Below are 71665 nucleotides of genomic sequence, written 5' to 3'. Positions count from 1 at the left end.
AAATCTGATATCTGTATATATAAGTTTCAGAAAATGATGAGACAGTTATGGGCCCTTGACTTATCCCAAGCACTGTAAAAGATCCTGAGGAAAAATCGCTGTAATTTGTACTTTGTTTTGCCCCTTGAACTCTGGAGTCAACCTATAAAGGACTGGATAGGGACTGGAGATGTGCTTTACAGGTGAAGAATGCTGAATTGGCAGGTGCCAAGGGAATTATTCTGTACTCTGACCCTGCTGACTACTGTGCACCTGGAGTAGATCCTTATCCAAATGGCTGGGACCTTCCAGGTGGAGGAGCCCAGCGTGGGAATGTATTAAACCTGAATGGAGCAGGGGATCCTCTGACTCCAGGTTATCCTGCAAAAGGTGAGTGACTCTAGAGAAGGCATTCTCTGAGGGTCTGGTACCAAGAAAGGACAGAGTATGTTTTCTCCCTTATAACAAACAGCACACTTCCTTTCTTAGTCTTTGTTGCTAAAAGGCAGCTTTGGGTTTCACTGCAGTAGGCCACTTATGTAAATGGCACATGAGGGAAAGTGAGAGGATATTAGGGGAGCCCTAGAGTACTGATCTGTATTAATCACCTTCACCTTAGGCTTCTTCAGCTGCTTGAGTTGTGCCCAAGCTGTTTCATTTAGCAGCTAAACCAGATCATTTTCATGGAAACTCATTAAGAACTATTCATGCCCGGACTTGGGCCAGCACATCTGAGAGAGGCAATCATCTCAAGAAAGGTAGTCCCTAAATGATGGGCTGTGTTGCCTCTAGGCAGCAGAACTTGAGCTGGAAGGGGATACATGTTCAAAACAGCAGCACGGCAGAGCGGACCATGAAGAAAATTTCTGGTTCCTCATTCTAGAGTCAGTGATCACACAGATGAATCCCTGTCTCCCTCAATCACAAAGGGTTCCCACGAATATTGCATTAAGGAGGAAACTATTCTGTATATGCTTTTGTTCATGAAGATTAAGATTTGCAAACAAAAATTATTTGTATTTGAGCTTTGTCAGAACAAAACCTAGATTTTGTTCTGTACACAAAAACCGCAATCAGAATATTCAGTAGTCCAGTGTGTAAGATTTTATCTGCATCTCTTTATCAGCTGGCAATTTTTTTAGTTCCCAGCTGAATGTTCCGAGCATCACACTGTGGGCTTCTTCTTTGCTGTGTTCTTTATCTGTAGCTTAATCTGGACTTCTTTCCCATGAAGAGAAATATTTCTATGTAAAAGTATTTCAACTCAAAAAAAAAAAGTTCAAAAAAAATGAACAAATAATTTAAAAATTTCCAGCCATCTTCATATGAATGCCTGCAGACACTATGGGGGAACCTTGATTAGTGTCTCTGAAAGTATGTTGGTAAAGCGCAAATGAAATTACTGGGAAGATGTCAGCTCAGCTTCTGGGAAAGTGAAATTATTATTCCTGACTCCAGTGTTAAGGCTGTGCTAAGATTTGTACAGCTTCCTTCTGAGACTTGTAAATATGAAAGTACCTGCCTTTTGCTTTCAGAATACACGTACCGATTAGACAAAAGCAGTGGTGTCGGTCTCCCAAAAATTCCAGTTCATCCTATTGGCTATCATGATGCAGAGGCATTACTGCGGTAAGTGCATGGGAGACATGAGCTATTTTTAGCAGATTGTTTTTTGGAAGTCATGGGAGTATTTGAAAAGAGAGTAAAAAGGCTTTTGCACTCTGCTTCTCCTGTAGCTGTTGAAATAATATGTTTGTTTCTTATTAGGACCTCTATAGGAGGTAAGTGTGGGTTCTGTTATTACATATGAGGTATTTGCAGAGTTATCTGGAAATGGTCATTTAATATGGAATAATATGTCTCCAAGTCTTCTTTTATTTTAAACTTTTATAGTTATCACTGTTATCAGGATAACTGCTCATAACAATATAGGTATAGATTAAAAAACCTATTTTATCCACTGCCAACTAGTAGTGATAGAGCAGACTACTATGTATAAATTTGATGTAGCCAGACATTTCTGTTCAATAAGTATTAAATAGTACTAGAACTTGGTTTTAATAATTATGAATGAAACCTAAATCCTTTAAAAATACTGGGTCCTTGTTTTCACTTTTGTCTCGAGAAGTCATAGCATCTTGTTATTCCTGCTATCATATTTTTATATAAACAATTTACTCAGGGCCCGAACACATGTTGAAGTTGTTCAGTGGACTGAAGTATATATTTACAGTTAAAAACATGCTTTCATTTACAATAAATATATTCTGCTTCCCAAGAACCAGAACATACAGCATACTTTCTTTGTGTCTCAGAGGTTCATGTCAAATATAAAAGTCCTTCAAGGGAATAAGTCTGGTTGATCGCGATCCACTGAATTACTGCATTTCCAGTTGTGTTAACAGGAAAAGCATGGCACTTCTGACAATGGAACAAGAAAGGGTGGCTTGGACTGATCGTATTTCTCTACTTTAGCCATCTTTGACACACATCAACTGCCTATGCTACAAGATTAAACAGTGTGCAGGGACAGGCACCATTAAACTCCTGCCTTTGCTGTTAAGTTAAGAAATGGCCCAAGATGCTCTCTGCTAATTCAAATGCAAATGCAGTTCAAGGCAGTAGAATGTTCCAGGGACCATTTACAAGAGGCAGTTTATATGCAAAGCCTTTCGGCCAACATTTTCTTCCAGGGTAGCTGTAGGCCATTCCAAGCTGATCTCTGTGTTGAGGATTATTGTTCTATGTTAATTTACTAGTATTAGTGTAGCTGTAGCTAAAACTCCAGATTATTCTCCTGCCAAAGCTTGTAGTATAAATTGTCTAAAACAATGACCAACACTGGCTTACATGCATATGGGACCTAGCATAGTGTAGTTTCTGGGTCCTCATTTGTTTGGTGCTGCTGTAAGAGCTCTGTAACTGATAATGATTTTTTTTTCCATAACAGTAATATGGGAGGACATGCACCACCTCATAGTAGCTGGAAAGGAAATTTGAATGTATCTTACAACGTTGGTCCTGGATTTACAGAAGATTATTCTTCAAGGTCAGTTTTGCTTCCTAAGGAGAATGTTCTTGGGATCAGGGAAAAAAACAGGTAGAGCAAGAGTTTGACCAAAGATAGAGTAGCTAGGTTTATTTACATCATTCCTTTGATTCTGGCTATTTCCTTGGCTGAAATGTGCTCAGTGCAAAGCATTAGTACATTATGTCTCCATTGGATGGATATGACCACCTTGCTTTAGTTTTTAGCTAGTCTTGAACCACTTTCATTTGAAAAGCATCTAGCCTTTGATAAACAATTTGTTGAGAGGGTTTTTTGAGTTTTTTGGTTTTGTTTCTTTTTTTTTTTTTTTAGTACTTTTGTTTCCTTTAAAGTTCATGTGAGTCCAGCTTTTGGTCTTACCTTTTAACTTATATAAAGCAGTATTAAACTGTTTCTTATAAGCACTTTTTCCACTCAGCTTTTCCAGAAAAAGAGGAGCTTAAACTCTGATGTCAGTTTTATTGCTTCAGATTGTTTTTAGCTGAATTAGTAATTACAGTTTAGGACTTAAGTCTATGTGTTTTAATGTTGTCTTGAGTACAATGTACTGACTTCATATTTACTGTTTAACTTCATATAAAGATCATACTGTACTTTATATGAACCCTTGGGGCTGAGTTGTTACACCTTCAGCTGTGGTACAGAAAAACAACTCTTGATGTCGTAGAAAAAAAATCTCTTGATGCAACTCAGGTTGTATTAATTTCTACTGCCTGAGATGCTGCAGTAGTATGGAGCGTGCTGGAATGTTCTTGTTTTGGCTAAGTTAGAGTTAATTTTCTTCACAGTGGCTGGTGTGAGGCTGTTTTTCATTTCTCATGAACACATCGTTGATAATACAGAAACGTTTTTGTTATTGCTGAGCAGGGCTCACACAGAGCCAAGGTCTTTTCTGCTTTTTGTGCTGCCACACTGGTGAGAGAGTGGGGGGTACATGGGAGGCTGGGAGGAGGAACAGCCAGGACAGGTGACCCCAGCTGACCAAAGGGATATTCCAGACCATATGGCATCATGCTCAGTACATAAAGAGGGGGATGAAGGAGGAAAGGGGAGACATCTGGAGTGATGGTGTTTGTTTTCCTAAGTCACCATTACTTGTGATGGGGCTCTGCTCTTTTGGAGATGGTTGAACAGTTTTTCTCTGCTTGTTTCCATGGATTTTGCTTTGTGTACAAAATTTTCTTTATCTCACCCCATGAGTTTTCTACCTTTTACCCTATAGATTCTCTTTCTGCTAGTGGGGGAGTGGCTGTGTGGGGCATGGTTGCTGGCTGGGATTAAACTGTGACATGGAATCAGTTCTGATTTGTACCAAACTGCAGAACATTAGAACTATTTACCTTCTTACCATAAGATGCTTTCCATTTTTCTTTCAATATTTCAAATTAAAAAACGAGCTGCTAGCAATAGGTCTTTGGAGTTATACTGTATATAACTCCACTATAACTTTGGAGTTATACTGGAGTTATACTTTGGAGTCTTATCTGTATAAATCTTATTGACATCAGAAATATTACATAGTTGTCAAGGGCTGAATGCTGTTCTTATTTGTGCAAGTATGAATCCAGAAAAAAATACACTGTAATATTTTCAGATTTACCTTGGTGTAATAGGAGAGAAATTTGATCAAAATGCTTTCTTTTTTATTTATATTGTACACTTTTGAAAGGTGTCAGGATGTTTGATTATCTAATCTGGTGGATTTTCTCTTTTGTGTTTTCTTCCTAATACACAAGAAAGGTGAAAATGCATATTCATAGCAACAATGAAGTAAGAAGGATTTACAATGTGATTGGTACCATCAGAGGCACAGTGGAACCAGGTAAAATCATTTGCCTTCAGCATAATCTGAGAGAGCAGTGACCTCTACATGTACTTCATGGTTACAAGGGGCAGATGAGGAATATAGTTTTCTCTGAAATATTGTATTGCATGATCTTTGAAATGGTGTTTGCACTGGCTTTCATATGGTTCAGGGTATGTCAGCACTTTCACTGTAAATGCTGATTTTCAAGGGAGAGTCATAACCGAGATGGAAATATTTGTCTTCAGGCAAGTAACTTTGCAATTGAAAGAATATTTTGAAGTGGATATTCTCCCCTAAGAAACATGGGAATGGATTTTGTGTTCCATTGGAAGACAGTATATCCACCATTATTGACTTTTTGTCTATCTTACAGTCTCTTGTAACCAGTGTGGTTTTATAATCTAAAAAAACTAGATATATAGACATACCTAGAATGATGATAACATCATTTATCTTCTGACTGCAGCACTTTCCTTTTGCCTAAAACACAACTGTTAACCATATTATGGTAGCACAGAGACCTAGTCTGAATTTTATCTCAGTAATCATATCTCTGTCATGATTTGGACAACCCTTTTTGTGATTGATTATATATATCCAGAGAAATACTACGTTCAGCACATGAATTCACAATGTTGTGAATTTCTGTGCTGTACAGATAAAACTAGTGGATGAGCTTCACCATGAAGCACACTATGAAGTACGGAAAAATGCTTCAGTCTTTAGGGGAAACCTGTAATATATTCAACAATAGAAATAACAACATGGAGTTTGAAGTTTTAAGTCTTGTGGGATCCAGTTACTATGTTTGACAAATTATTCAACACTGACTGAAAATACAGAAAAATGTCTTCAGAAATTTAAAACACTTTTTTCCTTTCTATCATGTGTAATATAAACTGTTAATCTCTATTACTTGATACATACTTGGAAAATTAGAAATTACTTCAAGTTAATGTCTCTATGTCAGGAAAAGAAATATTCCTAAGTAAACCACCAAAATTAATTTCTCTAGACAGATATGTCATCCTGGGAGGCCACCGTGACTCATGGGTATTTGGTGGCATTGATCCTCAGAGTGGGGCAGCTGTGGTTCATGAGATTGTGAGGAGCTTTGGAAAACTGAAAAATGAAGGTAATGTAATAAAGGAATAAAACAAATCGAAATAGCTACTCTCAGCAATGCCCATTGATTTCTGTGAGATTTAAATGTATGCTTGAAATTAAAAACGTGTATCTCTGATGCAAGAGATGTTGATTCAAGATGTTTATTCAAGACTGATATCTTGAATAAACACGCTGTTGTGCACCTTGGTGTATGTGAAGTACTTCTGCTCAGGAGAAAGTACACCTAGAGGGAAACAACAAAATGGGGGATGGTGAAATAAACACAACATTTAGGTACAATTGACTACTCTGTATTTGAGGTAGGTCAGACTGGATATGTCAGTGGTGTTATAATACTGACACAGTGGTGAACTCATAAAGACTTCTTCAGGGCCACACTGAGAGCCTTCTCAGCACTTGACTGTGGCCTGGAGGCATATTCAAGAATAAGTGAAGGATGTCAGTGTAATGCTGAGAATGAGCTGGGCAAGTGTAGTAGGAGGTAATGGTTAAAAATACCTTATGCCTACTTGCATTAGAATAGGAACAAATGTCAGCTGCACCAGGTTTCTGTTGCTGTCAGAGCAAATGCTGTCTCCCTGTCTGACATCCCATAGAGAGAAGCTGTGACATAAATACCGTGCTAGAGAAGTGTTCTTTGCCTGCTATTACACATAAAACCTATTGACATTTAGTTTTATTTCCATTTTTTCCCAGTAACTGAATATCAGGGGAAGCTGTCTCTGGAATGCAAATGGGGAAAAAATTAAGTTAAAAAAAAAAAGGGCGTAAAAGATGAAAAGGTTCCAGTAGCTTCACAGAAAACTTTGGGCTGAGGTACAACATCAGGGCAATAAATCCTGTTTCTGTTTGGCATGCTTTTAAATTGAATGGAGGACTTCAAGTGAAAGATTTTTCTTTTGAGGGTGATCTGTCAAAGTTATGGGGAATTGCTTAAGTTTTGAAATCTGGCATTTGAAAGACAGGTCAAAGACATTCTGTAATAGATATGAAAATATGTCACTTTTCTGTCAGAGTAGACACTGATATACAATGTATACTAGACTGAACAGAGCAAGAAGATTAGAAAAGCTTTCTTTCAAGAATTTGCACACAGCACATTTTTTTCCTTAATCAGAGTTGTAGAGTCTAGAAAATTTTCTTAAAAGGTGACAGACAAAATACATTATTTGGCCCAATATTGAATAGAGTGGAGATTGCTACAACAGCAAATCATTATTAGATGAGGTTACTGAAGTTTGTGTTAAAATTCCTTATGGATATCTCTTTCCCCACAGATCATGGTAAAAGATCAGCCCCCCAGAAATGCCATATGTTTTCACATTAGTCATGTAACAAGCAGCCTTTATATTTGTAATAAATTTTCATTGTCTTTCATTTCAGGATGGAGACCAAGGAGAACAGTGATATTTGCGAGCTGGGATGCAGAGGAATTTGGCTTGTTAGGATCAACAGAGTGGGCTGAGGTAAACCAAGAGTGATCAAAAAGAGATTTGCATGGTGGCTGCTCTTTGAGAAATCTGCACTAGAAAGAAACACTTCTTTCCTCCCCCCCGCTCTTTTCCTTACACACACAATCTCTCTCTCCCTGGAGTTTACTTTTGAACTACCAAGAATCTCTAGCTCCTTGCACTTTATGATATCCTTCTATGAAACAGCTGTTTCTTTTGTGAATGGGAAGATAGTTCTGAGGGACAAAAAGTTTATCAGCATTTTGTTCCTTTTTTTTTCTTTCTCAAAGGAAAATGCCAAAATATTGCAAGCACGGGGAGTGGCTTATATCAATGCAGATTCTTCTGTTGAAGGTACATGGATATAACTTGTGTTTTGCAGGAATAGTGGTGGTGGTATGACTGGGAGGGATTTTGTCTTGATGATCCATGAGACCTTCAGTGTGATAATTTTTGTTGCATTAATTCAGAAATAATATGGGGAGAAACTGTGGCTTAGAATCATGAAGTATCCTTCAGATATTCGTGTTTTTTCAGGGAAAAAGTCCTTTACAATAGTGACCCACTGTTTAGGAGGTCATAAGAGAGACAAGAAGTGTTGTGCCCTGCGTTCTGTGGCAACTCTTTAGAGTCAGCTTCTTCTCTTATAAATGTGCACATGAATCATGGGGACATAAGAGAAGCTTTTAAGACTTACTTCAAGAGCTGGGCTCTAATTCAACCTAACCGATAAAGTGCACCGGGAAGATCATAGGAAAACTTCTCAGCTTGCTCCTCATAAAGAGTGTAGCTGCCTTGTCTCTTTCCTAATAAATAACAGCATGAAGTTTCAGCCGAGGGAACTTCCTTCTTCAAATAGTTTTTCATGTTTTTTCAGGAAACTACACACTGCGAGTGGATTGCACACCACTGATGTACAGCCTGGTTTACAGTCTGACTAAAAAGGTAATACCACTTGAAATTTTTAGCTGGTATGTTCAGTGCTCACTTACTTGATAGGGCTCTGTCTGTAAAAATATGGTGTCAGATCTTTATTTTCTGATTGCAGTACCCCTTCTAGGTCAGTAGCTAAGGAACTGGAGTTTTTTCCCAGGATAGATAAGGGGATTCCAAGCATATACCATTAAATTAGTAACTATTAGGGATTAGGGGATTTTTCCACTCCTCCTGTGAAAGCATGCCTTCTAAGAACAAAAGCATAAAAGCATGCTGTGAACCAGAGGACAGACACAAGCATATACTTGGCTTCACAGATCAACTGCTAGAATGCCCATGGTAGCAGGAGAGTGATCCCTTTAGGCAGGGGAAGAAATTAGGGTGGCTACCATGTTGTTTTTTTATGATGTGACAGGTTTGGTCAATGTGCTCAGCTTCTGTGTACCCTGTTAGTTATTCTTTGTCTCTGACCATGATGCTGTCACACATTTGTGTGGCACACAGAACTGAGAGATAGGGACCTTTCTCAGGAAATAGCCACACCATCTTAAATGTAAGATGTTCCTTGCTTTGGGAGGTGGTCTTAGAGCCTGGCATTTTATTTCTGCTTTTTTTCTGTTAACTGTATTAATCAGTGAACGTCTAATTAGTTTTTGTATATATTTTAGATGCTGATGTGAGGTACATTCAACTACTGTATATATTCTGTGAATTTACTTTATCTGCCTTTATCTGCTTTACATATTCAGTCATTTGATAATTTATTATCTCTTGGAAGCTGGCATTAGACTGGTGCAAAAGTAAAGGAAAAGTAGTAAATCAGTATAATAATTTTCTGGCAATTAAAAGACAGCAAATAAAATGTAGCTCTGTTAAAAGTGGGTACTCAGATAAAGACACTTCTGTCCCAAACTTCAGAAGGGTTGATCACCTGCAGTTCCCATGGTAACTTGTGGTAAGTGAAGGTGTTCAGAACTGTCAGGAAATCAGGTCAGCAAAGTCTCAGTTTGGACAACAGGAGCCATCATTAAAATCTTGACCTAAATACCAGTAAAAATGCTTGTGTAACTATTTCTCAAGTTAAGAAGCAAAGGCAGATGAATGCATGTAACCACGGCTTGTTGGTAGCTGATGTCTGAGGAGAATGCTGATGAAGAAGCATGTCCCGTGTGATCCCATCCACAGTTAATCTGTGGTAAAAAGTTTTCATGCTCATAGTTCTGTTCTATGGGCAATTTTCTTCACAAACAAAACTTCAAATAAATTAGTTTTAATTTGATTCCTATTGTGGAGTAATTCTTAGATAGAAGATAGATAGATTAATAATAGAATATATATTAATAATCTTTAACAGATTTAAAATAATAAAACCTCATCTTTCCACCAATATAAAGGAAAGATGAAGAAACATCCACAGTGTTTAAGCTGCTCAGTTACCTGCAAATTAGTCAGTAGTAGGAATGAACTTTAGAATGATTGTAATTTGTATACCTCTCTAGCAGCTATGATGACATAAACACCAGGTACTGTTCACTTTTCCCTTCTAAGGTTTCTTCTGCATCCATAAGCATATTTTTGTGAACTGAAAGAAGGCAGAAACAGTTTTAAATTAAACTAAGAAGAAATTGAAATTTTCTGCCAAAGTAAAGCAAAATATTTTGGTTTTATGAAGGATTTATCTTTTGAATATTTAAATTAAATGGCTGAAAATCTTGTAAAGAAATGTCATAATTTAAATATTGGCTTGAAATGTTTTGCTTTCTTTGTTTTTTCTTCCATCTAAATTTACCTATTTTTTAGCAAATAAACTAATATTCTGGAAAATGCTATGCATTTGAAGTGTTAAAATGGAAATGCAAAAAGGTTGAGGGACTTAAGATGACTCACTCATAACCCTAAGCCATAGGCTTGGTGTGATGACAGGTTGTTGACTTGTTGTTTGGTAACATTTAAACATTTAACCTTTAAAATTGTACCCTTTGTCTTTTTTCTAGATACCAAGTCCTGATGAGGGCTTTGAAGGAAAATCTCTTTATGAGAGCTGGTATAAAAAAAATCCATCAAGTGAATATAAAGAGGTCCCCAGGTCAGTGACGAAAGAGAATGAGTTACATAGCAAACATTACATCCCAAACCCAAACTTCTAGAGTGTGGGTTTTAAAGAAATACTCCTGAAAAGCTGAGTCCTGAAGAGAAATGGTGTGATTCTTAGCTGGTATAAATTCCAGAGTTGTAATGATTGCAGCTGATACACTACTGTACAACAGGTTTGTGAACCTGTCTTTGTTGATAAGCAATATATTAAACGTGTTCTTTTAGCTTATAGAGGTTTAGACAAATAAGGGTAGTATGCACAAGCCAGTGGCAGTTACACAAGATGTTAACTCAACAGCTTTCCCTTGGATTTTTTTCCAGTCTTCTGGAAGCCTCTGAATTTGGGTGACTAGGGAGCAGCACACCAGGCAGGATTTTACAACATTGTCCTACCAGGGGGTTTCTACAGGATCTCAAAAACTGATTTTATTCCATGAGGCCATGCTTCCTGTACTACTGTGATTTCTTCTCTGAGTTGACAGCTTGGGGTAGTTGAAGTTCATTGGAAGGAGGAAGGTCCCTGGTTCTTGTCAGTGATAAAAAGACAGTGAGGTACATTCTCCTCTTGAGAACTGGATATCTCTCACCCTAAAAAGGGTGACTTTGATCCTCAGAGAATGCAATTGATGAGGTGCAGGTAATTCAGGGGTCAGAGGCAGTTCATGGTGTGTTGACAAAGAGCACACTGGGGAAAGACTATGTGGTGTGTAGTGACTGCTGAATAAATAAATAACTGCCATAGTATACTTGGAAGCAAACTAAAATTATGCCTTAAGTATTGTCACTAAAGACACTTTCCTCTTTCTTGTTTATAGAATAAATAAACTGGGTTCTGGCAATGACTTTGAAGCATTTTTTCAACGTCTTGGCATTGCTTCAGGCAGAGCACGTTACAGTAAAAATTGGGTAAGGCTGTGTCTTTGTAGTTTGGTTTTCCTTGTAACTGCCTGAATAACGTCATGTATAAAGGAGCCATTTAGACTTCCAGCTTTTTAGAATAGGACAGTTCAATCTGTCAGAGTGGTGTCTAATTCCTATAGCTCTGTCTGCTCCCTCAAAACAAATATGTAATAAGTAAGAATGATCAACTTGTTATTTAGACAAAAGGACTTTTACTCAGAGTCCATTTGGATGTGCTCAAAATTACCTGTGGCTGATAAGGACTTCTGAGTAGCTTATGGTGACTTTCAAATTATTTTTAACACTTTACGAAGCTTTGAATTGAAAATGGTTTGTGTTATATTGAAAATATGGGTTGGGCTCTGGAGTATACTGTGAGAGAACATTAATTGAGAAATGTTCAAGGAGAAAACTATTCAATGTGGTCATTTCCTCTGAAAAGGAAGGAATATCCAAGGACACAAACAAATTATTATTGAATCCAAGCAAGAGAAGAAGTCCAAACTCACCTGGATTTAGCCAACTGAAAGTTATGTGTCTGTGCATAGGTACCTTCTTTGGGCTGTGTACATGGTCAGTGGAGAGACATTTCTCCAAATGACCATTCATCTCAGCATAGGTTGATGTCTAAGAGAGCCGCTACTGACCAGTTCTTCTCCTTAGACTGTCTATAGTGGCTGCATAGGATTAGTATGACCAGAACACTTCAACTTTACTAAGCCACACTGAAATAGACATAGCTGAATAATGCTTTTGTTTTGGCTTGGTTTCCTTCATTTCAGAATGTGGAAAAATACAGCAGCTATCCAGTTTACCACAGTGTCTATGAAACCTATGAAATTGTGGAACAGTTTTATGATCCCACTTTCAAGAATCATCTGACAGTAGCTCAGGTACGGGGAGGGCTGGTGTTCGAATTGGCCAACTCTGTTGTGCTTCCCTTTGACTGTAGAGATTATGCATCAGCTGTGAGCAACTATGCTCACATCATCTATAATTTGTCAAGGAATCATGAAGAGGAGCTGGCAACATACAGTGTATCTTTTGGTACGTACAGTCTTTCTTCACATTGCTCCTCTGTTAATGCTAACTGTGCCTTATATTAATGGATGTCTTAGTCATGATCTGGTATCTACCTTGTGCTGTATGAACAGTAAATAAAACAAGAGCAATACCCTCCATGAATTTTAAATGGGAATATTTTGTCACTAACGTGCTTGTGTGGGGACTATGCCACTGCCAAATAGAGCTAACACAGTTGCATTGCTTTGACCTATGTATGATTCGCCAGTATTGATAACAATGTAGCATTGTCATGTTTCCTTAAAAAAAAAATCACGCTGTTTTGCAGCTTATTGTGTTGGATAATGCTGTACCTGAGAAACTTTTTTTAATTAGCAACATTATAGAATATTCAGTTTAGGATTTGGCTTTTAATGGCCAATATCAGATACATGTGTATGTGTGTACACACACACATGCACCCCCACACACACAAACATTCTCACTCTTTCTCAAAACTCTGTGTGGAGGGATATAACAGTAAAATGCATGTTGCCGGGATTTATAAAATCTCAGACCTACCTGAACAGTCTGATTCTGGTTCCATGATCCAGTTTTTGATATTTCTGTACATTCTTCAAGCAGCAAATACTAAACAATATTCACAACAATACTTACTGCTATTGTGTCTAAGAGAGGTTTGCACACAGAATTACATACTTTTTAATGTAGGAATATGGGGTCATCTTCCTTCAGTGAGACTTTTAATAATGCAGGATCATGATCACAGTGGAAGATAAAGCTTTAATTGAAGAATTTGATTTGGTAAATGACATCTGCAGAATTTGAAGTTAAATAATTTGCTCCTGCTCCCTCCAGATGCTCTGTTTTCAGCAGTGAAGAATTTTACAGAAGTTGCTGCTAGCTTTCATGAGAGACTGCAACAAATAAATCTCAATAAGTAAGTTCAACACTTTTTTTCTTCCTGTCAAGTACTCCATGTAGTCCTCTGAGCTCAGGAGGACTTAATCTTCATTTGCTGCCACTTAATGGAAAAAAAGAAATAAACAAGATGTATTTGTGGCGTGCTTTATGATGAACTTCCAAGAAATTCTTTGCACCACCTATGCCAAAAGGCCTAGGTTGCACTTGACTTAATTCTTAATTTATTCTTTGTAGGCCATGCCCAGAATGACAAGCCAAACTTCCTTTTGTATATACATATATGTATGTTCCATTTCTTGGGAAGAATCTAATTTAGCCATATGCTCACCCTTATGGAACACTAACTGAGAATAAAAGCCATCTTTTTAATGGCAGCAACTTTCAGATAAAGAAGCTAACAGTAATCTCTTATGCAGAAGATGACATTTGTGACATATGACATGTATGTGACATTTTCAAAATGGCTTTATTGATGGATGGCCTAAATCTATGCTTTATCTCAACCAACCAGTTTCAGTTTCTGTTTACACCACTGTAAACTTGAAAAAAAATTCCTTAATGGTAGTAGAATTACTCCAGTTTTACCGTGATAGAAAATTTATCATTTTTTATTGGTGAATGCCTTTGAAGGTCTACAAGTTACTTTGGATGTAAACCACCAAGCCCACATATATTCTGTATAACCTCATCACAGTTCTTTTATTTATTAAGCATCAATAGTATGTGCAGGGCTATTAAAAGCACCCAGACACAGATGGTCTCTGCTCCAGGGAATTTAAAATCTACCATCGGAAATACACAATTCTCAGAAGGCTTAAAAGAGGATTTTAACATCAGAGGGTTCCTTTTTCTGATATGTTGTGATTTTATATAAAAACAAATGCAATTTTATTGAAGTAATTTGTGGCTAGCTGGCTTTCTGGAAAAGAAGGTCCTTAGAAAACGGTTGTACAAAAGCAGAAAATGGTCTAAGCATCCTCATGAAAAGGAAATAAAGGAATGAGAGGAAACATGGGAGAAAACACCTGAAACACTGTATTTTGATGCTGTCAGTTGGACTTTAAAAACAGCTTTAAGAGACTTTCCAGTTATGAACCAGACTCTGTCATGGCACAGATCAGCATAATTCTGTTATGCAGGTTAGCTGATAGCATGGGCTATCTTTTGCGGCCTACACTTAAACTTCAACATCCCAGCTACTGTCCCTTATAAATCCAGATGTGTATGCTGGGATAAGAGTAGGTCAAATACACTGCTAACATATTCAACATATTCCCTTTTGGTTTTTTTCCTTTAGTTTGCTTGCTGTCAGATCACTAAATGATCAGCTCATGTTTCTAGAAAGGGCTTTCATCGACCCTCTTGGATTACCTGGCAGGCCGTTCTATAGGTGAGAAAGGCTTACTTTTCACTTTCCTCATGAAGTACGGTATGAAAATTCCTTTAAGATTTACAAGTCTCTAAATGGAGTTATAATGATTTTATTCAACACAACAAAAGTACATGAGACAGAAGGAATAAGATAAAAAGAGGAAACAACATTGGGGAAAACTTCAGTGTGATACACTATACAGAATGAGGAAGATTCTTGTTGGAAGCCTATTCAGATAATTTCTCTTGGTTTGATTTGGCTTCTAAACAGATGTAAAAGTTTAGCCCTGGAGTAATTTTAAATAATTTTAATTGTAGGAAATTCAGGAAGCTGTTCTTATTATTTGAAAGTGAAATAGTTGAAGAACCTGCAATTTGATCAATTTTAAGATCACAGCCATGCAAGCAAATGTAGTGTGGAGGGCAGTACTGAAACAGCAGGGAGGGAATTCAGTGGTCCTCTCATCCAGGTAAAGAAGTAAGTCTTATTTAAGAGGCAGTGAATCAAGTCTAGTTTTATGATGTTGCTTATGTTATTTTCTTACTTCATGGACTTTAGATACTATTGCTGCAATTATCTTATTTTTTTACATCTTCAGTGTCAAGTGTTTACAGCTGGTTTCTAAAACATAAAATGTATGTTTTATTTTCCTAATGCATAATATTGTTATTTTTCCCCTCAACTTCCCTACAGACATGTTATCTTTGCTCCAAGCAGCCACAACAAATATGCAGGAGAATCCTTCCCAGGAATCTATGATGCCATGTTTGATATTGAAAGCAAAACTGATCAACGTGAAGCCTGGGAAGAAGTGAAGAGGCAAATTTCCATTGCAGCTTTCACTGTGCAGGCAGCAGCAGACACACTGAAGGAAGTAGCATAAATATGAACAATATAGTCGTCAGTGAAGACTAAATGTGACAGTTTGCAGAATCCTTAAAAATGGAGCATTTGAAAACACTAGGACAATCACGACAAAAAACAAAAAATCAAAAAAATCTGGGTCTTTGCAAATAATATAACCAAGTTGAATGCATTTAGTAATGTTAACAAGGTAATGTACTCCATTCTGAGAGGTCAGGATTTAGATGTCTTCTGAACTGAGACTGACAATGTTTCAGGTTTTCTCCCAGCTTTGTATTGTAAGAATTGCTAATCACTGGATTTATTTTCTGAGTTTTGAATTTTTCTAGCTTGATTATTATAGTGATCTCCATAGTTCTTCAGGAAAACAGAATTCATTTCATGTTTCTATCAGTTACTCATTTTGTTGTTGCCTTTTTGTTACTTACCCTGGATTGTATAATTATATCTCAAGACAGACCTCTCAGCCCTCCTTTTCCACAAAGATTGAGATGGACATGGAGATGGGAAAACTGTCACATACCATGTGCAGGATCTATAATAATCATAAGAAGTTTTGGGCAGCCAGCCCAGAATACTCATCCATGACATTCTTTTCCTCACATGCTGAACCTTGCAGCTGTTTGCAAATAAATTTAAACAAGAAGATTTTAGTTACTTGAATAAAAACAAGGCAATACATCTTGTCAGACATATAGTCGTCTCACAAAATGTCTTTCAAGATGAAGACCCTATTATTATTCTTTTAACCAAAATCTACCCTTGCTATGCCTTGTCTCTATAGAGGTGTTTTTAATATGAAGACAGACTCAAAGAAAACTCATCATGTCCTTAGTTTGAAAGGATACCAAATTATTACCATTTTTGTAGAGTCTGTATATCTGATGATCATGTGCTGCTTACTCTTATGAGGGACCACGGGATGACCAAGATCAGACAGAGAAGACTCAGAAAATCAGATCCCTTCATCTGAAATTTTGCCACTCAACTTTCAGTAACCTCTTAAACAGCTAATATTTTGTGTGATTTCATGTGTCATGTTAGCTGAGACCTCTACCATGTCTTAAACTACTGTCCTGTGATCTGATGGTTTTCAGTACTATGGCATATTGATTTCTTTTCCATGAGGCTTCATTTAATTGTAAATATTTCTGCACTTCACATTAAAACCTTTTAGACAAATTACTGTAATTAAGTCATTATTTTGCTTAACTGTTGGTCTTTCTGATAAAATAATCTAGTTTATCAAATAATGGGAAATGCTTTTATACCCATAGTTATTGCCCAGTTATTTTCACATTTTTTACGAAACTGATTGGAATAAAATGATGGAGATGTCTTCCCACAAATCAGTGCTGATGGGAGACATTGTTGACTCTGTTTTTTCACTTCTGGCTGCTCCACTGCTCCACTTTTACCAGTGGAGAATTCATTATGACTGTCTATAATCCACCTCTGAAAAAAAATAGCCAGGTTAGTTTAGTTATCTTACCCTAGACGATTTTGTCTGCAGCAGTCAGGACAATGGTAAACCAAATCCACCATGCAGAGAGGAGCAGGAATAAACAGCTCCTGTTGACCAGGTGGATCCAGTAACAGTATTTTTCTATTGCTGAGGAGGATGAACTGAACTCCAAAATTGTGGAGACTTTCCCTATGTGACCTGTATGCTGCTTCAGCAATTTTTTCTTTCAGTCCAGAAGACATAATTTTTTAATCTCTGGCCATAGCATTATTTCATTTAAGTTTAATTAGGGCCCTTTTTAGAAGTAGTTAGCAAATAATATACAACGTCCTGGCCCTGGATCACACAAAATACAGAAGTAGTTACACTCTTTAACTACAGCAACATCCATTAAAAAAAAATCTGTTGCCTGTTCCCTAATCACTGCAGGGAACAGGATACAGGAAAAGAAATTTTCTCTCTCCTAATGTCTAGAATCTGGAGACATAGGCTGCTGTGAACCTCATGAAGTTCAACAGGGCTGAGTGCCAGGTGCTGCCCCTAGGTCAGGGAAATTCCAAGCACAAGTCCAGGCTGGGCAGAGAATAGATGGAGACTAGCTCTAAGGAGATAGACTTGGAGGTGTTGATGGATGAGAAGCTCATCGTGACCTGGCAAAATGCACTTGTGGTCCAGAAAGCCAGTTGCATCCTGGGCTTCACCAAGAGAAGTGTGGCCATCAGGTTGAGGGAGGGGATTCTACCCCTCTGGTCTGCCCCACCTGCAGTGCTGTGTCCAGCTCTGAGGCCCCAGTGTAAGGAAGGCCTGTGTAAGGAATCTAGAGAAGGACCATTAAATCACAGGCCTGCTGCACCTCTGCTGTGGAGACAGACTGAGAGAGCTGGGGCTGTTCAGCCTAAAGAAAAGAAAGCTCCATGGAGACTTCACAGCACCTTCCAGTACCTAAAGCACTTAAAGAAGGCTGGAGCGGGAGTATTTTTAAGGACATGTGTGACAAGACACGGCGGAATGGTCTTAAGGTGAAGTGTACAGTCCCTGTGTTCAGTGCACAGTCCTTTACTCTCTCGGCCTCTCTGGGTACATTCTTTTGTGGAAGAAAGGGTCAAAGTTTGCAAGCTGCACTTGTCAGCTGCCAGCAATGTAAGCTTTTATTTGGAATCTGATAATGGTCCCCTGAAGCTCCAGATAAGAAAGACTCAGACCCAAAGAATCAACATCTACTACCGTTGTAATCTGATAGAAAGACTGCAGAGGCCGTGAGAGAGTTCAGGGGACTGTGCAACTGGCAGAGTCAGAAGGAAACTACTGATGTGAAGTTTCAGTTGAGCATTCCCCTGTTGCCATTCTTCCTGCCAGAGCTGTCTTTCCCACAGATCAGGGTCCCTTGATCTCTCAAGTCACAAGTTCAACCTTTAGCCAGGCAGTAGGTCAAACAAAACAACAGCAGTGTATCTTTGTTGCTGCAGATATTAACCTTTAGGGCCCAGTTACTGAGCAGCTACAACCTACAGTTTACAAGCCCTGGCATTCATTCTGTGTTTCATGTACCATAACTGGCTTTACTAATTGGCTGAATATGCATTCAATACACAAATGCATGCTAGTTTTGCATTTGGCATGTGTATCCTTGCCAAATATTTTTTGAGCTTTTTTGTTTACCAGGGATTTATGTGTTTTAAGTGAGTAGTGTCTATGTAGCTACCTGCAAGTGGTCCTAGCTTCAGTTGAACCTCACTCTTGTTTTCACTATCAGAATGAGCAATTCTCACTACTCCTGAACTCAGCATGAGGCAAATGCAGTAACGAATAATTTTCATGATAATTCTAAAAGTGACAGTAATTAAAAGAGGTACTCTGTGTTCAGGAGTTTATGGTTTGGACCCTTTTCCTCACCTGCACTAAGAAAAGGAGTCCTTTTACCTTGTAATCTTTTCACAATTTGTTTTGCATAATTTATCTGACTACTTTGGGTTGGTCTTATCTCCTTTTAGCCTCAAACTTTTGATTAAACTTAGACTGAAGTGGGTGTTTTCAAAATTGAATAAAATGCTAAGCTATTATCAGCAATGCACTTGTAGAGGTATCTCACACTGGTAATATCTTAGTTCTAGCTGGAAAAGCCCCATGCAAAATAACAGGGTGATGAATGTGGCCTTGATATTGCAAGGAAAGGACTCAAAGGAAGATGAGTGTTTCGGGCTGCTGATCATCTCAAGAGCTCTAAGGTCTCTCCTTGGGTACGAAATGAGATGGTCAGTAACAGGTAAGAGTCAGATGAGGTTTGGGTTGTAGCAGCTTCTTCCACTTTCTCACATATGTGACTTTGCGCTCTTGACAATGCTTTATTTTGGATCTCACATGTCAGGATCATTTTTCTCTGACTCCAGTTATTCTGAGGAGCATTTGTAAGACTTTGTACTACACCTTTGGCAAAACCTCATTCTCGCTTCTGTTTCACCTGGGTGAACGGTAGTTACTCAGCCTTCACAAGCTGATTTTCTTCCAAGGAGTTTGTAAGTAATAACTCAGGGATCCTTTTGCAACCTGTCAGCAAGCCAATGCAAAATGTTTGTATATAAAACAGGTATGATCCCAGGGGGACAACAAAAATTTTTGTGTAGTAATGTCACTCTTTTCACCAGCCTCCACAGCACACCCAGCTGATTTATGGAATACCATACAACAGTTTGGGTTGGAAGGGTCCTCCAAATACCATCTAGTCCTCTTCCCCCTGCAGTTAGCAGGGATATTTTCAACTGGACAGGTGTCCCAGAGCCCTGTCCAACATGGCCATGAATGTTTCCAGGGATGGGACATCCACCACCTCCCTGGGAAACTTGTGCTAGTTACTCACCACCCTCATTGCAAAAAAAATTCTTCATTATATCTAGCCTGAATCTACCCTCCTTAGTTTGAAACCATGACTTGACGTATCGCAAGGCCCTACTAAAAAGTCTGTCCCCGTCTGTATTGTGTTTTCATTGTGGGGGGCTACAGTGGTGGCTTCTGTGAGGAGCCCTGGGAGCTCCCCCTGTGTCTGACAGAGCCAATGTAAACCAGCTCTGAGATGGCTGTGGGCAAGGCTGAGCCCATCAGTGGCAGCATCTCAGGGATAACAGATTTTAGAGGGGGAGAAAAGTTACTGTGCAGAAGCAATTAGAGCCAGACTAGAGAGGAGTGAAAGATGTGTGAGAGGAGCAGCCCTGCAGAAACCAAGGTTAGTGCAGAAGGAGGGGAAGGAGGTGCTCCAAGCATCAGAGCAGAGATTCCCCTGGAGCCCATGGTGCAGGCCATGGTGAGCACCCTGGCTGCACAGAGCAGTATTCAGAAGTCTCACCTGGCCTGTAGCTGTTACCCCAGAGCAGGACACAAATGCTGCCCTGTGTAGGTTTGCTTTGTCTAGAAGTTTAGGACACTGTGAGCTCCCAGATGACACTGGCTGTTTTTCTGTTAGGAAGTGAACAATCTCAGTGCAGAATAATTCAAGTGCCTAAAGTTAGGTGCTTATCACATTTTAGATACCCTAGAATGTCTGGCCTGATCCCGGGATAGCCCTTGTGTTACATGGGGAAACCCTATGGCACAAAGGAGTTGGGAGTAAAGAAGGTTAAGCTGGAAAAAATGGTTGCAGTGTGGGAGAAGATGTCTTAGTTTTTGGCTGTGTTTCTCACTATCAAAGTCTGTTTTAATTTGTAATAAATGACTTTTCCCTGAGTGGATCTGTTTTGCTAATGATGGTAATGAGCAAGTGATTTGTGTTCATTTCAACCTCGGCTTTTTCATCCTATTTCCTGCCTCAGTCTTGTTGAGGAGGACCTGTGATTGAAAACAGATTTACACTGTACATTACACTTGCATTTAATTGTAAACATAATATACTCCACCTGTGGCTAATCCATGGCATGTAAGAACATGTCACAACTAATAATTAATAGCAATAGGGCTGTATTTTAAGTGGTAGAAGCCATTTGGCTGCTGCTTGTTGTTCAACCTCAGCACTGTTAATGCCCTTGTCACTTTAAAAAGACGGTCACATAGAAATAAATGCATTTCATACATTCTCACTGTTGCTATTCTTGCCTTCTTCCTCCACTGATGTTATTATCATGTGAGGTCTAATTTTGATAGCAATCTCCAAAAGCCCTTGTCACTTTACTGTCTATTATGTGCCAGTCCTACACCTGTGGTGCTATATAAATGCTAATAATACATCAATATGCTCATTCTTTGTGAGTTCTGTAGGTGGAGTTCCATCTGGTTTGTATATGTCAATTCAGATGCTGGTGTGAAATGTCATTGCTGTTCAGAATTTGTGGTGGTTTATGAGCAGTTGGGAAATGACAGGAAAAAAATCACAGGACTGGACTTGCTTATCATTTGAACAAAGACATGTGCTTAAGAGGCTGTGACTGGTGTGGAATACCCAAGTGGTGTAATTTTTCTCTGAAAAGCCCTAGTTTAAGTAATTAGGACATTAACCAGTATTTCCTGATTTTTCTGAATATTTTCAGCTCATCATAATGTATTTAAGAAAGTTTTGGTTCTCAAAGTACTGACATTTCTTTCACAAACAGTATTTACTTTGGGCTTTGGGAATGAGTGGTAGGAATTTGGAGCATGCCCAGGATCCCAAAAAAGCTTTCCTGCCTTCAGCCATATAACTGGTCTCAAATGGGCAGGTCCTCAGCTCCAGAAAGATCAGTCTTGGCTTCCATATAGCCGTGAAGGAACTCAGCAGCAGGGAGTAATGTGCGAGGTTAGAGTAAGTTTATACAAAATGTGATGATTCTGTGAACATATCTTTTGACTATTCCCTGGGCTGCAGTTGTTTCCTTCCCCATGAGCTACTGATGGATTTGACTAAATTAGATGAGGAAAACTTGATCTTAAGAACCTTGTAATCTTAAGTGCAAGTAGCTAAAGAATATAGGAAATAAATTTGCAATTTTTCCTAGTTGCAAACTGAATTATGTCTGGCCAATCTAAATTATATTCTCAGCTGCTCTAAGTATACATTCCTTGCTAAGGATTAATGTTACCATGGGTTAAAAAAGGAAGCAATTCAGCATTTTGTTGGTAAAGACGAAATAAGTTTTCCTTTCATTTCATCTCTTGGCCACTTCCACGGGAACAGGTTGTGAACAAGCCTAAATCAGGAACTTTCAAAACCAGAAAGTCCTGATAATTAGTAGAAATTAGGATCTTAAATACTACATGTACATTGCTTGGTGCACAGCCTGGATACATATTTGTTACAGTGATACACACCCAGCTCACAGGGGCTGTCTGGTGGGGTGAGACTAAGAATTGGAAGAGTTTAATTGCATTTGGAAAACCATTTCATCGCCATCACCCAGGGATTAAGGCAGTTTAGGCAGCATCAGAACAGAGAAGCAAAGAAGGCAGGGACAGCCCTGGAGCTGCGGGTGGAAGGAGGAGGAGGAGAAGGAGGAGGAGGAGGAGGAAGGCAGCTGCTTGCCAGCCCCCAGAGCCTGCCAAGCGCCGGCCAGTGCTGACAGCATGGCAGAGAGCAGGAGCAAGGCCTCCCTCCGTGTGTGGCTCGTGTGCCCCGGGCTGCTCGGCTGTTTCCTGCTGGGCTTTCTTACAGGTGAGTGCAGAGACCCAGGGGCTGAGCCCCCAGCGCCCCTCCCCTGCACACACTTGTGTGCAACCCCTGGTGGGATTAACTCACCAGCAGGGAGATTATGCTGCTCTTCAGAGGCGTGATAAAGTATTTGTCCCACTGCTTTTCTAAGCTTTTCTGTCCAGCAGCTTCAGTCTTCAGGGAGTGAGGAACAGAACAGCTCTGTGCTTCAGCTCAGAACAAGCCCTGGTGAGCTGACAGCTTCCCAAAAGAGGCAGCCAGGCATTCAAAGAGAAAAAAATTAGTACAAGAGTTTGAGACTTCAGTGATTGCAAAATCTCCCAGATTTGTTTTTTTTTTTTTTTAATTTTTATTTCCTGTTTTTTACTGAAGATATTTTTAAATGCTCAGAATGTAGAGGAGGAGTTTGACTGACAGCCGAGTTACTGAAGTTTTCATTATGCACAATGAACTTTACTAGAGATTCTTTTCTGAAGTCACTTGCAGCATTTGATTTCAAATTAAAATTGCATGTCCTTTTTAAAGACTTGTATTGTAACACAAACCTAACACTAAAGCATGAAAGAAAAATCCATGAGGGCTAATAAATATATAAAATATTATTTTAATATATAAAATATTATTTTAATTTTGGAGATCCCTGAGCTGCTAATTTCTGGCACTTGTGCAATGCTTTTACATGACCCTGAACATAATTTTTTGGCCCAGCTCCAAAACAGGATACTGGGCAAGATAGACTTTTAGTCTGATTGAGCATCGCTGTTCAGAGTGTTACTACAATTGTATTTAAGTGTAACAGGTCATATATACTGTGCATGTGACAGCACATGTATTTATCTTTCTTATGAAAATTTTCCCACTTTGGGGTTGTCTAGTTATAATAATAAAAGGATTTCTTTGTTGTTGTTGTTGTTTTTTCTTAAGACAAACTCATAGAGTTTATTTACCTCTCCTACTACTATTTATGGGTACTGAAGAAACATTTTAAAACTGGCTTGGGTGACAGTTAACTTTATTCTTTTAATTATTAAATAGAATAACCCAAGTCTGTAACTATTACAATGCTAGCAGGGTGGCTGTTGAGTCCTAGACCTTCACTTTACATATGCTTACACATCTATTTTAATATATATGCATAAACTAAATAAAGTAATTTCATCATGAGCATCAGGAGTTCGAACCTCACACTACAAACAGTTAATTGAGAATTTAAACTATAGTTTAAAGTTAATGAGAGATGAGTCTACCTTAAAAAGGGGATTTGCCAGGGATTTGGGGTTTGCTCTTTTCATTATGTCACTTTTAAGCATTTCAGTCAATGAAATATATTTGCTTGAGCCGTCAGACACTGGCAGAGGGTGCTCTAAGCCCTCTTCATCCTTGTTGTTTTAACCCATTAGTACCACAGGCTGCACCTCTGCTCAAACATGTGAGGAAATTCTTGCTGAGTAGGAAACTTTTCAAATGTGTTTCAGGATGGTTTACAAAACTGACTGAGAAAAACCCCAACTCTTCAGATGTGCATCAAAATGTGAGGCAGAAACTTGTGGCTGAAATGAAAGCAGAGAACATCAGGAAATTTCTTCGGTAAGCCTTCTGCATCATTTTTTGAACAATTTTATCAGTCAAAAAAGCCAGAAAGTGATAACATCAGCTCCAAGGAAGGGCCTCTGAAATCAGAGCTTTTAAGATGCTTTAGAATGGTTTAGTTTGTACAAAATGTCTGAGGGAAGAAGGGAAAGGCTTACAATTCTTCTGTTCCCCCCTCCCCATTTTTGAAGTTCCATTTTTGAGGTGGTTGTGCAGTCAAGTGTGCTTCCCTCAGCTGCGCTACTGCCAGTGCTTACCAGTCTTCATGATTTCCCATCTCCATGATTTAATGAAGTGTGCCTTTTTTTTTCTTCACAAGTATCTGAAGCTTTAACCTCAGATAACTGTTTTCTTTCAGACTGAGATGATTTTACTCTATTTGGGATACAATGATTGACATGAATTACATCTGATTGATCGTCTGTTTAGCGTCTCTTTAAAATTTCAGTTTGAGCAAACTAGTCTAAGTAGAAAATTAATCTGTTAAAAACTAATGCTACAAATTTGCATGGCACTGAGTTGCATGTGTACTTACAATTTATAATTCCTTTAGTGTGGCCATACTGGACAATGTGCTGTTAATTGGGAGCTCTGACATCCCATTATACTCTGTCTTCTGTTTCTGAGATAAAGGGCTCTGTCCATGGTCAGTGTGCGTGTATGGTTGGTTAAGGCTTGCATGATGTTAGTAAATACACTTTTTTGCATTGTAGTGCATCCATGCAGTTCTTTAAAAACATCTAAAATACTGGGGATATAAAAATACCTTTTTTTTTATTCATTCCATGAAAATTAAAAAACCCCACATTATTCAGTATATTTATATTTTCTATAGAGGAACAAATGTATTCACCTGAAAAGTAAATAAATACTCACTCTGGCTAGTAAAATGTTTGTATTCAGCATGTAAGTCAGCAGCTGCATCAAGAACATCAAAGAATTACTGGCAAATTTGATTTCTATACATTTATTCTAAACCCAAAAGGTTTCTTACCTAACATCAATAAGCTTTTCAAGTCTACAGGCCTAATCTTATTTTGTATTAGTTGCTTTCAGTAGATTGGAGAGTTCCTGAAAATTATTTTTGAGTGAGAATCTAGTCAACATAGCATGGCATAGCTCTGTACTTATGCCAAAGTCTCTTGGATATGGGATATTAATGGTTTCTCATTTGTCTGCTGGCTTTGATGATGGGCCAAATGTTTCATGCTCATTGGGGGTTTTTTTGCCTAAATTCAAATTAAAATCAGGAAATGCAGAGAGATTGTATTAACACACTATCCAAAAAGTTTACCAAAAGCATTAAAAAAGAGAACTTGAAAATTTTGATCCATAATCTTTGGTTTTCAGACTACTACATCTGCTTTTATCACATGGGATAAAAAATAGGAGTCTCAGTAAGTGCAGACGATTTGGTCTTAGCATTGTATCATAGCTCCGGAAAGGGTTAAACGGTTTAGAAGGGAAAATTGGAAAAAAAAATCACATGTGTTTTTCCTGATGGCATATGTAGCATTTAGAATACTTAAAGGATTAAAAGGTACTTAAAATAGTAGTGAGAATTAAAGTGCAAGAGGCAAACAAGCAACAGGGTTTGGCAAAGGTTGCTTCCAGACTTTGGTGAATACCCTCACAGTTTAAAGAGCGGGACTGACAACAGCAAAGAGCAAAAGGTTGTGGTCTACTTAGAGAATCTGGATGCATTCCAATCCTGGGGCCAGGTGGGACTCCTGTGAAAGACCTTTATGTTATGATTGCAGTGTTGCTGTAGGTGAGAAGTTCTGATGATTGCAAGAGGCCCCAAGTGGCTGAAAAAGGCTGATCGTGTGCCCATCTTAATAAGGACAACCAGGAGGGACCCTGGGCTGGTCGGCTTCAGGTCTGGAAGGGTGACAAAACATCCTTCTGAAATCTGTTTTCAAACACACGAAGGACAGAAATATAATTTGGAAGAGTCAGCATTTATTTACTATTTGTTTGTATGGTCAGCATGTTGCCTTCTGTAAGGAAATGACTGGCTACATGCATGAGGGGAGACGTTATAGTGGCTGTAACAACCTTGACTTTAACAAGACTTTGGACATCATTCTCCTTTGGAAGCTGAGGGAGTGCACACTGCAGAACAAGGGTTGAAAACAGTCTGAAGTGACAGGCTGAAGTGATATTAATCATGGTATTTGCTACTACTAATTAATGGTAATTGCTGGTATCTGACATCTGTGGGGCAGCCATTGATAAGTAGCCTGTTGGGAATTGGAAGCTGATGCAGAGTACCTGGCTGACTGATGAGCTTTCACCATTCCTCACTTGTTCACTGGGCCAATCAGATTGTACATAGATTGCTGTAGGGCAGCCCAGAGGGACTGGATTCTGTTTGTGACTGTTTATCAACATTATGTGTTATATCTGATATGGAAGTAAATGTTGTTAAGAAGGTTTTGTTGTTCGGGCTTTTGATTATGAAAAAAGAGCAAACTTGTGCAGATAATTTAATGTAATGATTTTCAAATTAAACTTATTAGGAATTAGGACACACTGTGACAGCAGTACAAATCCATGATCAGATACCAGCATTATTTGGAAGGCTCCTTTCTGTATACTTAGCTTTCCTATATTTATTCCTGCTTTTTGCATACTGCTAATATTCTTTTGCTGAATCTTTGACATTGATTTTCATTGCTTGTGTATTCCTGTTATGCAAAGAGGAACATTCAGTTGACTTATCTTAAGGCCTCGGGAAAGATCCTCTGCTCTGAGTATATGTCCTGATGCAGATTCTGATAAGCAATCATGCTTTACAGCTCACACTTTAAGACCTTACTGTCCATGCAATGTGTATGGAAGATTAGCTTTATAAACACTGATCCTATTTCACTATTATGTATCTCTGCATTTGCTGCTTACCAGTGGTTTTCTGTTTTGTTCTAGTGCATTTACCAAGTTGCCTCACCTCGCAGGAACTGAACAGAATCTTCTTCTTGCCAAAAAAATTCAAGGCCAGTGGAAGGAATTTGGATTGGATTCAGCAGAACTTGTTAATTATGATGTGCTTCTTTCATACCCAAATGAAGAGCAGCCAAACTACATTTCACTAATTGATGATCAAGGGAATGAGGTGATCTTTTCAATGACAAAACTTTGTTAATGTAAAACCTGAAAAACCTCCAGTGATTTCCTGTTAAAAAAGTGTCATCCTCTGTATTCTCACATACTCAGCTCAGCATGTGCTTTATATTGTTAAAAAATAATCCAGTGCAAAGGGAATTCATATTTAGAAATGGTTTTCCAGGCTATGCAGAAAACACAGCAAAGTGGCTGAAATCTCAGTGCCTCGTTCGGAAGAGTGAGGATGTGTGGAGAGGCTGCAGTTAACACCTGTAGACCATAAGGTGTTAGAAGGGTTCAGCTTAAGGGTACATCTAGGCTAATATCCTGTTTCCATAAACAGCTTTAAGTGGATGCACAAGGATGTTTAAGAACAAAGAAATGTATTTCAAGCCTGCAGTTCTTCCAGCGTCTAGCTGTTTTCAGCTCAGGGCTTCTCTGGTTGTGATGAAATTAGTCTCTTGAAAAATCCTTATTAGACCTTTTCCAAGTATTTATTCACTCAGTGACCCTCATGACATCTCTCTTCCAAGTACCTATCCAAACCCTGCTTGAACATCTGTACAATATTTTCTTCCACTACATGCTGAGGTAAGGAATTGTGGAGATACTATCAATTTTATGTAGTATTGCCTTGTTTCCCTTGCTCTGAACCTGATCACACTGGCTTCCTATGGTGTCTCCTAAGTTAGTGTTGGAAGTACTAATGAACTAGTCAGCCTAGAGACATCTCTCTTTTGAAAACCTGGGGAAATAAAGAAGTAGACGTAAATTCTGACAAGGATCCTGGGCAAGGAGAGGAGGTGGGACTGCTAGAGAAGCATCATACCACATGAATAAGGATGAAGAGCCAGGGTAGAAAGTAAGGAATGTGTGCTCACGGATGACACGAGCTTAGAGGTGAAAGAATGAAGAGGTTCTTCCAGAAACCCTGTAACAGTGTCTCAGCTACAGTCTCACAAGGTGACAAAAGGTGGACGTGCACCTTAAAGCAGCGTGAGTGTTACAATGCATAGTGATGAAAGGCAGCATGTTTAACTGGAGCATCAGTAGATAAGAGATAAAGAGAATAATAATGCAGATGAGAGAAACCACAAAAAGACACCTGGGATGGCATGGATAAACCAGATGTTTTCCTGTCAACACCTCTTGGCATTTTAAGGTACTTCTTTCCTTAGGTTCAGGCAGTGACTGATGAGTATCTTCTGACATGTGATCTGTCTCTTTGTATTCATATCTGCATTCTATTACAAAATTTCAGCTCTAGATCCCTACCTGTGTTTTTGTTTGAACTTATGTGTACTAGTTAGAAATGTATTTGTTGCTATTAATTCATGGAAGCTATAATTTAAACTGCTGACAAAGCTAACTAACTTGGCAAAAGCCAAGGCTTTTGATACTTTCATCCATAGGACTGTAGTATTTTGAAACAGTAATTATTTCACAAGGAGTCTGATGCTCAGAAACTGAATAACTGTCTTCTGACTTTAGTTTAAACTATAATTAATGTTTTTTTAGAGTGTGAATTTGTGCCTAGAATGTTTGACCAAAAACTACTGTTATTTTATTTTGTAGATTTTCAATACATCATTGTTTGAACCACCTCCACAGGGGTATGAAAATGTTACTGATATACTACCACCATATAATGCTTTTTCAGCACAAGGAGTGCCAGAGGTAAGAAAAGAAATTATGTAATGGTACTATTATCTATTTTTTGAAACACTTCCTGGGACAGATTGCTCCAACTTCTCAAAAATTTGTTGCAGTAGTTTTAATTACCATTTGTCTTAATTAAAGAACACTTGGGCACAGATAGACATCATATTATACAAAGGTTGAACTTTCTCAAATTGTTCAAACTCTGAATCACATAATAAGTGAAAGATTTTTATCTTGATAGAAAATTTTGGATACATCTCAGATTGTTCCATATTATTCAGTCATATGTAGAGGACTTGCTTAAGGCACAGGTAGAAGTAGCATTTAGTAGAATAACACTAGAATATTTATATCAAGTTGGAAGACATTTTAGATTATATGAATGCCTTCAAAGGCCACAAAAGGTCCTCAGTTAATCTGCTAATTCATTATGGAACAGGTCAGGGACAACATTGCATTGCATAAATGAATGAAATTTTATAATAGTGAGTGTTTGTGTATGTACGTCATGCCGCTGCTTTGTCACAGTCAGAGAAGTTTGTCAGTTTACCAAAGTACTCTGGTTTTATTTTCCAGCCTGTTTTTAGGCCTGTTAAGTGCAGGATAATAGCCAATCGGAATTTTGAGCCAAAGCTTCCTATAGAATATTGTGGATGTCTTTTGTTATTGTTTTTATGGGCACTGGATCTCAGTTGTAGAAATGAAAAAATAGTTAAAAATCCTCTGTCATACATAGTGAATGGAACTTTATTTCTGATAGTGAGTATTTTGTTTGTTGACTGACCAGTTGCCACAACACTACTTTTCTTTTCTGCCCAGGCAGATCTGGTGTATGTGAATTATGGCCGTACAGAAGATTTTTTTAAGCTGGAGCGTGAAATGGGAATTAACTGTACAGGAAAGATTGTCATTGCCAGATATGGGAAGATCTTCAGAGGAAACAAAGTAAGGGTTGAGTTTTAATTTTTCTTCTGTGTGTCAGACACTGTTGATGGTAGAGCTTGAGGGAATTAATAAGGGCTATTCATTGGAACATACAAGCAGAAGGAAGCCTGCAATGTATCCATTGTGACTGCAGTCTAAGAAAAACTTCCAAAACAATAAAACCAGATGAATGTGTTAAAGTCCTGAGACAGAGATGACTGTAAACTCCCTAGGCAGTTCATGCAAGAGAACAGTTCAGGGAACTGAGTAGTTTGTAGAGCCAAGTCTATTGATACATGCCATAGAACTGCAGTACTTTGAAATAGTAGCACTTTGACAAGGAGTCTGATGCACAGAAACTGAGTAACTATCTCTTCTGATTTTAGACAAGAATTCTGGCAAAACTGGTGATAGTGGGGCAGTGGGGATAGTAGTCAGGTTTTGTGCCTCGTTTTTATGTTCTGTTCTTCATTTCATAGCCTTGAGCTATGACTAAAGGTTTGACACAAATAATGAATATACTGCGTTTCACTATGCTTTGTTCTTCTGCTAAATCTGGGGTAATTTTCAACTCTTTCACATATTTGTCTTCTAAAAACATGCCTGCATGGAAGCAAATCTCAACATTCAGATTTATTGCTGCATTAAAAAAAAAAAGCTGCATCTTAAAACCAAATAATTTCACAGGTTAAAAATGCCGTATTAGCAGGAGCCCAAGGGATCATACTTTACTCAGACCCCGCTGACTACTGTGCACCTGGAGTAGATCCTTATCCAAATGGCTGGAACCTTCCAGGTGGAGGAGTCCAGCGTGGGAATGTATTAAACCTGAATGGAGCAGGGGATCCTCTGACGCCAGGTTATCCTGCAAAAGGTGAGTGCAAGTTCTGTAGCCATCAAGTACTTTATAAACTGCTGCTGAAAGTGTGGCACTAGCAGTTAATTAATTTTCAGTACAGATGCACAGAAAAAAGCTGCTTGGAATTCTTATTGACAATAGTTAATTTTCTATTGCACACTAAGTTCTGTCTGTGTCATTCTAACTGCTTTCAATTTGGCAGTGGAATAAAGTTTCTAGGAAACGTTTTATATGGTCCCACCCTTGTGACACTTAAAAAAGCAGGATGTAAGTTTACAGACTGTGAAGCAGCAGAAAATGACTGAGAATTTATAGCCATTTTAAAATATCTGTATTTCTCAAGAAGACTGCTTTAAACAAGGTTATACTTTGCCATCAAAGAGGACTAATAGCTTTACTTGGAGGTATATTTCCTTGCTAATCATAAGTTCCAGGAAAAAACAGTTTAAAATCCTTTTTAAGGGGAATAAAATTCCTGTAGCAAAAATAAGAGCAGTCTGGCGTCTTTCAAAAGTTGGCACCATGTGCTTCTCTTGTCCTTGTTGGCATCCTAAACTCAGTCTGAACTAAGATACCTGCCAGTGCTGGGTGCTGGTGGGATGGCTGTACAGGGATGCTTCTGGAAATCTCATGGGCTTGTGTGGCCACTGCTGGGGACATAGGACAACCTAAACCAGGAGAGGTTGTGTGTGCCAGGCCCAGCAGACTCAGAGAGACACTGGCGGTCTTCGACCCAGGTAAATGCATCTGTGGATGTTCTCTGCAGCTTGTCAACCAGCTGCACAGGTGCCATCTTCACCTCACATGCCAGCTTGGAGGAAATGTTATAACATAGTTGGACAGCAAATCTCGCCATCAAGCATGGGGACATCTTTTGCACTGCTGTGCAGATGGTTCTGTCATTACAGTTTGGTTTTCTAGAAGCAGTGTGTGAGAAATGATGTAAGAATTAAAAAGAATTATGTATGCTGGTGGCTGCTGTGCTCAAAAGTGTTTCCAGTTTATTTAAAGTTGCTAAGAATGCCATAAACTTTATATTTTGTTCCGTTTTCTCAGAGTACACTTTCAGGTACAAGGTTAATGAAGGTGTAGGGATTCCCAAAATCCCAGTTCATCCCATTGGATATCATGATGCAGAAGTATTACTGCGGTGAGTATACATCAGTCCTCCTCTCCAGAAGTCAGGGTTGACAAATGTGCAGACAAATTTTTCATATTAAGATGGCAAAGTCTATGTTGTTACTTGCATTTGCTACTCTTTTGTAGTAATGAAAGTAATTCAGAAGTAATAATGTAGTAATTTAGTAGTAATGTAGTTATTCCAGAAAATGTGGAAAATTTAAAGCATTCTGTTTTTGCAATAATGCTTTTAAGAATTTTGTAAAACCACCTAGGTTTTGCTGCAATAATTATTAAGAGAATTTAAGGTTTCAGCCTAATGGTCAACTGCATTAGTCTTGGTTTTCACTTCACAGTGCAATGGGAGGACCTGCAGCTCCAGACAGCAGCTGGAAGGGAAGTCTCAATGTGTCTTATAATATAGGGCCAGGATTCACAGGCAACTCTTTTGCAAGGTCTGTTTTAATACTTTTCTGTTCATACAATTTTGCAAAAGAAAAAAAATCCTTCTGAGGAAAAGACTCTGAATCAATACATCTAGAGATACTCTGGAGATATTTACTTCCTTCTGCTAGGGATACATTTGGAGATAATTATTAGAATTTGAAAATAAATTCCATTAGAAAAAGATAATAAATTAGCAGATCAAGCCACATGACACTGACATTTGACAATAAATTGCAATAAAGGTAAAGCTCATTTTTCTCTGACTTTTCCACATAAATATAGTTTCTGTTTACAGAAGGTATTATTCAGTGAGGACTGTTAGTGGACCCCAATGAACAGTGTGTAAAAATGGTGTATCATTATCACTACTCTATCTCATGGATAACAAGAGTATGTCTGAATATATATATAATTTAATAAAGACTTCATTTATCATTATTCTTTTCTGCTCTGCTTTAACACTAGCTAGCTGAAAATTAATAAAGTAGGAATAACCAAATAAGAAAGCATATTTGACATAATTATAGTGCTGTTTGGAGTATCTTGAAGAGCAACAGTGAGAAAACAATATGATTCAACCACAGAACTTGTATTTTTGAGTAGACTTTTTAACATCTTCTTACTTGATAGAGTAACATTTTTGTTGTAAATATGGATTATTTCTACACATACTTCTTTCTCAGAGCAGTTCCATATCAAAATGAACCTTTTGATTCTAGGCAGAAAGTCACTTGCACATGGGAAGTGTGCACATATATGCACGTTCAAGGCACTGGTGTCTGTTACTTTCTGGGCAAAGATCCAGTGGCTGTCCTGAAGTAGGTTTTGATTTTGACAGCTATGCAGATTTGCTGCTGAAAAGATAACTTCAAATGTGGATCTCCTGAGGTTTTGCCAGACACACAACCCCCACATTGTTTGGTGCTTTGTTTCTTCCACAGCTAAAGGGGGCTGAACATGTGTTAGTTTTATCTCTCCGAATACCTGGATTCCTTTGGGTGTTATAAAATTTCACAAGTGGATTTTACTGGTGGGGGACAGGGAAGAAAAAACTGTGCTTCTAGTAGAAGGTTTTCTGCCTCTAATGGAGGATTCTCTGCCCATGCCAGGGAGGTTGGAACTAGATGACCTTTAAGGTCCCTGCCAACCCAAACCATTCTGTGATTCTGTGGCTGACAAATCTTAATCACTTAGATCTGCTGTCCTAAACATGGATTTCAGTTTATTCCTGGATGAATATTCCTAATCATCTTTTCTTCAAGTTCTGTATTATTGCATGGGCCTGTGCTAGGAAACCAAAGTGTATTCTTTATAAACATCTGCATATCCACAATTATAATTTTGGTCAAAATGTAGATTTTTTTTTTTTAATTACTGTACATGTTTTCCAGTTTATTCGTCTAGTACACAATTATCTGATTGGTTGCCATTAAAATTGTTCCATAAATTCTGTAAATCTTTGCAAATGTATAGACTAGCCCAGTTCATAGGCTTTTTTTCTAAGGCATCAGCAGCAGGCTTAACTGAAATAAAAAATGAGTCTCTGAGACAGCATGACAATGCTGAGCCCACATTGGATCAGTGCTGAAAACTCAAAGCAGGACAGAAGCACAAACTCTCTGGTTTATGTTTTATTAGCATTGGCTTTTTATTGTCTTATTAATAAGAAATTGTTACTCCACACTCCCTTTCATTTCAGAAAAGTCAGAATGCACGTTCATACAAGCAATAAAATCACACGAATTTACAATGTCATTGGCATCCTCAGAGGAGCTCTGGAACCAGGTGAGCATCAGGTGCTTGATGATTTTAATTCCTTCTTTCTTTTGTATTTGTTTTGCACTTGTTTTGTATTTCTATTGCACTTATGTTGTAAGAAACTTAAAGTGTTTTAGATAACCATACAATAGAGTCTTGAGAAATTCTTAGTAGTTTTTCTGTCCTTCCCATGACACTATTTGTCATTGGCATTCCCAAGAATAGCATTCCCTATAAAATACAGTGATAGACATTGGAGAATTTTTTTTATAATGCCTGTCACTTTACAGTAGGCTTCCCCTTACATCATTCATACATTTTGCCTTTGCAAAAATTAACATAATTCAAATTACAGAAACCTAGTGATGATTTGGAACATTAACATTATACTATTGATACTATTGATACTATAATATATATTGATACATTATACTATTGTAGCAGGTCATACAGAGCAAAGTCTTTTAGATGGAAAAATATTTATTAAATATTTATTGTCTTTAGTTGCAGACCTCTAGTAGAATAAGTGAATGATTGCAGATTCTCTTAAGAAATAAACTTGTAGCACTGGTATTGGACTTCATATTTGATTTCATACAAGTAAAGATGCAGTCAAAGGAAAACACAGGTAATCCTAGTGTATTTTTAATTATTAATTGATACTGTATGTTTGTTTCCAGACAGATATATTATTTTAGGTGGTCATAGAGACTCTTGGGTGTTTGGTGGTATTGATCCAACCACCGGTGCTGCAGTTCTGCAAGAAATTGTACGGAGTTTCAGTAAAATGAAGATGGAAGGTAACTTACTTACTACAGATGTAAAATGATAGATATGGAAAACAGCAGCTTTGAGGATCAGTGCTTCCATAAGTTGTTCTATTGATTTAACTTTTCACCTCTAGAGAAAGTTTTATTTCTCATTATGAGGGTTGTAGATTTATTGAAGAGATGCATATGTGGCATTGCATGGTAGTTGGCTGAATTTATTCCCTCGTGAGTGTAATGGTACCCTCTTAGCTGTGCAGATTGAAAATATTGCATAAAGAGGAAATGCCTCTGCAGTAATATGTTCCTCTAAGGATTTTAGAGAGGATTTTTTTACTGTTATATCAGTTAAGTGCTGTTTTTAAAGCAGTTGCAATTAACTGTGGTCAATAGACTTCTAAAGTATAAGTTGAATTTTCAAGTATAATGATGTAATTGCAGGTTGGAGACCTAGGCGAACTATTGTTTTTGCTAGCTGGGATGCAGAAGAATTTGGATTATTGGGTTCCACAGAGTGGGCTGAGGTAAATAAAAAAACTGTGTAAAGCAAAGCAGAACTTGAAAGTGTTGCAGGTGACTGCAGTACCCAGCATCTATTCCTAAACTGCAATCAAAAACTCTGTGGTAAAATTGGAGTACAACAGACTTCTTCAGGTGTTGTGAGACACTCATGTATTTATATAAATTACCTACCTACCTAGCTTCTTACAACATAAGTGCACTGACTCTTCTAAGATTTAAAAATCTGCTTTGATTCAAAGCTAATATCCCACAGTGGTCTCTATGTGGAAATCTATTTTGTCACTTAACAGAATGATAGCATTTAGACCAATCTTTTAGACCCAGATTGGTCTAACTTTCTATTTGAGAAATTCCTTAGTTTCTATAAGTTCAAGTCCAGGTCCTGAATCTCTGATCTGTAAGCCTTTGTATAAAAATCAATCCTACTGAGCAAATGAAAGAATAGATAATTTATGAGTGAATAGAATCAAAATTCCTGTGAATTCCAGCATTGTAGAGTCTCTGGGGCAGGACAGTCAATTAATTCTGTAGGAGGATCCCTGACTATATACCTGCCTGAAAGAAGAATGTTGGCAAATTCCGAAGTGAGGTTCTGGGTATTTCTATTGTCCTTTTCCTATTGGGCATGCTACTTTCATCTTCCTTTTCCTGCCTGAGGGAGGAATGTTGGGAAATTCAGAAGTGAGGTTCTGAATACTTATATCTTCCTTTTCCTATTGGGCATATTCAGTTCTTAGTGGATTTGTTTAACCCCAATAAGAAATATAGGTCTTACAAGAGTTTTCATTGCTCTGTCTGCAAAATCCAAATTAGAAATAGAGCAGGAAGAAAATTGCCTGATAAAACACATTTGTGCTGAACTATGTCAATTTATTAGTACTGAATAGTTTAGCAAAAATGTGTTGTCTTATTCTTCTATTAGAATTTTATTTACAAGTTAATATTTAGCTGTGTGGATAGAGCTTTCAGAATCTATAAAATAAAAAAATTAATTTTTTATTTTAGTTTATTGGCATGCATTTCAGCAAATCACAAAATTACATAGCAAAATGGTACATGTCAGAGGAGATAACAAACCCAGAAAAATGCTTCCAAACACCAAGGGGATTCCATCACTCTTCTGTTAACAAAGCTGAGATTTCTATTCCTTCAGATTTGCACTATTTTTTTCACCCATAAACTGTTTGGCTTCCAGCTTTAACAATGTCTTCATCTTACTGCTGGTTTATGAAACATGAAGAAAAAGTAATTTAAATTATTTTAAATCATTTACTGAGAAATTATAAATAGTTGGCATTAAATTTTCATCTCACCTGAACTCCTGAACTCCACTGGTGGCAAAAATATGCTGTATGTAAAACTTTATTTGTGATTTCTTTGTCTGTGTATCTCTGCATACATATAGGTGCTGTCAAAAAAAACCCCACACAATTGTTTTCATTATGAGGAATATGAAGCAGTGATACTTAAGAAATCAATTTCTCTTGAACAAGTCATTAGTAAATTAGGGAGTTTTCTTATGTTCTATTTATTAAATAATGCTACTGCTGTTCTGTAATGGGTTTTGTGTAATCATTTGGTATCTAGTAATCTATCATTCATTGTTTCATGAAATGGCAGCTGTATAAGGTTAGAAAACTGTAAGCACAGTTCATATTTGAACATGTCTTTTAATATTATTTTTTCCTTGCTTCATTTTGGTGGTGTGCATTACTACTCTTTTAGACCTAAATTAGATTCAGTGTCTCTAGAGACATTCCTCACAGCTTACATTCCTCTTCTCTGCAGCTGCCAGATCTGTCATGTATTAAATCTTGAGGAAAATTAACCCATGATATTCACCATCTTCTGTGTAACAGAAAGAATTCAGCTATGGCAACATTCTTTTGCTACACAAACGATCTCCATAGCTCATAAACAAAGAATTTCATTTATGCTGCAAATATGATTTTGCATATATGCAAGTCCCCATCTAGGCAAATACAGTCTTGCTCCCTCCCATCATATTCTTTTCAGGATCTACTCTCCTGTTTGTTTGGTTTTTTTTTACATGATGTAGTTATTAATTGCCAATTAAATTTTTAGTTCACATGACTTACGAGTTATTAGTTGGGTTATAAATTGAATGAATCAAGTAACAATTGCTAACATAATTAAAATATCTGTCACAAAGCCAAAATCTCGTAAAATACTACTTACTAATTAGAATATCAATTTCAAACATAATTACCAGTTTGAAAAAAAAAATAAACAACATGTCTGCATATATTTAGCATGAAAGCAATGCTTAGTGAACTCAAAATAGTCAGTCAACTGCATTTAAGAAGAAAATTTCAGTGCTTTGACTTTCCCTTTTAAAAAGGAAGATTGTAGATATGTCAGGAGTTTATCAGTGTTAAAATTGAGTTCAGTGCAGGGAGCACAGATGGAAAACTAGGGATTAAAAGCATGGAGGAATTCTGGCTGACCTCACAGACACATGTTGCATGTTCAGAAGGTCCAGAAGTGCAGAGCTAAAATGCATGTAATAACCTAATTTTACTGTGCTGCAGTTTTATTCAGTAATTTTCCTGCTCCATTTTTCTCTTGTGTGATGCAGAAGGCAGCGCCTATACTTTGTGGATGTTTTCCACAACAAATTAAGTCCCAGAAAGGAGTAATGAATTTCATATGCCCAGAATATTTACCCATCCTCAAACAATATAATTAGTAAGGTACACAGTAGTAATTATCCTGACTGAGATCTTAATGGTAATGCTCTAAAAAAACAGTGCACTTGACATGCTCTTGACTGAATGCCACTAATTGGAAGTAAGAGTTATACATTTACAACCCTAGGAAAATGCCAAAGTCCTTCAGGAACGGGCAGTCGCTTACATCAATGCAGATTCTTCTATAGAAGGTGGGTCTTTTATTTTAAACTTTACATGACTTTACAGCTATAATTTTTATTAGTTCTCTGTGAATTATTTACTGCATGAGATAGTATTGTGGTGTACAGAGTAAGTGTAGCAAATATGGAATTAAGAGGAGAGAGAGAACAATTTAAGTTTTCGCGTTGCTTTCTTTTGCAAGTAGTGCCATCCATGAGCTGCAGTCCACATGTCTGAGTCCAGACATGTCTTCTCCTCTGGAGGAGTTTATTATTCTGTGCTAATGAACTGAGCATTCTGTATGTTGAACTGTCTCTTAGCTGCATTAACTTTAATTTACAATTGTAGTTTTAATATATGACAGTCTGCTCCTTGTTCTGGTCACAGCTCCAGCTCCTTTCCCTGTAGAATTATAATATTTTGAGACAATAAATTATGATGGTAAGACCTCAGGCTTACACTTTGTGGGGGTGGGAGATGCTTTGGTGCTTTGAGCCAGTCTACTCACCTTTGTTGATTGCCAGGAGCAGGGGGTTATATATTTATTAAAGCAGGACTTTTTAAAAAAATAGACACTGAAAAGTGTTTCACAAAAAAACCTTATCCGCCATTATCCAATTTACTGTGTCCTTCAGATTATGAGAAAAAAAAATGCCATTTAGGATTGCTTCTTAGAAACTGGCCTTTTTTTTTTTTTTTTGATAGGGCCCAACACTATGATCTGTATTACAAAATCCTTCTGAAATTGTGCTGCACTTTATTACAGAAAGACCTTTTTTTCTGTTTTCTGTGCTGAAATAATAGTCAGAAGAGTCCTGTGAAGCTGCTCTGCATCATAACCTCTGTTACTGAGGGCATTACTTTTCCCATGTCAAATCCAACTTATTTCGGCTTCCTGTGTGTGAATAAAATTGATATCTACAGGCATATTTAGGAACTCTTTTTATTCCTGTCAGCTAAAAATTTTGTCTATCACAAGAGGATTGGAAAGAAAGAAAAGCCAAACCCAGTTTCTAAATGCTCAGTTGGAGCTGGGAAATAAGGAGGGTTAGAGCTGTTCCTTCATTTATGCTGCCTACATGCTGTGTAAAAAGTAGAGCAGAATTTCACACCTAGAAAATCTCACAAATGAAATAATAGTTTACAACTGCTTCATATTCTCACCATGGATTGTAATGCATATTTTTCAGTTGGTTTGCAGCCAACGTGCTGCTGCCATAACAATTTTCTTCCAAATCTTGATTATTGAAACATGTCTCTTGCTTTATGCATTAAAGGAAATATGAAAGCAAAACAACTGGAAAAGAAGTGTGTAATAAGGAAAAGGACACCATATTCAGTGCACTGGCTTAAGTATTTGGACATCTCTCACCTGAGCAGTAAAATCCCCTGTGGACTCATAGCATTCATCTACTCCGAAAATTATTTTGTTTATCATCATATGTTCTCCACAATACTTCTTATACCACTTTTTGGACAGTGAATTATTTCTATTTATTGTCCAATAGCAATGAAAAGAAGCAAAGCAAGTCATTGTTTTAAGCACTTTTGTGGCTTGAATTTCCAGTTTTCACATACGGACTCTCCTTGGAAACATCATTAACATTATCTGGTATTTTTTCCATCATCACTGTCTGCCTTCTGTTCAACAAAATCTTTGGGAAGCGTATGAGTGACAAGGGCTTGTAGCTAATGAGGGATAATTAGGCATACTTTAGAACTATGGGAACGCTTAATTACATTACTGAGGATGTACTATAACCAATACTTTATTGCCTTGTAGTGGCAGTAGCTTACAAAGTGAGACAATGCAGTCTATTGCTGTATATATCTGAGGCAAGATCGAAGTATTTGCCTTAGTCAAAAAGTTTATCTAAGAAAAGACTGCAGGGTTTAATCCATTAAGAAGATAATGCCACTAGTACATGAAGGGAAAATTTCCATGTTTTTGTTTTATTTTCAGGTAACTACACATTAAGAGTTGACTGTACCCCTCTTCTCTACAAACTGGTGTATAATCTGACAAAAGAGGTACAGAATCCATCTACTTTTCTGCCTTTCTAAGAATAAGCAAGACTCCAAGTTTATTTGATAAAATTGGACTATTGAATAATACCAGACTTTTTTGTTGCTTTGCTAGAAGATTCCACCAAAATCAATAGCAAAACATCCCATCAGCAGTACACAGTCCATGCTTACAGTTCCTCAGTATTCTTAAAAGGATGGAAATGTGTCACTGACCTAAGGGGAATCTTATTTGCAATATACAGTAAAAATAATTATAATAAAAGCAAAATGCTTGAGCAAGATCAATTCTCTAAAGTTATAAACATTGAAGGGAAATATTTTTGACATTGGCTGGCTACCATTTTCTCTCTGTCTGTTCCCCTGAATCTCCTCCATATCTCACTCAGCCCCTGAAATATGTGATAAAAATCCTTCTTAATCCTTCAATATTTAACAGGTCTGATGTGTGGATTTGCTTTGTTTCAAGTGGTCTAACTGTGACTCCTTTACTTTCACCTCTCGGGATACGTTATCATAATGCTGAAAGGTTGTGATCCATTAAAGCATGGAACTTTATTTTCCATATGAGTTAACCAGACTAGGCTCCTGTCCTGAGCCATTGCCACTACCCTCAGATGAGGATTCATCTCAGCTAACAAAAGACAGAACAACAGCAACACAGGCTCCCTGTAAAGGCATTGGGTAGAAATTGGTGCCTTTAGGATGAAATTTGTTTGACCAAACGTGCTTGCCTACCTTTGTATGTACTGAATTCAACTACCCCCCCCCCCCACTAATCATAAGGGAACTCAGATCACTTGGTCCAGTGTAAAAATCTGCCCTGTAATGGCACTTGGTAGGATGACTCCAGCTACCAATCTCCCATCCTGCTAGATGCATTCATCCCAGGTTATTTTCAAACACAGCACACTCCTACCACCTGAAATGCCATGGTTTAGATCTGGGAAAGTTTATCTGTGCTATTCCCATGATTTTCTTTTCTTTTCTACATTTTATTTCCCTGTCAATTCTATCTTAATCTTTCATCCTTGCAGAGGGAAGAAGCTGTGCTGTTCGAGTATTACCTCTGACACTTGGCACACTGAAGAGCATTCTCTTTTGTCTAAAGAAATTTTTGTGTCCTTAGTGCTGCAGGGCCCTTGATAAAATAATTTACTTTCTGTCTGCAGGAAGCCACTAACTCAGGAAGACATTTCACTGTAAAAGATAAACAAAGTTACAAAAAAGTGCTCAATGTTAAAATTAGTATCTAGCTCTGATCTTAAGTCAACTATTCAGCTATTGCTGGTTTGAGTAGAAAACTTCATTAAAGTACCATGCAAAGTACTTGAGACTGACTTGTAAAAATACATGTCATGTTCACAGTTATTTTAGCTTTTAACAGTAGAAGCATGATGTAAACAATAGAAAACCTGGCAGCCTGATTATGCCTGTCCAAAGGAAAGTTATTTCTGTTCATATTAACGTGTCCAACATCCAGTTATCCAACATCCAAATATTTCTTTGCTCTTCTTGTTTTTTAGTGGGTCAGTTCTCACCAGAAGGAAGTCTAGTGTACACATGAAGTGCTTTCTTTCAGGGAATTCTGCATTTAATTGTGGTCCAGCTACAGATGGGACATTGAGCTGTTGACTGTCTTCTTGGCCCTGCTTTACTGCCAGGGTTTAGACATTTGGTCACCACCAAATTGTGTCTGCAATAGTTCAGCTCCAATCCTCCTGTGATTATCACTGCTTCTTTTGTGTTTATACTTAGAGAGCTCTTCATCTTCTCTTGAGTTAGCAGGAAGCTTATGCTCATCCTAGATTGGATCTAAGTCAGGGCAAATATATTTTACTATGCTCTCAGTGTTGTATGAAAAAGCTGACCAATGTTTTTACATGACCAGAGCTGTTAGAATAACATCTTTGCCAGAGCATAGAGTGCTTTTCCTCCCACATGTCAGAGTTCAGCTTGCTCTTATCAATGTGCAGTTTTCACTGTAGCCCTAGGACTTGACCAGAGTACCCAGAAAATGACAGCAGCCAAGCAGTTATTTCACAAAGTTGTTATTTTCATGCTAGCTGCTGACAGAATCTCAGAGGTCAGAACGCTTTGCAATTTCAATTTGGAGTCTGAATGTTTTTCAAGGTCGAATTTAAGTCTCAACAACAGAGAGGGACCATGTAAGTGTCCATTTATACTTTGTATTTTGGAAAAAAAAAATCCAATCCTCTGCACGTAATAGCCAATCTTATACTTAAAGGACCATGTCTATTAAAGGTTGTTTAAGTGTAGGTGGAGACCAGGGTTGGAGACTTATTTCTACTCTGCCATAGATTTTCTAAGAGCTTTCGTCTACTTATTTTATACTCTTTCATATTTCTGCTGGCAGCATGATGACAAAACTAATACCTTTTCCATCCTGGTTACAGAGCTTTTGGGGTTTTTTTTTTGAGGTGAGAGTGAGACCTACATTTGTACATACAGTGTCTTGCACAATGATTCTCCAGGCTTGGTTGAGTTCCCTTGGAACTGCTATAATTATTTTGTACCTTTCCTGCGGAACAAGCAGTCGAATTTTAGGTTTAGCCTTGTTGAGAGAATATTGCTGCTGTGCAGGGCAAACCTCAGGACAAACAGGCTTGTGATTGTCATCTCCCCATGCCTGCTGAAAGGAAAGCAAGTTCCAGTATACTGAGGAGTTCCACAGTATTATATATGCTGTTGTGTGTGTACATGCACATTCCCCCTGTAGTAGATGAGCTCCAGGTAGCATCCTTTTAACCTGTTCTTTCCTACTGTCTGTGGTTGGTTCCAAGTGCCTGTGAGATGCTTTCCTTGTTTGGGAATGCATAAATGCGAGTAAAAAATGTCAATATTCACTTCCCTGCATGCAGCATCACTGCTGGTTAAGAATGAAGCAGGGAGCTGCAGAGATCTCCTTTGATAATGAATTGAGTTAGAGGTATTTCCAATGAGATTATCATATTTCCCTCTCCAGATTTTAAGCCCTGATGAGGGTTATGAAAATAAATCTCTTTATGAGAGCTGGCTGGAGAAAGATCCCTCATCTGAAAATAATAACTATCCCAGGTAAGTTGTTAATATATTTTGGGGTTTATTACCCCAATATTTTAATCATATCATGGCACGGCTACTCACTCACTTTTGAGATGTGCTATTTATGGTAGCAATAAAAAAACCTTTTAGTGCAAGGTGACCCTCTAGCAATAATATTTTTAATAGTAAAATAAAATAGTATTATTTTTATTTAATGGTGGTGACATTATTCCTGTGGTGAAATGAAACCTCACTCTTTCTAAAGACCTTTATATTAGTAGAAAAGCAATTTGAACAGCATTCAAAAAAAGCTGGGTGGGGAAAGGTTCAAAACATAGTTTAGTCACCTACTAGATACGATAAAATCAAAATTGTTAGGATAAGCAAACATTTGAAAGAAGCTGCCTAGAGCAGTAATTATAAAGCAGTAATTAAAAATATTGAGATAATTATTTCTTGTTTATTCAATGAATGTGAATGTATTACATTAGAAATCTATATATGAGTGTAGTAGCACTTCATATTTCAAGGTATTGCAACTCCAAAACCCTCTTTCCACCTGTGACTCGGAAAGGCTCAATCTTATTCCCAGTGTGGCATTACTGACATAAGGTAGATAGAACTGCCCCCTTTTGTGATTTGACAAAAATCTTCTGCATGTTTCTTGCTCTGCTAAGATGAGTTTCTGGATTCATTAGACCCACTGAGATTTCTTCCTTTTGAAAAAGCAGCCACATTTGATCTTTCTATCTTTCTTAGTTGATGCACATCATTCCTTATGTACACTAACTTCAGCTGGAAACAGAAGAAACTTTTTTTTTTAGCTGATAAACACTAATTATTCATCCGGCCAGACATATAAACCTGAAGCTTAACTTCAAATGTAAATATTTGAAAATACTTCGGATACTGCGTCTGCCTTCTGCCGCCTCCTTGCCCCTGCCACGCCGCAGCTCCCCATCAGATGGCAGCGGTGGCCCGCGGGTGCCGAATGCCGCCCGTGCCTTCCGCAGCGGGAATTATTTATCGGTCTTGGATTCTGCTGCGGAATGTGCCAACTACACAAACACATCTGTCTTTACACATACTGCTGCCCAATTCGTATTAGTTTGGAAATAGATGATTGATGTTTTAAGACGGCAGAGACATGGCTGATACAATTTTATGGCTCCTGTGCATAAATTGTTTGTATTTTTAATGTCAGCTCTGCCATAATTAGGATTGCTACAGTTAAAAGATCTTCCTAGCAATATTGGATACTGAATCAGAGTGTTGGAATAAAATCAGTTAAGTAATTAAGCTTGCCATTCATCTAGCCTTTGATTTTGCTGCTGTCCCTGATGTGCCCTTCAGAAGAACTGACCTCAATTTCTCTGAAAAATCTGCATTTTGCATAAATTACTACCATACTGTTCAGTAAGTGCCCTTACTAATATGTTGTCTTTTCTGCATGCAGAATAAATAAACTGGGGTCAGGCAGTGATTTTGAAGCTTACTTCCAGCGGCTGGGAATTGCATCAGGCAGAGCTCGTTACACCAAGAACAGGGTAAGTCTGACAGACTGTGTGAAGAAGTTTGATAGTGCTGTGCAGTCATCCTGTTAAAAGCATTTATTCATAATTAATAAAAAAGCTTCAAAGCATCTTTGACTGGTTTGTATACAGTGGTGTTTCTTAATTTAGCAAGAAGCCTAAATGTTTGGAGAATAAAACATGTTACAGTGATGTGTATATTCTATAGGATGTCAAGTTCACAGAGAGGTATTTATAGAGTCTGATTGAAGGTGGACAGTTTGTTCCACCATGCTATTAATAGTCCCCTTAATATACAAATCTTCCATAGCTGTGTTCAGAAACAGCTACACAAGGTAAAAAGGGGCTATGACTGACGACTTTTGCTATCCAAACTCCAAACTGTTTTCACTGTTGGAGACGGCAACCTCTGTGCAATGGAACTGAAGGCAGGCCTGTGTGGGTAGAGAGAAGGAAGCCTGCTCACTTAATCCTGTGCAACAGTCCATGGATTCAGACTGGTTTAATTTTTTAATACAAACACACACAAATGAAGGACATTAAATTGTGTTTTGTAGCAGATAGTTTTTTTGATTTGGAAACCAAACAAAGCATCAGAGTCATAAAGGGATCAATATATCTTTTAACTCCAGTCAGAATACAGGGCATTGACAAATTTGCTTGCTCTTTTCCAGAAAGCAGACAAATTCAGCAATTATCCTGTTTATCACACTGTGTACGAGACATTTGAGCTAGTGGAAAAATTTTATGACCCCACCTTCAACAAACAGCTAACAATTGCCCAGTTACGAGGAAAACTGGTTTATGAACTGGCAGATTCCCAGGTCATTCCATTCGACTCTAGAGACTATGGAGAAGCCTTAAAAGGATACAGCAACAGAATTTATAAATTAGCCAAGAAGCATGAGGAACAGCTGAAACTTTACAAAGTATCATTTGGTGAGTAACAGCCGCTGGACTGTGCATTATGTGCATTAATTAGAATCGTGCAGGGACATGTTACATCTGTAATAGCTCTGCAAATTAATTCCTTTCTTTCCTGTTTGAAATTTGCCCTCATGGTAAAGAGCCTCATTTTTTTTTTTTTTTCTAAACACAACACAGGTTTAGCTCATTATTGTCCTGATAAGAGGGTGTGGTGGGTTCAGTGCTGGGTTATAAGGGTTATAAGAATTTTCATGAATATTATTAATTACAGGCCTTATTACAGTGCTGACAAGCAGTCAAGGACCTCAAATGTAGGACGAAGAGGTATCTCAGCCTGGTCCTCATTTCTTTGCTTAGAAAAAGAAGACAAGTCAAGCGCTTATGGCAACTGTTTGAAATTGAGGGACATGGATGTCCATTCCTCTTCATCCAAAACTTCAGCTGACCCCTGGGAGCTCCACCATCTCCCTCAGTGCCTGGCTGCCATTTTTAAGCCACAGGAGCACCTTTCCAGCTCTCCTGCATGAATACATCTATTTGCTGAGCACCTGAGCACATTGTTCTGGAGCCCATAAAACAAGTCTAAAGCAGCCCAGTGCTCAGGATCCCAGGCTGGGATAGCTTCCACAGTCATTTTCAGTCTCCTCTTTTTTTCTTCTATTTTCCTTCTTGCCTTGATCACTTCTTGTGTTTCTGCACCAAGGAGATTTTTCAGTCAGTCCTAATTCACTTGCTATCTGATGAACCCATGATTTAGAGGTACAAATCACCTTTTGGAGATGCAGTCCTCGTTTGGGGCATGGGAAACATTGTAAGAAACTCAAATTGAACCCACATTTGGGGGAAATTAAAAATTATGCTTGAAATGTCATTTAATGGTTTAGGTGAAAAATTGTTGACTATTTTGAAAAGACACCCTTTTTTGTAAAAAGGCCTCTTGAGACAGAGGAAGCATCTTGTTTGATGGATCATCTGGTCTGAGATTCTGTAAAACAACAAGAGTTACTTCATTGTGTTCTAATGTTCACTGCAGCATGTCTTGTAAGATCAAATTGGGTTTTTTTGCAGTAGTAGAACTTCTATCAAAATATCTGCAAAATCATTTATTTTCATTGTTTGAATTTTATCTATTTTCAGATTAAAAATTGCACAAACTACCTCCTGACCAATGCATCTATTCTCATTCCTAGAATTTAGAAGCAATCTTCTACTTTTAGCTTTTTTTTCACCCAAATAACACTGAGACCTCCTTAATAACTTTATAAATTTGTTATTTTGACTGTTTTTTACAAGGCATGTTTTTCAGTCTCATCATTATTTTCATGGCTCTTCTCTGACGCCTGATGAATTTTAAATTATTTCTTGAATGAAGCTAAATTTTCTAATTTTTAATTTATTGTATTGCACCAGAGTACATTAAATAACATAGGTAGGTTTTACAATACTGTGAAAATTAAAGTTTATTTCACTCAGCATTTTCATAGAATTGCTTATTGTCAACACTGAATGTCAGAAAATTGTTGATTAAGCCTAACTAAATCATATAATTGTCCTTTAAAATAAAAGATTAAGGTTCTTATTTGCATTTGGATTCACATTTTAGCTGTTCATCTGCAACAATGAAAGCTGGAATGTTTTTTTCATAAAATTTGTGCATGTAGTCATATGCTATCAGGAAATAATGTTTTCAAGTGGGGAAAAAAGAAATGTGATGTTTTCTAAAATAACCAACATTGACAACACTGAAGAGCTAGTGAACATGAACACAAAGTTTCTTGCATTATTTTTCAGATAGTCTTTTTTTTTTTTTTCTCTTAAATCCCCTCCAACCGCTTCTGAAATATAATCTGTTGTTGTGATATGGCCATGATGTCAGCAGGGCAGGACTCTGCCCCTGGCAAACTTAGAGCTCTTGCCACAGGGTTGTGGACAAGTGTGAATTCTCACCCTCACAAGGTGACGTGTCCCTCTGAGCTGCAGTCTGTAAACAGCTTGCATACATAAAATCTGTGCCTCCAATTGCACCAACTAAACAACAGCAATAAGACAAAAATGAAGCAAGTGTAGGCTTGTGATGAATAAATAAGTTTGCTAGAAATAGGAGAGCAAATGAGTCTGAGGAACAGCTTTCAATGGCAGTGCTGGGAACAGAAAGCCTGTCACGTGAAATTGGATGATAAAGCTATAAACAGTGAAGGGATAATAGTTGCCAACAGAGGACTGGATTTAGGGGATGATCTAATCCTATGTCCCATCTTCCTGCACAATTGAAGAGAGGATACTATGGTTTAGCCAAAGTTTTCTGAAACTTGTGGGCAAAATTTACAAGTTTTAAACTGTCTTTCTTTCTAATTGAGTTGAGTGTTGATGGGGCCAGAATTTGGCATCACAACACCCACCTGTGATTTATTCTACAAAAATAACTTGCATAAATCTATACTTTTCCCAGGTCTGTATTAAATAGAGCCTTCCACATCACAGCTGCTAATGCCATTAAAAGGAAGGCCTGCTGCTTCTCTAAGTTATTCCACATGTCTTGGATGTACTGGGCAGGAAAAAGCAGCAGCCATTCCTGCCCACCTGCCTGCACACAGTCAGACATTCCCCTGGGGTCTGAGTGGCCGTGCTGGGGGACAGCACGGGGGAAGCTGGCACAAGGACGTCCTGTGCTGCAATTCCAGCATGCAGCAAGCACAGGACTTGGCTGCTGTTACCTGCTGTGTCTGTCCCTGTGTGCCACGACAGCTGTGCCTTCTGTGCCTCACCTCACACTGCTCAGAGCATGTATCACACTCTCCTGTTGTGCTGTGAATGGCACATCTTTCTCCTCAGCAACATCCTGCTGTTCTTCCACAGCCCTCTGGAACAGCTGGGGTTTCTGATGGAAGTCAGGCTTTTCACACCTGAACACAGCAGTGCATTTGTTTAACAGGAAACTGCAGAGCTCTCAGTTTGCAAGGACAGCCAGTTTTTTGCTTGCAAGGCAGAGGGAAGATGTATGGTTGTGAAAGTTTTCCAAGCACTCTGCTTTACTGCTGGTCTCATTGCAAAAGGTATTTGCTAGTAGTGCAGCTCTTTAAAGTCTGCACTAGGGAAACTAATCAATTATGTAAAGATGACAAAATTAATGCTATTATATCAGCAAGACAAATGTAGTTCTTCTCCCACTGGGCAACTGAAAGGTATATTTGGCTTAGTGAATACTTCGAAGTTGTTCATGTAGTCCTTCCATTCCTAGATCCTCTTTTTTCTGCTGTGGTGAACTTCTCAAAGGCTGCTGCTGAATTTCACAGGAGACTTGAACAAGTTGACAAGAAAGAGTAAGTCAGAAAAATTTATATATATGTATTTATATCTATATATATATATAGATATATATGTATATATATGTATATATTTATGTCCTGGTTTGCCTTAGATAGCCATAGTGGCAGTTCTTTATTTCTTCTGCTACACAAGGATTCTCTCTGATGAGTGTAGAACAGAGCTCTGAACCCTGAGACAGGCAGCATCTTTTAAGATGAATTAGCAGATATAGGAATGTTTCCTGTGATTGATAGTATGAGCTGTAGAGCTTATTACTAGTATCAGGTTGTCATTAAAATTACTGTAATACGTGGAAAGGCAGGTAGCAATGAAAGTTAGAGTTGGACTGAGATCTGTTTAGACTACACTTGAGTGTTGTAGGTGATGCCAGAATTTTTACTTTCAGCACACTTCAAAGACAGAGGATGATGATTCAGAATATCTGAGATATCCATATGATGCTTGACAGCCTAAGGCCCCTTGAAGGCCTCCTGTGCCCTCTGAGTGCAGTGACTGCAGGCAAACAACAGTTCTATTTAGGCAGCTGAATCCCATCCTTACTATGTTACTGTATATATTGGAGCAGGACTATGGACATTTGGCTTATGGGTGGACACTAAACTTTAGCTATCTTCATCTGTGTAAATCTTGGTCTTCTCCATTCTCTGAAGTGCCATCTTTCCAGTGCCATTTAATACTAAGCAAGTATCTGACACTCTCAGAAAGTTTCCCATTTTATTTTTGCGTAGTGTGAGATGTTGTTTTCTAACACACAAATATCAATTCATTAATATAACATGGATTCAGAATCTCTATTTGCAAAACCTCACCTTTTTCTGTAAACTGTAGACCACACTTGTCTTTTTTTCTTTTTCTGTCAGAAAAAAAAAAGAGAAGAAAAGTGTTTTAAATGAAATTGGGAGGTCATGTTTCCCTGCTGTGTGACATTTCTCTGTCTCTCTCTCCTGCAGTTCAGTTGCAGTGCGCATCATGAACGATCAGCTGATGTTGGTAGAAAGAGCTTTCACTGATCCTCTGGGCTTGCCAGGAAGGAAGTTTTACAGGTGAGGCTCAAAGTTTCTTGACCTGCTGTCTAAGGCACCCTATTTTTGCAGCTGACGAGTCAGTTGAATTGCTGTGTGGGTCTCACAGCAATTACAGTTCAACGCATTGCTTTAAGTACAATTCAGCAAGTAGTGGACTTTTTTTATAATCCTTAAGGAGAACTCCTTGGCTACATCAGTCTTGTGGAGCCAAATTCCTCTCTTTTGGATCTTTTTATCAGCTGTGGTTAAACCACAACAGCATTATACTCTGACTTCTACTTGTAGATGTGCAGTACTACTACGGTTACAACTTGCTCTTGTGATCATCTGCAAAGTGAGGATTGAATGAAGAATGAATGAACTGTATTGAAAAAAAAAGTGAAAAGAGGGTAGAGTAAATGAGAACAGATGTGTAATGAGGGTCAGTTGAAGAGGGAAGCCAAGAAAGGAGAGCTTGGAGAGTTTGGAGAGGGAGGGACCTTTCAGCACAGGATAAAGGCCTGTGAGCTGTGCTGCAGAGCCCCATCTGTCCCAGTTTTGGCTGCTTCTATAAGTGCTCCAAAAGGTTAAACCATTAACTACTATATCCTTTCTAGAAACACAGTGGTTTTATTAGGAATACCTGTCAAGATGCCAGCTTTCATTGTCAGGCGTGTAAGTACCTCACTTTGCTTTCAGTATCCCCCTTTTCCCAACAACTGGATATGTCTGACTCACTGATGGATGGCTTTCATGCCATGCCAGAAGTCTTTCAGGCAGGTAGAACTGGAATCACACTTCCATCCTCCTAGGATAAACTGTCATTCACACTTTGAGAACAATGAAGTAATTTCTTTCTAGAAATTTTCTGTTGGGTGTTGGATATCATTTGGAGCTCTATGTTTTGGTTTTTTTTATACTTAGTTCTTACTTGCTTGCATTTATTAATGTAATTTTAATGTTTCTTTTCATTTGGGAGGACTTTTTCACATAATGTAAATGTGCTTTGATACTTCATAGTTAAGAAAAATTCAATTGCAGATCTACAGTTATTCATTATTTAGGAAAAAAAAAAAACTATACCAAAAATAAGATTGATATTTTGTGCAGTTCTGATCCATTATGATCACTTCTCAATAATTCATGCTTTTCTCAAGAATTTGCTCACAGATTTTTTTTCTCCCTCCTTTTAAATTCCTTTCCCAGGTAAGTAATCTGCTGACCATCATGCAGCTACTTAGCTGTTTTTGAGGTTTCTACTCCATTTCTCACAACACACCTATAGCTAGTTTTATTCCCTGTTCTTGACTGGCAAATTACTTAGGTTTGTTGAGCTCCCATTTTCAAAAAGCGTAACATGGTTTTGTTCCTGATTAGACAAATGTGTCATCTCTTCCCAAGGAGAAGGTCACCTGACCTAAATCTGTGCCCTTTCCAACAGATTTTAAACTTGGGATTGTTCCTGTCCTTTTAAAGACCAATTTTCCTGTGTGTTTAGCGAGTTCTGATCTTCCTGGGATTCATAGCTGTTTATATAGTACACATACAATGAACACACACCCTATTAATAGTTTCTTTTATTCAGGATAATTGCCTTATTCTTCTTTTCCCACAGACATGTTATCTTTGCTCCAAGCAGCCACAACAAATATGCAGGAGAATCCTTCCCAGGAATCTATGATGCCATGTTTGATATTGAAAGCAAAACTGATCAACGTGAAGCCTGGGAAGAAGTGAAGAGGCAAATTTCCATTGCAGCTTTCACTGTGCAGGCAGCAGCAGACACACTGAAGGAAGTAGCATAGGATGAGGGCTTTGAAAACTCCCACAGCAGTGTGGCACACAGAGCTGTCAGGCTGCTGCAGTGTCCCAGTGTCCCTGACTGCCTGCCCTGCCTGAGTCTCCAGCCTCCCAAACCACATGGTAGGTGAGCAGAGCTGTGTGTCAGAGAACTCCTGAGCTAGGAATTGCTGCATCTCTGCTACCGACAGAACTGTAGCTTCATGAACAACCTTGGGTGGAAGCAAATTTGGGTGTGGGGAGAAGTGGGAAGGGCAGGAAGCAGGAACAATCAGTTTCTGATTAGAATTTTCTGAGAGGTCTACCAGTTTTGAGGATCCAATGTTTTGGATGTACAGTTATGAAAACAATTATTTGTCAAGCTACCAGCAAATTTATTTTGTCTACAGCAGTGATCAACAGCACACATTTTGATGGAAAAAATATAATACTCAGCCTGTGTTTCTTGTTCTGATAATTACTTTTATAATTAAAAGGGATCTCTGCATTTCAGAATCTATTCTGCAGGACTGGTGAATGCTCTTTACACTGATTTGCTTTCTTTTCCTTGAAAAAATAAATAAGTGACTCTCCTACTGGTTGCCAAAGCAGTACTGGCCATTCTTGATAATCAAGGAAAACAGCTGCTTATGTGCAGAAATCCCAAAAGCATGCTTTCAGTGGAGTGCACATCCATCCCTCTGAAAGTCTCTGTGCATCTCCCTCCTTTGGAAAAGTGCAAATCTCTCTCCCTGCTCTTTCTGGCACTTTCTCTAGTTCTGAACCCATGGCAGCTTTTGTTCCTATTTTTCTCCCAGGCAATCTCTTTCATATTTTTTTTCATCTGAAGGAGATGGAGGACACTTACTATTAGCATGGAGCTTGAGATAATTCTGTCTTCAAGTAAGACCTGAACAACATTTCCCAGCAGGAGCTGATTTTACATTCAAAGAGGAACTGAAATGCTTGAGAAGGCCAGTTGTTCAAAACTGTTTAGTTTGTATAAAAAGAAAAAAAATTAAAATTTCTTGCTTCATTTGCCCTTTAGGTATAATTCTCATCTACATGCTTTAAAACTAATAAAATTGCTAGAATTTTACTGAATCACATTCCAGCTTGTGGAAACTGACATTAGCCAATTTCATCTGTTATGTAAAATATACTACAGTTTTTCTCACTACCATAAATTTCACCATGTTGTAGGAATAAAATCTTCTTTGTTTTATGGGGAATAGAACAGATGTGGCCTTAAAAAGGAGAGAATTAGAAAAGCAGGACAGAGTTGTTGTTCTCATCTCAGGTGCCTTGAATTCAAACAAGGGAACCAGAAATAACTTGTGGGAAGTTGTTTTGGGGGATATATGCCACCAAGAAGAGAGGCTTTTACTGGCATTGCCTCCATGAAAGATGAAGGATTGTGTGCTTGTGGATGTTGTTCTCATAATTTAATGCTCAATTGCTTTTCACAGATCAAACCTTAGGCATGTGAGGAGGAAATTACACTTCCACAGTCCATGCTTTACCTCTTCTGTTCGGAAATGGAGTGGAAAACTGACCTTGCCAGCACACACATAAGAGACAGGAGTAGCCGATGCTGGGGCACAGAACAGGTGATTCTTTCCCTCTGCTCTGGCAAGGCTCCACCTGGAGTGCTGCTTCCAGCCCTGAGGCCCCAACATAACAGCCATGTGGGCCTGTTGGAGCAAGTCCAGAGGAGGCTATGAAGATGATCAAAGGGCTGGAGTATCTCTCTTGTGAGCACAAGACTGAGATGGCTACGGTTGTTCAGCCTAGGAAAGGGCAGGCTGTGGAAAGACATTATTTACATCCTTCGAGTAGCTGAAGAAGGCTGGAGATGGACTATTTACAGGGGTGGGTAGTGATAGGACAAGGGGAGATGGCTTCAAACTGGAAAAAGGTAGGTTTAGAGTAGAAGAAATTCTTTACTGTGAGAGTGATGAGGCACTGGGCTAGGTTGCCCAAAGAAGTTGATGCCCCATCCCTAGAGGTGCTCAAGGCCAGGCTGGATGGAGCTCTGAACAACCTGGTCAGTGGAAGGCACCCCTGGCCATGGCAGGGATGTTGGAACTAGAGGATCTTTAGGGTCCCTTCCAACCTAAACCATTCTATGATCCTATGAACAGCAAATACATTTTTGTTGTTCTCTTTACTTTTACCTAACTGGGGACACTCACAGTTTTCATCTCCTCATCTGTAGCTGAACTTACTGCTGAAGAATATCTTGTAATGATGTGACTGGAACTTAACTGCACTGTTTTGTTTTTTTTTTTTCCCTTTCTCTGAATCATGTGCCTTTCCTGCTCCACCATAACTTTACATTAACTGCAATGGGCAGTACTGAATGTGCCCCCAAGGAAGGGTTAAGATATCTAGATGGTGGAAAAAAGCCATTAGTGCCTCTTCCTTATGAGCAGCAGCCAACTTTGGATCTGCCAGTGGTTGCTGCTGTAGATCATTAGAGTATAAGGCAAACATGGAGTTTCCACATTGTAAGGAAATATTTGATGAAACTTTCGTACTCCTTCATTTACAGAAATGTATAAACCAGTGAACAAATGTTTCACCAGTAAACATAACTCTTTCAGTGGTAGCTAGCCTTTGAGGTTCTGTACTATTACCTTGCTGCTGCAGAAGAACATACAATTTCTCCTTGCTTCCCTGTGCAGTTTGAAGCTGTAAGAATAAATTACAGCTCACAGCCGGCTGAATGCACAGCTGGCATTGATTGCTTTGTTCCTCTTGTCAACTTAATTGATAACTGTATGAATGTGAGATTCATCATGACCAGCTACATCCTGAGAAGTACACAAAATATATTAAATCTATTTCCATTCCTGTCTATAAAGTTCTACTGAAGGAGAGTGATATCCAAACCCTTATAAATAAGGAAACCAAAGCACTTATAAATGGCTTACACTAACTAAATTCCACAAAATCCCTTATTCTTGGTATTTTAAGGATCAGTTACTCAGATCTCAAATTGCCTTTCCTTCCTCGATGAGTAGAATCTTAAGTTCTATATATAAGCAAACAAGATTCTGTTGCTGTCCCCCAGTGCAAAGTGTAGCTCTGCCTTGCCATAATTTTCAAATGTGGCAAGGGAATTTTTCATATTCCCTTTACAAATGGGTAACATTGTCCTCGCCCAATTCCAGTTGCCCAGTTCCTCCACTCAGCCTGGTTGAAACAATCAATGAATCCTACAAATGGGAGAAACTGACCTTTCATCCTAGTAGACTGGAGCTGCAAAACAATCTGGCAAAATTAAACTTGGATGGATCCAAGTATCACTTCGATATCTGGGTTGTCAATTGCCTCTTTAGAAAATCAGTTCCAAAGGGACAGTGCCTGGAAGTTTATTTCAGCTTGGAAACAAACTTTTTAGCAAGACCTGTTGCATTAATACATGAGGTAATAGTTATAAACTGGAGAAGGGTCAATTTAGATTAGATACAAGTAGGATTTTTACAATGCAGGTGAGGAAACACCAGAACAAGTTGCCCAGATTGATGGCAGACACCCCATCCCTGGAAACATTCAGGATCAGAGCTCTGAATAACCTGATCTAGCTGAAGATGGCAATGGGATTGGACTGGATAGCCTTTAAAGATCCCTTTCAACCCAAACCTTTGATCCTATGATTGAGATTCTCTTATGGTTGAAATACCTTTGCCTTGACTTTGGAAAGAAATCTGTAACCCTAGGTGCTGGAATCTCCAGGTGACACTCCGTCAGACTCATCTGGGGACCCCTCTCTGCAGCTGGTAGAAATTGGACATGCATGACCTGATTTTTCCTCTCTAAATTCCCCTAGTTTTATTCATAGGATTTCAGTGTACAGTTAACAGTGCTATTGAAAAAGCTGACTGATGGTGAACATCAGGAACTTCCCTATGGCAGAGCAGAGAAGATAACACTAATTAAATGAAATACAGAAATCTTGCTTCTGCTGTTCAGAGCAGAACCAAAGTGTTCTGTTCCTCAAAGAACAACACCTGCTCATATAAAGTGTCCTTAGAGAAACCAGCAGGAGCTGAATTTAGCAAGCAGTCTTTGTTAAGGTAAAAGATTGTTCCCATTACACCACTGAGACTTGTGCCAGTTAGAATCTATAAGGTCAAGGATGCTTCTGTCAGCATCAACAGTGCTTCTCCTGGTGGATGCTGCACCCTTAAACATCTTCTTCAGCTCGGGGAGCTCAAGGAATCTAGGAGGAGGAGTAAGAGTGCTTTGTTAGGCACCTCATGCAGTAGCGGCTGGACCTGGTTCAATTAAACTCCAAACACGTTCCAACCTTTCATTACGGGAAAGAATGGGAGAGGCAATAATAGAAAAGCATTTCACAGCAGGGTATCGGATAAGAATAGACTTGCTAAGTTTACATGGCACCTTCCCAAAAAAAAAGAAGAAATTATAGTACAAACCTTTCAATGGAAAAGCAGTTATAACATTTATGAGCTGTTTCTCTTCCTGGGATCTCTGTTATCCAGCAGTGCCCCTTCTCCAATCATCCCATATCAGTAGTCCTCTACACCACATCCCATGCCTCAGTTTTCAAGGCCCCTGCATGTATCCCTCTGCAACAGGGCACTAGTCACCAGTATTTTGCTCTACACAGTAAACCTGCTTTAGTTTTAGCAGTTATGTAAAAAAATATGTCTATAACAAGCAACTACAGAATGAGAAACAAGGTAAACCAAGTAAGACAAGAGCCACCTGGACATGGGAAAAGTTTTAACAGCCAAACAAGTCAGAACAAAGCTGCAGACAGGTTAAAAGAAGATCAGACAAAGCAAGCCTGGCAGGTTCTGAGACCCTGCAGAGCTGGAATGAAGCTTCTGCCATGCTACCAGCCACAGGAATCCTGTGTTCATTGGACTGTCAGCAGAGATCCACATCTGGGGACTACATGGGGGAGGTCTCAAGTTTTTTAAAGAAAAATCATTAAGGACAGCTATTTATCCATAGTCATATGCACACTTAAGTGTCCAGTCCTGGTAAATCTGAGAAATTGATGAAATTACCCAGCTTTTCTTTCTGTATTTTCAAACCACCTCTGCTCACCCAATTCAGCCAGACAGGATTTTGGTTTTGCAAACACCATTCTTGTCATCGGCAGTCTGATAAAAAACAACCTGCCTGAGGACCAGATATTTGTACAGGATTCAGAGTGTGACTGCAGGAGTTGGCACTTGCCTCAGGCAGCATTACACTGTTTTGTACTAAAACACAATTATTAGAATATGGAGAACCTCTGGCAAAATCTGTCAGCTCTCTAACAGCTACTGCTCAGTCTGCACAAAACTATACTTGCAACTTCAGTGAAGAACACCTGCAGTGCATGGAGGAAAAGGGGGAACGTACAATGCCACAGGTTGCAATACACTCCTGAATAGTTATTATGCTTATTGAAGTACCCCTATGGGGCAGTTTAAGGTAAAACATATGTGCATTATATAACAAAATTGTGAAAAGCAAAAACTCATTAAAATTACACATGGTTTAGCTTAAGAATTATGTGCTCAGCATTTGGGTATTACCACTAAACCACACTGAACTTTTGGCCACTTTTCACTATACAAGTTCCAACCGTACCCCAGTCTTCAGGCAATATCAGCCAATGCAACTGTTTAATTATAAATGCATATGTTGAGCTTGTTGTTGAGCAAAACAAGCACTGACAATGCCACTGTGCTCACACAGCAAGGAGGTGAACCCTTACAAAGGTATGTGAGAAAAGTATAAAACACTGTTAAGTTCAGCTGTTGGGAGTTGTTCATTTGCATCATCCTTAGCACATCTTCTCTGAATTATTTTTCAACAACAAACATGTGACAATCTTTTTCTTAAAAGCTTATTTTCAACTACATTTCAATATCTTCCATTAATCTTACCAACCTTCTCTTCTTTACAGCTGTTAATTGCTCTTGGAAAGGACAAGCACCCCACTTAAGTTATCCAGTAAAGTAAAACACTGGTAACAGAAGAGCCAACAAGCTTCCAGTTCACAAGGCTGCAGTTAAAGAACCTAAACCACCTCTTTATTGTAGGTTTTGAACATGAGTTGACACTCCAAATGTTAACTGCTTTCACTATGAGCAGAATGTTTAAAATTTGGGTTGTTTATGTACATAACGATATAACCTGATTACAAGGCATTCCCTTAAAAAAACCTCTAAATTAAGTCCTTGGGGTATAGAAGCACACTGCATCAACTCCGCCTTGTTATACACAAGCCTGATTTGCAATTAAGGAGGAACAAATTAGGTTAAGCACATTAGGCTAGAAGTATATTAGGTTAGTTTTTTCCCAAGCATGGAATTCAGCAATAATATTGCAGTATCAGTATTTATCATAGGTTTAAATCATATTTCAGAGAACAAGGTTTCTGGACTAAAAATATTTCATAGATCATTGTAATGTAAAAGATCCGCCTCTAGGTAGCTTTAAATGAATTTTGTTGCAGCTTTAAAATTTAACACGGAACTAATTCTTCAAATACTTGTTTCTAGCAGGTAACAAAAATATTTTATCCAAAAGGATGCTTCATTTTTTCCTTAACACTCATTTTACTGTGGATTAGTTTGTAATGTCTGTGACAATACCTTGGTTACCCTCTGGTCAGAACATCTACACAAACTTTGGGAAAAACCCAAGTATTTATTACCATAGAAGGTATCAGGCTTCAAGAGGTGAACCCTTTTCTACACTGAGTGAATGCCAGAGGTTTTAGAAAGTTATCTTCTTCTTCTAAGAAAGCAGAAAAAAAAAAATTAAAGCAACAGTACCCGCAGCAACTTTAGAAACAGCCATTGTATCTGGAATTATTCTACTTCTGTTAAGTTTGTGACAGCTCAAAAGTCTTGGACTGAACCATTTCTGTGAATGAGACAGGCCTCCATCTCAGTAACCACACTCAGATTTCTGCAAAACTCATATCCTGACTGGGCTGTAGCTTTAGAAAGCAACAAGCAAAGAAAGGAACAACAGGTGGGAAAAACCCCTTGGCAATGCAGTTTCCCTCCTATATAAGACTTACATATGGAAAATGTCGACTTATATTTTACTTCAACAACCATGTTGCAAACTAACAGGGAAGTTCACACCCATAACAAAAGGAGTCAAACACAAACCCCAAATGCAACCAGCATGTAATAAGAATTTTATTGGATACATTTAGAAAAAAGCTAGAGCATGAAGACACGAGATTAACTTCTGCATGTAAGTTTTGTGAATGTGCAGAATCAAACAGCCATGCGAAAAGTCATCTCCTCTTCAACTATAATTCAAGACTCTTGTAATGCCAAAATTATTACCACCCTTAAACAGTGTTCCAGACACATAACTCATTACTTTAAAAAGGATCTCCTTCCTGAACAGAAGTAAAAAAAATTTAGTAGCAAATTGGGAAAGACCAATCATTAACAGATACAGTACTTAATCAATACTCATGCCATGTTTAAAGAATGCAAGCCAAAAATGCATCATTATGTAGAATAGGTATATTTTTTCCCAAGGCAAAATTCCTAGTAAAACTAGTTCCTAAACTACTGAAATGGTGACTTGATAATGTACACAATCCAGAATACCGTCCAATGGAAGATTTTTTTTTGTCAAGTTGTATCAGCACCTAAGAGTCAAAGTAGCTAAACAGCCCTGTGCTTAGCAGTGTATTAACATTTCACATAAATTCCAATTCCTCCAAGAAATGTTCTTACAGATACACGATCACAGAATTGTTAAGATTGGAAAAACCTCTAAAATCACCAACCACAAGGTAGCACCACCACCATGTTCACCATTAACCCATGTCCTTAAGGGCCACACCCATGTTTTTTTTAAATGCCTCCAGGCACGGTGACTGCACTGCTTCCCTGGGCAGCTTGCTCTAATGCCTGACAACCCCTTCCATAAAAACTGTTTATCCTAACAATCAAAACCTCCCCTGGCGGAACTTGAGGCCGTTTCCTCTCATCCTTCTATCACTCTTTACCTGAGATGTAATGTTAGGTGTGAAATCAGTTAGATAGGAAAATGGGCTTATACATGAGGGCAAAGATTAAGATTTCTGTCATAAAGTTGTATACCCATGCAATTTTTTGTATTATAAAGGGGTCATGAAGATGAAGTTTTATATGCACCTGGACAGTCAGCTCTGACTCATGTGACATGCTTGTCTACATGTGTAACACATAAACAACCCATACTGAAGCACACTACAGCTCTTAAACACTTATTTATAAAATATAGTTAGACTGTATCAACTTATTTTGATAAATACAGCACAAGACCTGAGAGCATGAAAAAAGGATGAATTCAACACTGAGTACTCCTGCTCATACTGGTTTGCAATAGTGTCATATTATTAGACAGGTGAATGCCTGTGATCAAACATCACTTTGCTTACTTGACAAATCTTGCTTTTGGGAAAGTATCCATCATGATTGGTTTAGCACACAGCAGTTGGCATTACCTTCTCTCCATGCTAATAAAAGTTATAGCCAAGCCAATATTCCATCAAAGTGTCATTGCATGAAACACCAGGAACAACCCTTGGTGTGTTGAAGCCTGTTGTGAGCAACTGCTCAAAACACACAAATTCAGTGAGTGATACAGCTCTTGCAGCTTCAGGATCGATGCAGCCATACGGTTATAAAAAACTGCTAAGAATTGCTGCAGTTAAACAGACAGTTTATGGCAGTCAAGGCCATCCGAAGGTTTATACTTTTATTTTGAAAAGCACCCCAGGCCACAGAAGCTATGCTGCTATTGTACAATCTATACCTTCCTGCCTGACCAAAGCTGGTGGGGTTTCCATGGGTTCTTTAATTTGTTTGCTTGCTTTTTTAAACAGGTAAGCTTTAAAAGTGGTTGTATTGCCACTGATGGGGGGAGTCGTTATAGAACACCTGAAGTATCATTAGCTTTGTGCTGAAAGTATGAACAACAGGAGAAGAGCAGGAGGAATAAAAAAAAAAGCAAAAGCAAAACTGGGGACTGTGTTCACAGGCGCTTTCTCCCACTTATGGCCAAGGTGACTAAGCTACCAGCAGAAGATAGTTTTAAAGAGTGTAACAAGCAGTTACAGGATCCCAAAGCCTGCAGCATTCATATGAGACAGCCCATTCATCCACATTTCTCTCCATTTGTTAGTTAACTAAGGCAGAATACGAATTACTTAAAAAGAGAAATTGTTTTCCCAAAGAATTCCATTTTCCATGTAGCTCTTTAAAATAGGTTTTACATTACATAAACGTAATGCACATGAGGATGCAAATTAAGAGAAAATATGTTTTCCATATTTTTAACATATTTAGGATATTTATATATCCATATGGATAGACACATTTGAACTTGCTTGTTAAACAAGAACTTTATCCTGGCATTTAAGCACTACTAATTTTGCTGTCCAAGTTCAGAGTTCTGCACCCACCAACACAGATGGCATGCTAGTAGCTACAGCCATCTAGAATTTTTTATCCACTGATGTTCTCAGTGTCACACTAATATGTACTCCACTTGTTGGTTCAGAACATATCAAGGAACATCTGTTCAATTTTCAGAGGACCACCTGGCAGGCACGTATTTTATAAGCTTGTACCCTATCACTTTGCAGTACCTGACATTTTCAGATTTAAAAAAAAAGAGGAAAAAAAGGCATTATTAGACGTTAACAGAATCTATACAGCAGAACTTAGAGCTGAAATCTTTTAAAAGGGCCCAAAGGAGCATACAACCATGCTCAAACTAAGTAACTGAAGACAAAGGATCTTGAAATTAAGGTAGAGAAGCACCAAAACAATTTTATATATGTGTACATATATATATTTGTATCACCAGTGTTACCTTCTTGGTGTTCAGGGACGGTTTCTTTGGTAATGTATTTCCTACTACTTTAAGCATGAAGTAGGACTTCAAGTACTGTTAGAGACAGAAATCTGAGTCAAATAATATCTACTGGAAAACAGCAAGATTCTCAGAAATCTGTATTTCACTTCAGAATGCCTTTACTACACCCTGTGTTTCTCCTGACACTATTCCAGGTCTGCCAAGGCTGGTAGATGAGCAACCATACATTTTAACAATCCACAAACCCTCTTGTTTACGTATTTAGGATTAGGCACAATAAATAATGATGTGCATTTTTATTACTTTAATAGGAAAACATTTTTATTTCAGCTGCAACCCAAATTTAAGAAACTATTCCAACCAGAAATAGAAAGTAATGTTACTGCCTGGATAAAAAAAAAAAAAAAGCATTTTTACAGCTATCCTGTTTTCAGCCACACACCTTTACTGATGAACTGAAAACAAAACTAAGGTCTTGATTTCTAATCACAGTCTGCTCAAAAGATACAGTATTCTTTTAAAGTATTTTGAGTCAAAGGTACAATTACAATATGAGACAGAGACTTTAAAGCATGTTGTTTCTCCTAAGATTTGCCCTGTATATAACTGCAGTTCATAGATGACCATCTTCAGAGTCAAGAGATATACAGATCTATATAGAAATTGTTTTACCAAGACATCTACAGTGTGTCCGTGCTTCTCCTACTACACATATCCATCTACTTTGAGAAGAGTCTTGAGATTTTCAATGTTGTAAAACAGGATGGACTATACATTCTAAAGGCTGCCAAATATATACAGCACTTTGGTAATTTTACAATAGTTTGCTGTTTGCATACTCTTCACAGCTGAAATGCTAAGTTATACAGCCATTTCACTGTCCATTTGCTTTTATATTTAACTATTGAAATAGCAAATGTAAAAAAAAAATCCCTTCTTGCCACCTTTTTTAAAAATTTAACCTGATCTGCTTTGATACATGAAAGACAGCAGGAGTCAAGCAAGTACTGAAATCCTTGGAATAACACCATTCATTTCATTCCTACATAAGCCAACAGGTATTGAAAGAAATCTTCGTTTCAGAACACAAAAGTCTGCAAGTGTACAACTTCCTACTTCTGTTTATGTAACCTTTTTACTCTAGATGTAGAATTACATGCTAATCAGTTCAATCTCAGATTTTTGTATCTGCATTACTGTACGCTTCATAAGTGTTGAATTTAACACAGGCTACCAAATGCATCCAGTCTAAACAGAACAGCTGAAAAACAAAGACAGTCACTGTGAACAGACAGCACATCTACTGGGATAGTCAGTGTACGGAAGGGAAGGTTGCAAGCAAAGGGCAATAGCTGTTTTACTCTAAATTCCCATGGAGACATCGCATCTAGCATAAACATACCCATGGGAGCAAGAGCAGAAATAACTGTTACCCTTTCAAGTTTACACCCCCATTTGCTGTGCGTCAAATTTCTTTCTAGAAGGGAACATATGAACTGGCATTAAAAAAAAGAAATCTATATAAAAGTTAAATATTTCATTACAGTAGCAAGTCACCACTTCATCATGGGAAATAACTCGTCTCTTGGAATCGTTATTGATCCGAACTCTCCTGTTTTGGTTGTGTGTTGGAGACTGGTAACTCCAGACTTGCCCATAGCAGGGGTTCTGCTTTTCTCATAGTGAGCTCAATCTTTGTAGCAGTCATGTTCACGTAACTCCTCTTTACATCGATCACCTAGAACAGTAAAGGTATTTCATGCTTTAATTTAACAGGCACTGGGGATTTAAGTTAGGGAGTACCTCATCACTAAATTTCAGTAGATGTTTAGGTAGATGAAGATCCCTCTAGTATCTTGAAAAATCAAGACTGTTTCCCATTCCCAAGCTATAGAATGCTTATGGCATAAATGTATGCCAGTGCGTATCTAACACACATTGGCTAACACACATAACCAAGGGTTTTCTGCAATACCACTACTATGGTCTTGGGATCAGAAAGGACCTTGGAAGGCCACCTTCTGTACAAAGCAGCGCCCATTATGATGTCACACTGGATCTCCAGGGTAATTTTATTCAGATTTAAATGTAATTACTCAATGTCATGCAACAGAAATTCTTTCAAAAAACAGAGTAATGAGGAAAACCAAACCACTTTGAAAGAGAAGAAGCTAATGGCTTATGCTTCCGTTTCCTTCTGGGTTTTTTTTGCTTGATTTTTTGTTTATTTCTTTTTAATAGAAAAAAATATTTTTATACTTACTCCCCATAACTTCACACTACGATGAAACTCCTTTTCTCCTTCAAATACAATATGGATATTTACCTTAACAAGGAAAAAAAAACAAATAAAAAAAAAAAGTTTATCATGTTAATAAAACATCTGACACCCCAAGCATGTTTAAACAGAATATACCACTTTAGGACTTGGATCCTACAATGACCACAGTGATAAAACTGTCCCTCAGAAATAGAGATGAGTATCCATTTTAACAGATTATGATACAGTTGCAATCAACAGTGATCACTGGTATCTTATCATTTTAGATTAAGAAATCAGAGAGGCATTTTAACACCTGTTTAATATTAGTAGCTGTGAAACAGCATACAATGAAGAATGGTATCAAATTACATTAAGTCAAATACAAGTAAATGATGACTCTATAATTATTTATACATATGGTGATGCAAACCCATCATGCTTGAGTTTTAATTATGGAAGTCAAATCAAAGATTTTTTTTGCATACTTTATTGCAGCTTTAAAAAAAACCCCCACACATTAAAGTGCAGATGTCCAAACAGAAGGGAGAAAAATCTATACATACTTGAACAAACACAAATGCCAAGAAAAAGCAGTTACTCAAAAAAGAGTCTTATGCTATCTCTGCCTTGTAAATAAAACTTAAGCAGATTTTCCTAGATTCAAGTTGCTGAACTTAAGGTAGAGGCTCACCATTGTGCTATTAGCTTCTACATAGCTCAGATCAGGGACAGAGTTTTTAGCATATACAGAAACAGTCACTTCTCCTCCAGTCTGGTGCCAATCATGCCTGCATGGAACTACTTTAGTACCCTATATAAGGAAAAAAGTACAGGAAGAAAAAAAGACTTAGAATTACATTTGAGTATTTTTTACAAGATTAACAGCATAAATGCCCAGGACTTTTTTAAATAGCCAATTAGCATAGCTAATAAAGGACTATTTTTCATCTTCACAGGAGACTCAAGACTCCACTTGCAATTCTTTTTACTAAGAATTTCAGTATCTCCCTCTCAAACAAACTACAACAAGAAAATGTTACTTGGTGGATCAACTTCCTTTCCAAGACTACAGTTAGACAGCAGGTTATAAAAAGGAACTGAATACAGAGAAAGAATGCCATGACTCCAAGAATGCTTCATGGTCCTGCAAAAAAAGGATTACTCTCTGTTCTCTGGTGCTAATAAAGTAAGTAAACTGTGAAAAAAAACCCTCAAAATAAAAATAAAAATAAAAAGCTAAGGTAAAAAAACCCCTTGCTGGATAGAAGCCCATTATCTCTATACACATACAACTAATATACTCATGGTTTCTTTAAATGTGGATAAATTTCTTTAGTCTTTTTCTACACTCTCCTGCTTTAGACTCACCACTTCAACTTTTTTTTAATCCCTACTTTCTGCACTTGCAAATAATTCTTGAACAAAAATATAAATATTCCAGCAGCAATTATAAGATTTAAAAGAAGTAAAGGATTTATGAAGTAATTGCTCTGGAATGAAGTAACGAAACTACACTTCTTATAACCTATTTTTAATTTCTTTTGTTAAACATTCCTGATGTTTGCAGTGTCAAACCCTTTTTGCCTCAGCAAGAGACAACACATAACAAGAACTTTTGGTCACATGTGACCAAATACAATACTCTTAAAGAATCAAGTACTCCTGTACCACAGACTACTTCACACTCCTGCAATGTACATTATGTATCCTCCACATTATGTCAAAGGTGGTGATCTGTAATAGCTCAGCTACAATAATAACTCAAGCTACAAACTATATTTCAGTATTCAAAATTCAGAATAGCCAGTTACAGAATGCAATCTTAATGCTACTTACTGCATCCTTTTTAGTCCATACGTGTGCTCCTCTTGTGCAGCCCTCTTGAGCTAAAAATGTATTGAAGTCAGAAGTTTTTCTTTTACAACAGCTCCAATACTTCATCCTTGAAAGTTTGCAAAGTAATTAACAAACAATATTTAGGACACTATTTACAGTGAACATTTAAGATCTTTCCTTTATGCAGTATTACTGTTACTTCCATATACTCTTTACAAGCATTGTCATTTTTGACAGAAGAGGGAATAGAGAATAAATCAAGACAACATTTACAAAGAAAGCAAGAATACACAATAAACTAGTTAAAAAACCTGAAGCTAACTGAATACAAACCCTCCACAGAACACAGGTACAAAAATGGAAGTTAGCTGAATACTAACCCTTCATGGAAAATAGGTACACCAGAATGGTATATACATACTTCCTCTGTGCTGTGCGGTCCTTCGTATGTCTGGTGGGACAAAGCATTTAAAGAGTATTACTGCTACAGGATTTGGAGCAAGGAATAAAATAAAACACAACAAAAACCAGAAATAATGACCAAAGTATGACAAAGCTTTTGGGTAAATACTCTAGATTTAATGGCTTGGTCTAGCTTTTCAAAGTAAGTGGTCAACCTTCCTTCACAGAAGGTTCTCTGGTACTGCTAAGAAGCTGTACTTTATATTAATTCAATGGCACACATCAGTGGTGACACCATCCGTGCTCAAAAAGGTTACTGCAGATCCTCACAGAGATTTTTGTCTTTAAAATACTCTGAGCATTCAGAGAAAACAAGAACTTGAAAATAAATAAAATTTGACATTCATAAAACACATGGATTCTCTACAGAAAGTAAAATAAACAATGTACAACTTAGCCACCGAATATCAGATCAGTTCTTCCCAACACAAAGACTGCCAAAGTTCTCCCACCAGAGCTTCAGTAGATAATGCAAACTCTGCCAGGTAAAATAGCTATTTAAATTTTACTGTCCCATTTTGCACAAAACAAGCCTGTCAGTGTAACTTTCACTTAAAATGACTACATAATATAATGACTAATTTTGGTACTAGAAGTGTTAAAACACTGACTTTTTAATTCTTCTTGCAGGAAGCATTAACTGTTAAGATCTGTAGATACTTCTTATCTATACACATTATCAAGAGCAACTCAAGTGTTATCAGTAAGCCACCTCTCACCAACACTATATTTATTATGTTAAGTTGAAACACCTCAGTACCATGCATTTGACAAGCTTACTAATTAGAAGTTCATGACAAGTTTAGGAAAAAAGATCTTCGACTTTCTGTGAACAACTCACATTTGTTCATACTAAAGCATGTTATCAAATATGCATTTGTTAAACCCAATGGACTTTGTGCCTTTTCCAAATTAACTTGTAGCACACAAAAAACCAAAACTGCTCACTTAATAGCTAAGCAGCTGCATTTAGAGTACAACTGAACCACTTACTTTTGAACAGCCTGCATTTTTACATGCTGTCCCAATCTTGATTTCATCACTATCTTCCTCTGTAAACAGATTATTAGAGAAAATAGCAAATGAATTGAATAATTGACTGAACACTTTGCTTTTATTATGGACTATGAATCGAGGAGGAGATTAGAAAAATCTTCCTCTTCAAGCTTCTATTTTCTGCCTGACAGTAAAATCTGCCAGAGAGGTACAGAGAAACATTCCAAAAGCCGTATTACCTATGTATCAAATTCTAGGCTCTATATCTTTACACATTTTAAGTGGGGTAAATAAAAAAAGATGAAGAGGATCATTACAATCACAGGGAAAACAAACAATCATTTACCTAGTTCAGTTTTGTAAAACTAAGACTTTAAAAGGTTTCAACTGCTGTCTATAAATACACACAAGGAAATAATTTGGATACCATGGAGAAAGAAGAGCTAAATTAGCTTGGCACAAGAACAAAAGAGCATAAAATAGCCACAAGCGTAGGTTGAAATTTAAAGTTACTTAAGGAGCAGTGTAGTTCTGGAACCAAATCCCAAACAAAATGTGGGAAGAAGAAAGAGGAAAAATAGACAAGGGAGAACCGACTAGTCTTCCAAGGAATTTCACCAGTTTATGAAGGCTTTATATGATACTGTCTCTGCAATAATAGGGAGTAAAGTTCATTTCTTGGTAACTCTGTCAGTCACATATTCAGAAATGGATGTTCCCATTACATCCATTCTAACCACAAGGTCTTAGAAAAGACACAGTTCAAATAATGCTAATGACAATGAACTTCTCCTCTCCATGTTACCCACATTTGAACTTCAATCATCATTTCCTGGACTGGAAGGTATTTCAGATTATTAAGAAAAAGAACATAATTACAGGAAACCATCTCTTCAGAAATGACAAGATCAGCCTTTCATTTATTTTTGTGACACTTAGCATCACATACCTACTTAATCTCCCTGTCTCCTTACCTTTTCTCCCTTCGTTTTCTGATGACAGTTTCAGTTTATCGAGAGCTTGTTTCAAGGAAGCTGACACTTTCAGCTGCAAATTTGTCATTGGCTCATCTGGGCTAAAAAAACCCATGTATTAGTGTCAACTTACTTCATGAGAAAGAATTTATAGAAGACAAAGTAGTAACTTTTAATCTTCCTACAAGGCTCTTCCTTTCAAACCTCCCTTCAACAAACAAACTACAGTTGTAAATACCAATCTGTACTGTTTATGAAAAAACTGACTAGAAATTTAGAAGGCAGTCTTGGCTTTCAACTGAAAATCCTAAATATTCTACAAAAAAAAAAAATCAGAGATACTAAGGAATCTAAGTACAAGCATCCCAAAATTATTTTTATTACTATTTAAAACACTTAACACAGTTTCTAGTGGCATTTTAAGCTACGAGGTTATAGACTTCAATTTTTGCTTCTTGTGTTGAAAGATCAAGTACTTCTTTGTCATAACCAGAATTCTTTTCTCGTATTTTGAAGCTCAAGGTAACAACATCACCTCTACCAAAACCAAGGTCATCTAAGGTTAATTTCAGAATTTCTAGACTTCATGAAATGTACAACACTGAATAACCAAGCAAGCTTTAACTTGGCCAACTGACTACAAATTTGGAAAACCTTAAGTTCCATATACCATACCTTGGTCTCTTAATTGTTTCCAATGGTTTTGGTGCCTGAATTATGTGTTCTTGAAATCTGGGTTTCAGTTCAGCTAGCTCCTTTCGCTCAGAGGTAGTTTTGACTTCTGGTTTAACAGGCTCAGGAGGTTTCTCGCTGTTATGGAAACCCTTTGTACAGCCCTATTGTGGAAAGCATATGTTTTTATTTATATATAAATGCAGTGTAGTGCACATGCATTACAAATTAACAAAAACTGCAACAAGTCTTCTTGACTCATTTCTTCAGCTCCATCTTTTCCTGTAGCCCACTCTTAGCACTGGCTGCAAAGGAAACTCTACCACTAAAGTGGAAAATATTCTCATTTTCAATATAAGTTAAAAGAAAAACACATACTTTCTGAAGTCAAGCAAAGAGGCCATAGATGCTGACCATCCTTCTTTATTAGCAAACAGTTCTATCCAAACATATTTTGATAATTTTAACAAAGCTTGAAAATGAGCTTTGACTTCAGCATTATATGAAAAAAAAATAGAGCATATAAGAATTAAGACAGTTTCAACAGAATTAGGCTAATTTAAAACATGTAAGCACATGCACCATTTAATATTAATCACTGTCACTTGACAAGTATAGAAATTGTAAATAATCATGAGTACATACCACAATGCTTAAGAAGTCAGAAAAGTCTGTTGTTCTCCTCTTACAACATGACCAACCCTACAAACATTTTGGAAGAGAAACAACATAGGCATGACTACCGAACTTGACAACAGCTTTAAAAAAGCAAAAGATTTATTATATTTCTTTAAAAGATGTGGCATATCAAAATTAGCAATTGTTTTCTTCCCTACTGTGGACAATAGTATCATCTGCATTTTTAAAAGTCAGAGAAGTCCTCTAGTTTGCTGGTGCTGCCTTAATCAAAAAGTTCAGTAAATGTGAGGCAATGACAAGGTAGGTGCCAACTCTGTGCAACAGAAAACAGAAATGTTACTTCATCTCATTAAGTAACATGTAAGCAAAACAAACAAAGACTACACCTGAGACCAGGCTCACCTGTGGCTCAATGCTCAAGGCCCTCTTCCAAAAATTAGAGGGACTTTTTTTTTCCTTTTCTTGAGCACCACTCAGATCTTTCAATTTGTTATTTGCCACCAACAGAACTGGATATGTGCATTGCACAGCTATCCAACTACATCAATCAAGAGCACTTTTTATTATATAAACCAGAAATTCAACTTTAGAGCAAATTGCCTTGCCACTGTGAATAATATCTTAGAACTCAAAGAAGCCTATTGGAGGCAACAGATTGACTAATGCACCAGTGCTTTGAAAGCTTAAGTGGTGCAACACAATGGGTTTTAGGTAGGTGGCTCTAAAATACCCTCAAAATATAAACTATTTCCACAATTGAGGAGACAAAAGGTTCATCCTGCCCACCTAGATTTTCTAGAACTCATAGCACAAAGAAAACTGCTCATTTGCAATTATGATAAATTTTTAATTAAGAGGCAAGAGGCAGGATAAGGAGGAAAGTGGTACTTGTTTGTAAACAGTGAGTATGTAAGAGAAAGAGGGAGTAAACAAGTTTTTGAACTAACTGAATAATTTCTCTCTTCGTAATTATGTAGAAGATTTTTGTACTGTGCTCTGAGTACAGCTGTAATTTTGTACAAAAAAATTTACCATTGTCTAAGTAATTACACAGTATTTGATCTAAGAGTACTTGCTCCAATTTGCCAGTGAAACACGATGGCTGATTTCAGAGTCAGGTACTGCACTATAAGCAACAGCTCGCAGCAAACACACTGCCCAGCACAAATGCAGAAGCTTTCACAAGGCCAAAAGACACTACATTGTTGAGATGAGATGCACTTCCAGTAGAAGTAGTTCCTAAGTACCATGAAAAAAAAAACCCACTCACTCCCTCAAAGCTCAGCTAAACAGCAGTTTAGTGTTCTAAAAAAGCCACTTAGGCTACATCAGTATTAATAAAGTGCCAGGCTCCATTTTTAGACACCAGATTTTTGACTACACACAATTAAATTATTAGAATGATTTCCAGCACTGTTTCAGCAGTTGCGTCTGAAACGATTCCCTGTAAGCACTTTGTATGCATCCAGTAGATCTTTGAAGAGGGAAAACAGTTTAGCACAAAACCAAGGATGGGCTGTGCAGTCAGCCTAAGCACTGGAGACCCATCACAGGTATATTTAATTCTTTACTGAAGATAGAGCCCAAGAATCCTGGAGAGCTGCATAAGAGGCATGGGTGACCAGTCCCAATTTAACCAGCATCCTCATTTGGCTGATTAAATGAATGTGACTGTGTTTTACAGCAGACAAATGTCACATACACATTAGTGCCCTGACCACATTAGACCACAAGCAGCTGCTCTGAATTCCAAGCAGGTTAATTAATTTAAAGAGTATGAAACCTCTCAATGGCTCCACAGTCCTATTTAGAGGACCTAATTAAACTGCTGAGAGACCTAAAGTCAGTTAATCAACCGGAAACAGTCATCTAGACTTGCATGGCATTTAGACCATATGAGTGGAGTTTTACATTTCTTTTTCAGGAATGAGTAACTGTGCTTTTCTAATTTCATGGGGTTGTTCACAATAGGCTGAATATCAGTTTCTCAACACTGAAAGATCTGGAATTAAAAAGATGAAAAACCGAAGAGATAATACTTAAAAGGACAGTTGCATACTTACTTTGAGAGCATCATGAAAAACTGGCACA

At 37.9% G+C, this 71665-nt stretch overlaps 3 protein-coding genes across 5 annotated transcripts in view; 2 read left to right on the top strand and 1 right to left on the bottom strand.

The window, feature by feature from the left end:
* Window positions 1-16712, top strand: part of LOC102034877 (putative N-acetylated-alpha-linked acidic dipeptidase) — a 25634-nt gene extending 8922 nt beyond the window's left edge. The window contains exons 6-19 of one of the 2 annotated variants that reach the window (XM_031066027.1): window positions 183-369; window positions 1515-1608; window positions 2930-3028; window positions 4765-4850; window positions 5851-5970; window positions 7347-7429; window positions 7705-7768; window positions 8292-8359; window positions 10345-10436; window positions 11260-11350; window positions 12127-12391; window positions 13226-13307; window positions 14589-14681; window positions 15357-16712. In XM_031066027.1, the coding sequence (XP_030921887.1) occupies window positions 183-369; window positions 1515-1608; window positions 2930-3028; window positions 4765-4850; window positions 5851-5970; window positions 7347-7429; window positions 7705-7768; window positions 8292-8359; window positions 10345-10436; window positions 11260-11350; window positions 12127-12391; window positions 13226-13307; window positions 14589-14681; window positions 15357-15546 (1614 nt within the window). In that variant the 3' untranslated portion in view covers window positions 15547-16712. The remainder of the gene's footprint in view (window positions 1-182; window positions 370-1514; window positions 1609-2929; window positions 3029-4764; window positions 4851-5850; window positions 5971-7346; window positions 7430-7704; window positions 7769-8291; window positions 8360-10344; window positions 10437-11259; window positions 11351-12126; window positions 12392-13225; window positions 13308-14588; window positions 14682-15356) is intronic. The other variant, XM_031066028.1, reaches the window with a different exon arrangement.
* Window positions 16713-22478: 5766 nt separating this feature from the next.
* LOC102034713 (N-acetylated-alpha-linked acidic dipeptidase 2) lies at window positions 22479-52890 on the top strand. Of its 2 annotated transcripts, XM_031066026.1 has the most exons (20): window positions 22479-22600; window positions 24073-24184; window positions 27116-27302; window positions 28868-28969; window positions 29774-29899; window positions 30566-30752; window positions 31794-31887; window positions 32213-32311; window positions 34003-34088; window positions 34742-34861; window positions 35270-35352; window positions 38189-38252; window positions 40187-40254; window positions 43235-43326; window positions 44750-44840; window positions 45500-45764; window positions 48991-49072; window positions 50030-50122; window positions 50701-50758; window positions 51699-52890. In XM_031066026.1, exons 1-20 carry the CDS (start codon window positions 22513-22515, stop codon window positions 51762-51764), a joined length of 2163 nt encoding a protein of 720 aa, XP_030921886.1. In that variant the 5' UTR covers window positions 22479-22512; the 3' UTR covers window positions 51765-52890. The 2 variants fall into 2 exon arrangements, with proteins under 2 accessions (XP_030921886.1, XP_005417878.3); XM_005417821.3 differs by lacking the exon at window positions 50701-50758.
* A 6132-nt stretch (window positions 52891-59022) lies between these two features.
* CHORDC1 (cysteine and histidine rich domain containing 1) overlaps window positions 59023-71665 on the bottom strand; it is a 14673-nt gene continuing 2030 nt past the window's right edge. The window contains exons 3-12 of the mRNA XM_031066061.1: window positions 71638-71665; window positions 69581-69637; window positions 68939-69099; window positions 68264-68364; window positions 67287-67345; window positions 66212-66282; window positions 65832-65937; window positions 64687-64806; window positions 63996-64058; window positions 59023-63470 (exon numbers count right to left, since the gene is read on the bottom strand). The exon at window positions 71638-71665 is cut by the window's right edge and continues 22 nt beyond it. Coding sequence (XP_030921921.1) covers window positions 63327-63470; window positions 63996-64058; window positions 64687-64806; window positions 65832-65937; window positions 66212-66282; window positions 67287-67345; window positions 68264-68364; window positions 68939-69099; window positions 69581-69637; window positions 71638-71665 — 910 coding nt within the window. The 3' untranslated portion in view covers window positions 59023-63326. The remainder of the gene's footprint in view (window positions 63471-63995; window positions 64059-64686; window positions 64807-65831; window positions 65938-66211; window positions 66283-67286; window positions 67346-68263; window positions 68365-68938; window positions 69100-69580; window positions 69638-71637) is intronic.

This window comes from Geospiza fortis, unplaced genomic scaffold, assembly GCF_000277835.1.
Source record: "Geospiza fortis unplaced genomic scaffold, GeoFor_1.0 scaffold16, whole genome shotgun sequence".
NCBI classification, from domain to species: Eukaryota; Metazoa; Chordata; class Aves; order Passeriformes; family Thraupidae; genus Geospiza; species Geospiza fortis.
Note: the sequence above shows the minus strand (reverse complement) of the source record. Positions and strands in the feature narration are given on the sequence as shown.

Excerpts from the sequence above, each read along its gene's own strand:
- LOC102034713 (XM_005417821.3), top strand. The coding sequence starts at position 22,513 with ATGGCAGAGAGCAGGAGCAAGGCCTCCCTCCGTGTGTGGCTCGTGTGC. Across the intron at positions 29,900-30,565 it reads AGATCTTCAGAGGAAACAAA|GTTAAAAATGCCGTATTAGC; the intron begins GTAAGGGTTGAG and ends ATAATTTCACAG. Across the intron at positions 30,753-31,793 it reads GCCAGGTTATCCTGCAAAAG|AGTACACTTTCAGGTACAAG; the intron begins GTGAGTGCAAGT and ends CCGTTTTCTCAG.